The 72,089-nt window shown below is 37.4% G+C and overlaps 1 protein-coding gene across 3 annotated transcripts; it reads right to left on the bottom strand.

Moving 5' to 3' along the window:
• Positions 1 to 22,210: 22,210 nt before the first annotated feature.
• LOC141713708 (uncharacterized) lies at positions 22,211 to 30,111 on the bottom strand. Of its 3 annotated transcripts, XM_074517249.1 has the most exons (8): positions 29,709 to 30,110; positions 28,529 to 28,897; positions 28,186 to 28,445; positions 26,767 to 26,908; positions 26,223 to 26,594; positions 25,997 to 26,128; positions 24,831 to 24,959; positions 22,211 to 24,753 (listed from the first exon to the last, which is right to left on the bottom strand). In XM_074517249.1, the coding sequence occupies exons 1-8, from the start codon at positions 29,838 to 29,840 to the stop codon at positions 22,501 to 22,503; spliced, it is 3,789 nt and encodes a 1,262-aa protein (XP_074373350.1). In that variant the 5' UTR covers positions 29,841 to 30,110; the 3' UTR covers positions 22,211 to 22,500. The 3 variants fall into 3 exon arrangements, with proteins under 3 accessions (XP_074373350.1, XP_074373351.1, XP_074373352.1); XM_074517250.1 differs by lacking the exon at positions 24,831 to 24,959 and having other exon boundaries at positions 29,709 to 30,111; XM_074517251.1 differs by lacking the exon at positions 29,709 to 30,110 and having other exon boundaries at positions 28,609 to 28,818.
• Positions 30,112 to 72,089: the final 41,978 nt, after the last annotated feature.

The raw sequence follows: 72,089 nt of genomic DNA, 5'->3' as shown, positions 1-72,089 counted from the left end.
GTTCATAAGTCTTCAAGATTCCATATAATCTTTCAAGAGTAAAGTCCTTATAATCCTGAGAGTTTCTTAAGGAAACAGTCATGGGTTTCCATTCCTTTGGTAAGGATCTCAAAAATTTAAGATTTGAATCCTTCACCTGGTACACTCTACCATACAGCTTCAGTCCATTCAACAGCTTTTGGAATCTATTAAATGTGTCATTTAAAGATTCATTCTCTTCAAAATGAAAGTACTCATACTGTTGAATGAGAAGCTGCATTTTGTTCTCTTTTACTTGTTCTGTACCTTCACACAGCAACTGAACTGTGTCCCAAACCTCTTTGGCAGTTGAACAATTTATCACATTATCAAACATATCCTTGTCAAGACCATTAAACAAAATGTTCATAGCCTTCTTATCCTTGTGGACTTCTTCTGTGTCTTCCATTGTCCATTCTGCTCTAGGTTTTGGAATGGATTGACCAACAGCAATTGTGGCCGTAGCAACTGTGGCTACTTTGTGGGGAATGTGAGGACCATTCTCAATGCAGTTTACATAACCTTCATCTTGGGAGAGTAGATGAAGGTGCATTTTCACCTTCCAGTGGTGATAACTGTCTTTGTCAAGAACTGGGATCTTTACTCCAATATCCTTCTTACTCATCTTTGTTAGATTCCAAGATCTTTAAACTCTTTGTGTGTCAAGAGCTTGCTCTGATACCAATTGTTATTCCTAGAGGACTAACAATGAGATTTACAGAAGGGGGGTTGAATGTAAATCTCAAAACTTTTTCAGGTTTTGAGAAGTTTATTAAAGCAGTGTGTTCTAGATGAACAAGTGTATGAATTGCTTTGAGCTAATGCAGACAGATATATATTCAAACACAAAATGTAAAGAACACAACAAACTTTAAAAACTTTTCTGGTGGATTTGTTGTTCCACCAGAGATGGTATATTAGAAAATCTGTGTTCAACAATGTTGATCACAGCTGCATCCTAGTACAAACTAGATGAATTTTCTCTCAAGATATTTCTTAACAGCTCTGGAAAATCTCTCTCTAATTACTAGCTTCTTCTTGGTTTATATATTACCAAGTGTACAAGTGAAAAACAATATAAAATTACAATAGTAAAATAAGTTCTTCACTTGCTTCTTTTCCTGTTCACTCCAGTACTTTGTTGACTATTGCATCTTTGTACTAAAGAAGAACGGCTGCTTTTTCTGTTGATCCTGAAATTCGGCTACCACATCTCAGTTTTCTCTGTCAACCCATGTGCCTCTGTCTGTAGGTACAACTACCACTTATCAACGGCTAATTAGCAGAACATCCGTTGAAGCTTTCATCCGTTAATGACTTCATCCGTTGAAGGATGTTATCCGTTGAAGCTTTCATCCGTTGAAGCATTTATCCGTTGATGCTCTCATCCGTTGAAGGATGTTATCCGTTGAAGCTTTAGAGACATCCGTTGAAGCTTAGCTTCTCATCCGTTGAAGGTCTTTAAGTCATCCGTTGATACCACTTCATTTATACAAAATTACAAGGCATGAAATATTTACAATTGGCCTTCCTATCTGCATATCATCTAGTAGTCAACATGACTTATAGTTTCTCTCAACTTCTAAGAATTACATTTTAAATACAGAGACTGAAATATGCTACAATACTAGACTTATTTCTAAGTAAAGCTACACCATCAACGGATAGCCAAAGTGGTCTTATCCGTTGAGGCTACTGACACTAAATTTCTACTTAAGTATTTTGTTAAACATATCATCAAACTAATGCACATATATTCCTAACAACTTGTTCTTTCTTTAATCACAATGCCTTTAGCCTGTGGAGGTTTCTTTGCTGTTGCAGAAGCTTTAGACTTAGATTGTGACTTATCGATTGCAGCTTTCAGTCTAGCTTCTTTTTCTTCCAACATTTCAAGATCCATCCTGGGATTTTATTTAAGAAACAGCTTATTTGAGATCTCTTCATCAAGATCTTCAGGATTGACTAGAACTTGTTTACCTGAGCTTGATTTCTTGCCAGCATCAGAACTTAGCCTTTGACTTGTAGTTCTGTCTTTCTGTAATGAAGAGCCTTTGCTTGTTCTTTGACCTCCACCCTTTCCTGAGTTTCCCTGATCTTCATTTTCATCATCTTTTTTTTCTGTGATTTAGTAGACTTGCATTTGGACTTAATTACTTTCTCCCCCTTTTTGGCATCATCAGGAAGAAGCAGGGAGACAAGCAATTCCACAGAATTTTGAAGTTCATTAAGCTGAACTTGTTGAGCAGCTTGATTTTGTAAAAGATCAGAAATTTGAGCTTGCTGCTTGTCTTGAGACCTTTCAATATTTGCTAAACGTTCAAAGTTAGGCTTGAAAAACCTCTGTTTTTCTACTTTTAGCTTCTCCGAATCCTCTTTCAATTTATTTCGAATTTTGTCCACATGGTCATGAGTTTCTGAGTGTAGACCTTGAAGATGCCTTGTACTCAGTGCTGTAACTCTAAGATGTGTCTTGAAATCATCATTGTCAAACATCTCACCAGCCTTTGTCAAATGTTCAGAAAGAACAGCTGCATTGGGGAAAAATTTAACATTATTCCAGTCTTTAATCCACTCTTGCCCTCTTTGAGTCTCACTCCAAGGAACTGGAGGAGCCCTTTCTACAAACTTCTTAACAAAAGCAACCTTAGAAGCTGGTGGTAGAGGAGCATGTCCAGAAGGACCAGTTGCATCAACATCTACATTAACATCAGCTCCAACAGAGTTTGCATCATGCAGTGCAACAGAAGTGGCAGAATCTTCACTAACATTATCTTCTGATAAAATGACTGTATGAGAAGCAATTGAAGATCCATCTCCAAGATCAGTATCAGAATGTAGCACTGGAGTGGCTGGAGAAGTATGTTGAGAAGGTTGTGTAGTTGGTGGAGCTTCCATATACAAAACCTGAGGCACTTCCAAGTTATGGATATCAATTTCATCACTTGGCCCCTGGTTATCGGCATGTACTGAAAATACTGGAGGTGTGGGAATATGAGTTATTTCGGGCTCATGAAGTGGAGAGTGATGAGTTGCATGAAGATCTGGATCAGCACTTGGAGAATTGTGAGCTTCAACGTGGTCTTGTGAGATCAGAGATTCCTAACCCCCTTTCTTAGCTGCTGCTTCCATTCCTTTACCAGAAGCTTTAGGCCTTTTTGCCAATGCTTTGAATCTTTTAGCTTTTGAGGATTCTATAGGAGCTACATCATTAGAATTAATTTTTCTAGACCTTTTCAGGGACCTAGAACTCCCAGTCTTTGTATCTTTCTGAGAATATACTTTCTCAGCTGCAGTAATAACAGGTTCTGTAGGGGGAACCTGTTCCTCATCATCTGATTCATCTCGCAAGATGATCCTCCTTCTTTTCTGCTGTGAAACTTTCTTAGATCTTGATGTTGTTGCTCTAGCAGAAGAAGGCTGCTTAGCAGTATGTGTTGTTTGATATGTCCTGATAGTGGGTTGAGTTGGTTGAGGTTGTGAAGTGGTTGGATGTGTTGATGGAGGTTCAGATGGTTGTGATGAGTTGGTGGGTTGGACATCAGGATATAGAGCAGTGTAGGTTGATGGATCAGAGTTTACCAAAAACTGTTTGACCAAATATGGAATTTGGAGGGATCTCAAAATAGTTTTCTTATTATCAGCAGAAAATAAGTCAGTGAATGCTCTCTTAGCAAGCTTAAATGGGTCAATTAACTCACTTGCCAATTGGGGTTCATTAGAACAACAAGAACTATAAATAAGCTGACAAAATCTAGCAAAATATACAATGTTTCTATCTTCTGTCATCCTATCCCCAATAAATCCTAAAATAGCATTTGCATAATCAAAATGAGTTTGATTTATGATTGTATACCCGATTTGTTGACTTAGAATTGGGATTGCATCAAAATTGGAACACTTATTTGTAAATGCCCTAGTGATACAGTCGAAAAAGAAACTCCATTCCCTCCTTATGTGGGGTCTCTTCAACTTTCCCAGCTTCGCCAGAGTTTGCTCATAGCCCAGATTAGCCATTAGATTCTGAAGAACTGGCTCTTCAACTGTTGAATATGAACAATTTTCTGGCAAATGAAGTGCTTGTCGCACTGTGGCCAAAGTCACCACATGGGCATCCTCCCCTGTAGTAAAGATAATACTTGGGGACCCATTGGCACCACCATCATCATACACACCTGACCTCCAGAACTCCAGCACTTGAGCTCTTGAGAATGTGTCTGGTTGAGTCAGTGCATAACCTGTCTCAGAATTAGCGAGAAGGTCTTGAACGAAATGAAGATCTGATGGGGCTTCACTCTTGCTGAGAATGGTTGTGTAGTTGTTTGGAATAAACTTTGCTCCATTAAAGATAATATCATTTGGTGCCATTTGAAAGATAAGAGAGATTTTAGAGTGCCTGAAAAGTATTTGATGAAATATCTGTATGGTAAACCGTCAGTAGATATGAGAGAATAAGAAAAAGAGAGAGAGAATAAGATAGATAGGTGAATAAAAGATTTGAAAATCTTTTATCTCTTTTACTTAAACAACCCACGTGACAGCAGTTTTTGAGAAGTGGAACAGACTTTACACCTGTCAGCCATCCAGTGGTTAAGACAACTGTTAATGGGCACGGTAAATAAGTAATGATTACTATGCATGTTCAGGTTAAAAAAAACTGTTCCCACTAAATAAATGATTACAGCTGTCTTTATCTCACTTAACCCAAAATTCTGATAAAATATAACCGTTCAAGTAATGACCAAAAATAAACCAAGAAAAAAAACTGTCACGTCAGCATCAGAACTTGATTATCATCGGAATTTAAAAGGTAATCAAAATATGGTTAATATCGGGATTTAAAAGTTCATCAGAATACGAAACGACTCAGAGACAAAATCTTGCAAAAGAGATAAAATTTCATTAACATATCAAGCTCATACATTCGATGAAATTTAGCTATTACATTAAAAAGTTGCAAGACAGTCCTAAGCTACAAATCTTAACATCAACAGCCTTAGTCCTAAGCTACGAAGCCTAACGACTAACTTCTTCTGCTGCTGACGAAAAGCACTGCAAGACGGATGATCCGTTCTTGCTGACGGATAGCTTCTCTCCTTTCCTCCTCCAAACGATCAAGATGGAGGTGATACTCCATCGAAAGGAACAAGAGGTCTGCGTGAACCTCTTGCGGAACTGAATTCCAGAGTTCTTCAGAAATGACGGTGACATGCCACTCCTGCTGCCAGTTAGCACAACTCAACTCCATAGTGAAAGTTTCATAGTTTAAGAACATGTTGAAACGAACCATGTTTTTGATGTGTATGTAAAAAGAGTGAGTTTGTGAGAAAAATGAAAGATGTAGTGACTGGAATGAGGTGTTGGTTTAAATAACCAATGGAAGACCAAGAGACGCAAGGGATATTGAATAGTCATAGGTAAAAGTAATTATACCTCGTCTCCCTAGACTGATGAGTAATTATGACAGCCATTGAAAGCTTAAAACATGATTTAATGAGCACACGAAACAAGTAAAAAATTACTCTGCATATACGAGTACCACTAACCCAAATTATGTGACTGTTTATATCTTACCCAAACATATTCTGATTTTAGAAATGACTGTTTCAGATTTAACCACAAATAAGTCAAGTAAAGAATCAGGATTTAAATATCAGAACTTAGACTTATATCAGAACTTAACAGTCATCAGAACATGACTCCTTAACTCGAAAAGTGAATGTTTTATTCCTGTAATGCTTCACACAAATTCTCATTTCATTTCTTCAGAACTTAATCATCAGAACTTCCATCATAACTTGTCCTCAGAATTTATGCCATTATCAGAGTATTTCTCCAGTAATCATAGTGTGTGAAAAGTCACCAAGAAAATTTTATTTTGCTTTTCTAATGCATATTACTCAATACCAGCAATGCACTTGGGTCTTCCCTTCCACATTTTTTTTCTAGATCTCAAAGGAGTACCTGATTTTAATTCTTTTCTTTCTCTTTTGATAAGTGAGGCTTATCAACACTTAGTACATTCACCAGATTTACTAACATCAGAGCATAACAGATAAGAAGCACTATTCTAGTTTGTGACTTAGTAATGAGATACACAAAATAAACTTCAACTAAGCTCAGTATCAGAATTTGCTTGTGTTAAAAGATTTCCACATAAACAATTACTTCAACATGGGATCTTCAGTATATTAAAGACTACTAGGTTAGCATCTAGCACAGTTATCCTCATTGGGTAGAATAGTCACAGAAACATTCATATCACTATCATAGTTTAGAAATTCACATCAGATAACAATCAGTACTAAAGAAATTTTCAGGTTAAGCACAGAATTCACAAAGACAGTAATATCTGTAAATACTGATCATAAAATCTGATGAAACAGAACATAAACTAAGCAGGACTTAGAGAAAGAACCTGAGACCATTCCAAGTTCATTTACCAATCTTGTAAAAGTAGCTTCACCCAGTGGTTTTGTGAAGATATCTGCTAGTTGTTGATCTGTTGGAACAAAGTACAATTCCATTGTACCTTCATCCACATGCTCCCTTATGAAATGGTACCTAATGCTAATGTGTTTTGTCATTGAGTGCTGAACTGGATTACCTGTCATAACAATAGCACTTTGATTATCACAGTAAATAGGGATTTTAAAGTATGTTAACCCATAATCCAGTAACTGATTCTTCATCCAAAGAATCTGTGCACAACAGCTTCCTGCAGCAATGTATTCTGCTTCTGCAGTTGATGTGGAAATTGACTTTTGTTTCTTGCTAAACCAAGAAACTAATATGCCTCCAAGAAATTGGCAGCTTCCACTTGTGCTTTTCCTGTCAATTTTGCATCCTACAAAATCTGCATCTGAGTAACCTATTAGCTTAAAGTCTGATTCTCTAGGATAACACAATCCCAGACCAGCTGTACCCTTAAGGTACTTGAAAATCCTTTTTACAGCTATTAAGTGAGGTTCTCTTGGATCTGCTTGAAATCTTGCACAAAGACAGGTAGCATACATGATATCAGGTCTACTTGCAGTAAGATAGAGTAGAGAGCCAATCATACCTCTGTAATCAGTAATATCTACTGATTTAACAGTATCCTTATCCAATTTTGTTGTAGTGGCCATGAGAGTGGATGCACTTGAACAATCTTGCATTCCAAATTTCTTCAACAGATTTCTGATGTACTTGGATTGACAAATAAAAGTGCCTTCTTCAATCTGCTTGACTTGAAGGCCCAGAAAATAGCCGAGTTCCCCCATCATACTCATTTGATATCTTGATTGTATGAGCTTGGCAAACCTTTTACAAAGTTTGTCATTTGTAGAACCAAAAATGATATCATCAACATATATATGCACCAAAAGTAAGTCATTTCCATGGTTGAGATAAAACAGTGTTTTGTCAATAGTTCCTCTGTTAAATCAACTTTTCAGAAGAAACCGAGCTAAAGTCTCATACCATGCTCTAGGAGCTTGCTTAAGGCCATAAAGTGCTTTATCAAGCCTGTAGACATGATTTGGAAGTTTTGAATCTACAAAGCCTGGAGGTTGTTCAACATATACTTCCTCTTCCAATTCTCCATTGAGAAAAGCACTTTTCACATCCATTTGAAAGACTATAAACTTTTTATGAGCAGCATAAGCCAAAAATATTCTTATGGCTTCCAATCTAGCAACTGGTGCAAATGTTTCATCATAATCAATTCCCTCATGTTGAGAATATCCTTTTGCAACCAGCCTTGCTTTATTCCTTGTAATTATGCCATCACTGTCAGTTTTGTTTCTAAACACCCACTTTGTACCAACAACAGATCTGGTCTTTGGTATTGGCACTAGGGCTTTGTTTCTTTCAAATTCATTTAACTCTTCCTGCATTGCTTGCTCCCAATCAGCATCTTGAAGAGCTTCTTCCACTTTCTTTGGTTCAGTCTGAGAAAGAAAAGAATGATAAAGACATTCATTTGATGTAGCTGTTCTAGTTCTGACACCTGCCTCAGGATTTCCAATAATTAAGTCAGGTGTATGTGATTTAGTCCACTTCCTTGCAGATGGAAGGTTTTCTCTAGAACTGAATGCTCCCCCATGATCCATGCTTTCTTCATCAACATTTTCTGATGCTCCCTCTGAAATTATCATCTCTGAGTTGGATTCTTCAGAATTTGATTTTCCAGAATTATCAGAACCTGGCTAATTAGAACTTGATAAATCAGAACTTGAAGAGCCAGTTGTTGGTTCTGATGCTTCTTGAGATGTGGTTGTATCTTCAGTATGCCCCCCTGCACAGATGCATCTTCCTTTGACGTAGTCACCACAGTTTCAATAACATCAGAATTTAATCTGTCAGAGTTTGTAGTATCAGGATTTAGACTGCCAGGACTTTCAGTATCAGAATTTAAGTCTTTATTGTCAAATCTCAGCTGATCATGATCATTGAAATCTTCAAGTCCAGTAATCTTCTTATCATCAAAGGAGACATTGATAGATTACATGACAACCCTTGTTCTTAAGTTGTAGACTTTGAAGGCTTTTGTGGAAAATGGATATCCAACAAAAATTCCTTCATCAGATTTTAAATCAAATTTGGATAGCTGTTCAGGATGAGTCTTAAGAACAAAACACTTGCATCCAAATACATGAAAATACTTCAGATTCGGCTTCTTTTTCTTCACCATCTCATATGGTGTATTTCCATGCTTGTTAATGAGTGTTGCATTCTGAGTAAAACAAGCAGTCTGCACAGCTTCAACCCAAAAATAGGTTGGTAGCTTTGCTTCATCAAGCATAGTTCGTGCAGCTTCAATCAGAGTTCTATTCTTTCTTTCAACAACTCCATTTTGCTGTGGAGTTTCAGGAGCAGAAAATTCCTGTTTAATTCCATGGTCTTTGTGGAATTCTTCCATGATCGAATTCTTGAACTCAGTGCCATTATCACTTATTATAATCTTCACAGAATCTTTGACCAATTTATCCAGTTGCTTGACATGATCAATCAAAATGGATGCAGTTTCACTTTTTGTGTGCAAGAAATACACCCATGTGTATCTAGTGAACTCATCCACTATGACCATAGCATATTTCTTCTTTGCAATAGAGATGACATTTACTCGACCAAATAGATCAACATGTAATAGGTGATAAGACTCAAGAATTGATGTTTCAATCTTGCTCTTGAATGAAGATTTCCTTTGTTTTGCCTTTTGACATGAATCACAAAGGCCATTAGGAGCAACTACTGATTTTGGCAGTCCTCTCACAAGATTTTTCTTGACTAGTTCATTTATATTATTGAAATTTAAATGAGAGAGTTTCTTGTGCCAATTCCAGCTTTCTTCAATTGATGCTCTACTTATCAGACAGATTGCAGAACTATCAGTACTTGTTGAAAGCTTAGCTTCATAAATGTAATCATGCCTGTATCCCTTCAGAACAACTTTGCCTGTAGATTTGCTTACAACTTCACTGTGTTCTTCAAAGAAATCCACATGATAACCTCTGTCACAGATTTGACTCACACTCAGCAGATTGTGTTTAAGTCTTGAGACCAAAGCTACTTTCTCTATGATGACATTCCCCGGATTGATATTGCCATATCCCAAAGTTTTTCCCATGTTGCCATCTCCATAAGAAACACCTGGGCCAGCTTTCTCCACAAAGTCTGATAGCAGGGCTTTATTTCCAGTCATATGTCCTGAACATCCACTGTCTAGAACTAGGATATTTTTCCTGTTGCCCTGCAATCATAAAGACCACTACTAATTAGTTTTAAGGACCCGGACTTGCTTGGATCATTTGGCCTTATTAAGTTTGTTAACATTTGCAGTGGATTTTACATCAGAGTTTATGTTAACATTTTTCTTATCAGAATTTACACTATCAGACTTTGAATCAGAACTTATACTAGAAGGAACAATGCTAACTTTCTTTAAAGAAGGTTTTATTTGATAATAATCATAGTACAGATTATGATATTCCTTACAAGTATAAATGGAATGCCATAAACTACCACAATGAAAACAAGGATTTTGTGGCCTATATCTAATAGACTGACTCTTAACTCCTGACTTTGAAGGTAAGGAGTTTATGTTCTTATTCTTCTTGCAAAAAAAAAGCCAGATGGTTAGAACTTCCACAGTTATGACATGTTTTTCTAGGAGCATTAGGAACAGGCTTATAATCATTGCTTTTATTTACACCTTCCTTTCCATTCCTATTTTTCCTAGGTGACTTTACCTTGTTTACATTTTTAACATCTTTCAGCTTATACTTAAGCTGCTTCTTAGTCATTAAGCCTATGTTAACTTCAGTTGACTTTTCCTGTTTTAGTTTGTCAGAAGTTAATTCCTCTTTAACTTCTGTTTTGTCAGCATCAGACTTTACAGCTACAAACTTAACAAGTTTTATCTTTGGCTTTTGTTTAACAACTATAGGCTCAATTTCTACAGTTCCCTTATCATTCTTATCATCTCCATAACCTAAGCCCTCTTTCCAGTTTCCACTACTTAACAAATTATGAGTTGTTTTGCCAGAGTTAGTCCAAATCCTGATAATCTCTCTTTCCTTTTCTAACTCAGTTTTTAGAGATTCATTCATTTTAAGTACTTCATCCCTAACATAGAACGTATCATCTCTATCTTTCTGAATTAGATGGAATATGACTAACTCTTTTTCTAAATAATCATTCCTCTTTTTACAAGTAAGATTTTCAGAAGTTAATATTTCACATGTTAAAGTTTGATCTCTATAACTAATAAATATGGTTTTAAGATATCTTCTCAACTTATTAATATCATCAGTATGAAAAGCATAAGTAGTTTGAGGTACCTTTAACTCAGCAGCATCAGAACTGCTATCATCATTTGCCATCAGGGCATAGTTCTCCTCACTTTCAGAATCTGAAGTATATGTCTAGTTTTTCTGCTTTGTGACCAGTACCTTGCCTTTGTCACTCTTCACTTTCTTGCAATCGGGAGATATGTGGCCTTTCTCACCACAGTTGTAACATTTGACATTTGAGTAATCTCCTCTGTCAGACTTTCCTCCTTTGCCTTCAGATTTTCTGAAACTCTTCTTATCAGAACTTGCACCTTTCCTGGAAAACTTCTTTCCCTTCCTGAATTTCCTGTATACAATCCTTGTGATTCCTTTCACCATAAGAGCACACAGCTTCATCATCTCTTCATGAGCATCCATCTCAGGCAAGCTTTCAGTTTCTGAGTCATCATCATTATCAGAACTTGATGACTCAGTATCAGACTTTGTGATCAGCGCTTTTTCCTTGCCTTTCCTTGAGGTAGCTGCTTTGGGAGATTCTTCCTCAGCCTTAAGAGCAACTGTCCTTGACTTTCCTCCTTTCCTCTTGCTTCTTTGTTCCATCTCAAGTTTATGAGTCTTGAGCATCGTTGTTTATTCAAGATTATAGTTGTCTCTTATGATTGTGGCCTTCAAATCCCGACTTTCAGGAAGAGCTAATAGGAATTTAAGGTTTGAATCTTCAAGATCATACTCCTTATCAACTAGTGACAAATCATTCAAGAGTTTGACAAATCTGTCATATAAATCAGTCAATGACTCATTAGTCTTAGAGTCAAAGTGTTCATACTCTTGAGTGAGTATAGTCTTCATGTTCTTCTTAATCGAATCGGTTCCCTGACATCTTGTCTCCAAGGCATCCCATATCTCATTTGCAGTTTTGCAGTTTATTACCCTGTTTGACATTACATTATCAATGGCACTATGCAACAAGTGTCGTACCTTAGCATCCTTAGCAATTGATGCGATATCTTCAGCAGTGTAATCACTCTTCTCCTTTTATACATACTTTGCTGCTTCACCTGCAACTGCAACTGCGAGTTTGGTTGGCTTGTGAGGTCCTTCATTAATTCCGTCAAGATATTCTAGATCTGTAGCTTCCAGAAACATAGGCATCCTCACCTTCCATATGGGATATTCAGATGGTTTCAGTATGGGAACTCTAATAGCCTCATATCGACTATGGATTTGAGTCTTTGGAGGTTCTTCAGTTTTGGTGGGCTTGGTTGGAGTTTCTGCTTCAGACATGATTATTTTTGGATATTAAACTGTTTGTGTGTTAACAGATTGCTCTGATACCACTTGTTAGGTCACACACACTGTAGAAGGGGGTTGAATACAGTGTTTAGCACAATCAAATCGAATTAAAGAACACAAGTAACAGAAAACAAACTTTATTAAACTCTGTTACAATATGGAACTGTCCTCTCTCAGTGATGAATAAATTATCACGAGAGCTGCTAGGGTTACAAAGAATTTTATTCTCGATAATGATAACACATATAGTGTAAACCCTATGTCTGTGTTTATATATTACACAGTTACAAAATAAGTTCTAATTGATATGGAATATAATTCTGCTTCCTAAAATATATCAATAAGATATCTTTTCTACTAAATATTCTATTCTTCATAGAATTCCTTCTTCATGCATATCCCTTCATATGTTTGTCTTGATCTTCTTTCCTTTCAATCAGCCTTTCCTTAACTGTTCGTCCTCCCACACTTAAGTTCTGATATCCATCTTCTGATAATTATCTTCTGATAATTTAAGTACTGATATCCTTAAGTTCTGACTTCCAGTAAATGCTGATTTCAGTTAAGTACTGATATTTTCTGTTTGTTAAGATCTGAAAACTAAACATGAAACATATCAGACATGACATTATCAAATATATCTAACAAATTTCTTCAATAATCTTAATTCCCCTTAGAGTTTCCACCCGTATGAGTCAATCAGCTAATGAGTAACTGTCAAGCAAATGAATCTTGTATCTTACAAATTTATGAGTTCTTATATTCGGAAAGTGTCCATTTTCAGATACTCTACTCAGCCCCCTTACCTTTTAGTTCATTAGACATTTGCTCAAACATCTAAATCTCCTGAGCATATTTTCTTTCATTTTCCTCCCTTTCAGCTATTTCCCTTGCCTCCCTTATGTTTCTCCCTCTCAATATCTCAACCAACTCAGTCTTCTTCATTCTTGTAAATGAATCCCTTGCATTCATCAAACTTATTACTCTCTCCAATTTTGCAGTTGAAATGTCTCAATAACTTATCTATTCAACAAAATAAAGGTGTCATATTTGTAGTAGATCTTTACTTCTCCTAATATAACAACGCAAACTTTGACTATCAGCTAACTGTTTGTGATAATCATCATCTCAATTGCTTCAGGAATGCTTTCTATAGGAGTGAATGGTCCATGCCTCAAAATTCCAATGTACATTGGATGGGTCATCCTTATGAACAACATCTTCTTTTTCCAAAGGGTGTGATTTATCTTGTCAAAAACAGGAATCTTAATACTGTTGATTTTCTGTGCACTCATTCTTCCAAGATCTTTATCTAATTTTTTTTCTTCAGATTTTGCTCTAATACCACTAGTTAGATATTAATTCCAGTGAAATATAACACGGAGCATGAGAGGGTAAATGTGTTTTCTTGACTTTTAATTAACTTTGAAAGTGTTTGGCTTATAATTGAACAAAATAGATATGAACTTGTAGTGATAAAATGTCTAACTGCAAGCAAAGAAACAAATTATCAAAAACTCACTTGATTGTATTAACCAAATATGTTTTGCTACAAATCTGTGTTCTTAGAAATAAGAACTCAACTACAAATATTGAGAGAGAATACAAGATATTTTCCTAGAACTGTTTGTTACTACTAAACTGAGCACCCGTGCATGCTTTATAGACCAACAACACGAGTTTACAAAACTTGCACTAAAAAAATACTAACACGGTTTCCAAAGTTATCTTCTCTATTTCCATTTCCGGTGTTAGCAAATCTCTGCAAAATCTTGTAGGTCTGTGACCCTCCTTTTTCCATTAAATCTTAACATTTGATCTTGTATTCTTTGTTATGCCCAAAAATTGGTATAAACAATGTTCAGATTAAGATTAATAAAATGAGCAGAATCAAAGGAGAAGCGCTTGAAATCTAGGAAAAATATGAGATTGACTTTCCATAAATAGAAGGCGCGCCCAAAGATTGCGCCCCGTTGACTGAGCAGCTCAGTAACGATTGTGATTATCATGTATTATAGGCGCGCCCTCAAACAGGTGGAGGAGGCGCGCCCAGTTATCAAGAAGGAGGAGAGAAATTTCTTAATTAAAACCTGTACTGTAGTGAACTTTAGGGCGCGCCTTGGACAAGGAAGGCTCCTTGGACGGATTGTTTGGGCATGATTGCTTTGATAGACTTGCTTGTTGGCTTGGATAGAATTGGAGCGAGCCCTAACGATGAATAGTTTAGGGCGCGCCCTATGGTGTAGAATGATATAAGAAGAGACCAAAGGCTGGTGACACAGGGCAGCGCCAACATACAGAAATATCAGGGCGCGCCCTCAACTTCCACTTGACATATAAATGCAACTTTTATATGCTGCTTGGATGGATTCTATGGAAGACTCAAGGAAGATGGAGAATGTTATTACTAACAAATTTGATGCAGGTACTCTGTTGAAGAACTCCTTCTTGTAGCATATCTACAGGAAAGGCGGTGTCCGTGGTCAGAGACCTCCAGGGGTATGCCTGGACTGAATGCCTCCTCCTGTAGTCAATGGGTATCCTCATTGGGGATGTGGGGTGAAATCTGGTGTGTGTTTTGGGAGCTCTGTCTCTATAGTCAACGGGTGTCCTCGTTGGGAGACTTTGGAGTATCCTGCACTTTGCACCCAAAAACTTGGGATCACTTGTCCTGCAATCTGGTAGGGGCTCCTTATCGGGGGACAAGGATGCGTCCAACATTTGGGGTGAACCACGGCTATACCTGCGTCCATGGACTAGAGAAACAGCTGGTAGCGGAGGGTTATCCTTGGCCAGGGAGATGCCTCATCCGTGAAGTCTCGAAGCCGCGGACGAGCCTTGGGCCTTTGTGGTTGGGCCTCATCGGCGGACATTCCTAAAGCTAGTAGAAGACGGTTTCCAGTAGGTTTTCTACTGGGCCTCGGGATAAGAAATCAAAGCCCATTAGGTTTCTTGTTCCCCAAGAACTACGTGGGCTTGATCCCCTATAAATAGGGGTACGTAGGCACATTGTAAGGGGTCAAAAGCGAGAGCGCAAAGGAGCCACCACTAACCCTAAGCAATCTCAGCCCCCAATAATCATCACCACCAAATATTGTTCATCTTTTCCGACGAATACTGTTCATCGGATTCATCGGTTACTGTTCACATTTCCGGCGAAGAACTGCCATCACAGATCTTGTTTCCGGCTGCTAACCTCAAGTTTTGTTGTTCCCAAATTCCTCCGTCAACATTCTTCAAGATGCATTTGTAGATTTTCCAATTCAGTGATATAATTAGTTGTTGATTGATAATCTTGAATCTTCAAATTGTCTGCATTCTGAATTATGAGATAGTTTGTCGAGATTTATTTTGTTCTGTAAAGATGTCACATATCGATAAGTAAAATGACTTATCGATATCTTGAGTTCTCGACATGTGTTAATGACTTGTCGAGGTCTCCAGTTCTCGACATGTAGAATAGCTTGTCGACATCTCCAGTTCTCTACCTAGGCTTTTGACTTGTCGATATCTCTAGATATTTACACGAAAAAATGTCTTGTCGATCAGTTCCCTACATGGACTTTTTTGATTTGTCAATATTTGAGATCTCTATATGCAAATTGACTTATCGATACCTGGACTTCTCGACATGCCATTTTTGGTTTCTCGACATACTTCTCGATATCCCTTAACATGTAACTTGTCGATATTTGACTTAAAATATTTTTCCTAGAACGACATTATTCAAATCCAAGCTGCCACACTTTTCTCGGAGATATGATGAAGATTTGATCTTCTTCCAGAGTTTATTCCTTAACTTGAAGACTGTTCACAAGAAAATCCTCCAGTCTAATCTACTAAATATTTTTACAAACATAAGAAATCCAATTACAGATACAAAATTAGATTATCATACAACTAATATTTAGGGGTATAAATATGACTTAGTCTTGTTATGTTCATGCATATCTTGCACAACAATATCATTTTCTTGCATAAATCTTATCTTAAGGTGACAGTAGGTATTTATCAATAACATGGTAGGCAATGGTTGAAAAGTTACTTACCTCATACGCATTCCTTCTTCACCGGATAACCTACTTCATGTCACCTAATTCAACTTTTCCTTTTCCAAGCCTTACATTCTCGCCTTTCGAATCTACACGTCATAAAGACACTACTTCAGTACTTTCCATGACAACTGACGTTCACCCTAAACGTCTAAATCTAACTACCCTTCTGATTCTCATATAATAAATGCATAAGTCAGATCATACATATACTTTACATATATCTATAATGGAATATACATATAAAATCAACACGGAGCAGATAACACATAATCTTGTCAAGTCATACATCAACAGTTTAAAAATTATCATATCTTTATAAAACTATTTGAATCATGTAAATTGTGTTTGAACCCTTTTGATAAAATGTTTAATAAAAGTTAGATTTAAGATAGTTTCACTTTGAACAGAAATATTTGTGAAAATAAAATAACTTAACCTAATAAGAACCGATTAATATTTAATTAACCATTAGCCGATAAAATTAATTGATCAACTCATTTTTAATCGATTAATTAAATTAAATAAGGATTAATTAAATAAAATTTGACAATGATTTTAAGTCGATTAAGGTGTAAAAATCTATTTTCTAAAAAAAAGGAACTAATCATTTGAGTGCTAAATTAGAAATTAATAGAACATAAAAGTGCACAAATTCAACAGCACTTCCTTTATTTTATTAACATCCAATCGGTCTTATATTGTTTCCACAATCAATATTCATACAATAATTTAATACTCTCAGCTTGACCAACAATCACCATACTTGTGCTTTTTATACAATTTTTGTTTGTCTTTCTAGTACTCAGTCCATTCCATATTCACATCTCATACATCTTCATCCAAAATTATTGATACTATTAAACCAATTACTTTACCATTATACCACTTTGAGTTAACATTCTCAAACTGAAACACCTGTATAAAGCAAGTCATGTCAATACAACACACAACATCCATATCATTTGTCTAGGTAACAACTATTCCTATTTTACTATTATTTCCCCCAAAATTCTTATTAATTAAATTTGAAGCCTTAAAACCAAACCAATTTACAAGAACAATTCGGTTTATAATTTTTTTATTCAACACTCCGACCACTTATAACCATGAACAAACAAGAAACTTTTAAAATCAATCAAGCACAAACAACAAAATAATCGGAAAAGTAAGAATTCGCTTTATTCTTAACTTTTTAGTTTAAAAATTAAAAGAACCGCAGGGATAGAAAAATAATCTAATCTGACGGATATCCGATCCAAAACCCGAAGTTTTGGATATACCGAACCCGAAGTTTTGGATTTGGATTTCAACTATACCGAACTGATACCCGATCCAAAATCCGATATCGAATCCAAGCCCGATCCAAACCCGAAACCCGATTAAAATCCGACACATGTTGTGACGCCCTCAATCTCGGGGTTAGGAAATGAGAACCCACACACCTTTATCCTATGAATTAAATAAGCATAAACCCCGATTAACTACTAACAGGATCAAACAGGATAAAGTTTGAGACAAGATTATAACTACCAACCATAAAATATAATTTACAACCCCAAAATAATACCAAGTTTACATAATCGATTCCGACTTGGAACCGACAGATAACACATTGTATCTTTACAACCTTCTGGCTAAGCGCTTGCTCACTCATAACCTATACTACCTGCTCTGGCATCTGGAAGCCCTCAACACGGTAGGGACCACCAGGTACGCTCTTACGAGCAGTGCGCCTAAGCCTGACCATCCTCTTGCTTAACTGCCATGGTTAGATCAAAGCAAAACATGTGAGTATAAAACTCAACAAGTAACTATAAACAGTTCTACGATACTAAATCCACAATATACAATTACTGTTTTTCAGGGCATTCTACTTTAACATCTCTAGGTGGCAGATTTCTGTCTTTTGGGCTATGAAAGGGTTATGAAGAAAAAGCTTTGGGCTTTCAGGAAACAAGGCTCAAGATAGGGTTGAAAGACGACATTCATCACAAATTATTAATACGATCTCAAATGATCTTTCAAATGGGAAGCGAGAATCTTTTCATCATTGGGAATCAATTATACAATTGATGATACTATCATAATCAAAATCAGGGTTCACAAGCTGTAAGCTAATCAATATCACAATCAACTCTTTTCAAAACAGTATAAGCCATTTTATTTTCAAAGAATCAATTACTGAATAAGGAATTCAATTCCTCTTTAAATAATTATGGAACCCTTGATTGGACTACTTTAACTTTCAATTCATAATAATACGGGTGATCAGCCTGTATCGACCTCCATCTGGTCTTTAAGGTACCTATGGCATAATTTCAGCCTTAAACTGGACTAGCCCCGCTAGCCTCTTTATATGACTGGACTAGTCCCACTAGTCTCTTACGTCTCAATCCAATCCATCAGGAATTCGTTTGGAAACCTTGTGTTGGAAAAGAAAGGTTTTACTAAATTCATTTTATCATTACCGAGAATATGAAATCATTCAGACTCTTTCAAGTCGAAACTCATTCTTAAGTTCAATTTCAAGAATTCAAAGATAGAGAAATGAATCAAGGATAAGCGAAGTTCAATTCTAGGGATCTTGATCAAATGTTCACAAGGTACACAAGTTAGGGACTCATAGCAATTTTAAGGATCATCATGAATAAGATTATAAAGAAATGAAGGATTATTACACAAGGGATTCACAAAGGTTCTTATAGGGTTTATAAGAATTCAAAATATTAACAGGTGATCAGGATAAGAAAAGGTTATCAAAAGGTTTGAACAATAATCATATCAATAACAAGTTCACAAAGACAATGACAGGGTACCTCAAGAATCAATAACAGGGGTACATCACTATAAAAGTTCAATACTCTACATGGCATGAACAATATCCTCTCTATAACAATTTACAAAAATAAGTAGAGTTACTTGCCTGAATTCGCTTTCCTATTTTACAGAAGTTGAACTACTGCCACCTAGTATACTTTTCCCTTTCCTAGCCTGAATGACTTCACGCTCCGAATCTACAATCAACAATTAAACCCTAATTAGATTCTCACTCGACGTTCCCAGAACTCTTAACAATATTCCTTAATCGCAATACCCTAAGAGTATATATACTCATACTCAAATATGACCACACACATGCTTATACCAAAGCCCGCATATAAATACTTTAACCATATAGACTTCGAATCACGCATTACGATGCAAATACGATATATAGTATTTAATCCTTGTATTTCAAACTCTATACTTGAGTTATCATATCACTTATATAACCTCATAGCAAGACAACTCAATCCTTCCTTTTTCAACACTTAATTCGAACCAAAACAGACAAATAAATCACATATCTCCTAGAATTTCACATGCAATCACTTAGCAAGGTAATGGAACCAAATCAATCACCTTTATACCTATATTCCATTCGGCTATAACCACAAAACACAACCAAGTGTACTCAATTTCAAGCACACATAATCCAACACAAATAAACCTTTTTTGTTAACATGCAAATTACAAGAGTCACTTACACAATCAAGCTTCATCCTTTTTAATCCAAAAACCGAATCACAATCACATTAAAAATTGAAGATCAACACCTTCTTTCAATTATCAAAAATTCGAACACAAACATCATCCAACATTGACATGCAACTAAGTTCCCTTCCAATTATCACTAGCAACTAATACAATTAGCATATAAACTCAAAAAATCAACTTAATTCTCTTTTAAACCATAAGACCCACTCGGGTTTTTCAAGAAAACACACATGCAAAGTTTTAAATCACAATTTCAACTTGTTTTAAACCTTAACTTAGACATTCAACTTAATTTCTTTACAAATCAAACTAAACTTATTTGATTATACTCAAATCTTACATGCAATTATTAATTTATTTCTTTAAACCAATAACCATTCTAATTTCCCACTATTATCCTAAAACAATAATCCACAATCACTTTAATCAACCAAAATCAACTCAATAACTTCCGAAATAAAAAACCCATTCGGTTTTTAAGTAATCACCACATGCAAACACCAAAAATAAGTTTTATGAATACTAGAGCCCAGCTATAACATCATCACTCACCACCGGTTCACCGGAGTTCATCACCGGTGGCGGTGGCTTCACGGTGGTGCCCTCATTCGAGGGTGTCCAACCACAAAACCCCCGATTTTTCATCAATTTCTCAAAATAACTAACATGCACAACTTAGATATCATTCATTTGCAAGGAATCATGTTTAAAAACAAAGTAACAACAAGAACCGAGAGGTTCTCGGTGAACCTACACACATCGAACACACAACACACACACCTACATGCAGGTGTGTTCTTGCATCTTTAGAGTATAAGAAACTCAAATCTTGATTCAAGATTGAATTTTAATGGAGGTTATGGAAGAAACAAGGAGAGAGATTATACTTAGAGAGAGAAAAAAAAGAAAGCCGAGAGGGAGAGATGAGAGAAAAAGAGAGTGAGCCGGGTGAGGAAAAAGAAAAAGGGGAGAGGAGGGAGGTCATATATAGTGAATAGCCAAGGGTATAAAAGTCTTTTACCCACTAGCTTATAGGATTTTCCTTTTTACTACTCTTCTTTAATTTCAATTCTAAAAACAAATTTGATTAATGAACAACCCTCTCGTAAAAGATGGGAATGCAAAGAATAATAATTTTAAAACGTAGATCTCGAAATTAGCTTTTCAGCCATATTTTTAAAATAATTTTTGAGCGAACGGTTGATTTAATACGGATTTTACAAGATTATGCTGAAAATAACATTTTAATTTCATAAAATCATTTTAAACGCAACGATCACGAAATAAATCCGTCTATCATTTTTAGAAAGTCTCTAGGACTATTTTTAAGATAACAAAATAAATTTCACGCCTTAACCTTACTCGAATAATTTTATAAAAACGTATAAAAGTTCAATAAACCTTATTTTAATTCAAATAAATCCCTTAACTCCTTTTAAAAATCAGCAAATCACGTAATGCATACAGACAAGCTAGCACATATATTTACACATCACAACTCATGTATGATCATGAAATTTCCTTTTTTATTATTATTCCTCTTTTTGCGTAGCGAGTTGCGTTCTGCTTGACGGCCCGACGCTAAGCGTTTCAATTACGCTTCACAATTATCTTTACCAACCGGCACGTCACTATCACTAGAACATAATACTCACTTAAACATTCCATTTCACATATCAACACATAGTTTACATTTAAACACTTTAATCTCTTTTTAAGACGGGTTCCGTTCTAACTGACGACCCGACTACACAGTTTAACCCCTAAGCTGACGCATCAAATTGAAACGCATCTTTCTACGCTCTCAGATACTAATATACAAAGACAATTAACCAACAAAATCATTTAATCACGTAATTTATAATTACATCACAAAAATCATACTTTATTCTCTTAATTATGTCGCGAAATTACCAGTCGTTACACATGTATTATAGATTATATGTAATAATTTAGATGTAATACATATAATTTACATATTGTTATTGTATTATTTGAGTAATAATAGATTATGATCAAGATTGTCGACACTTATTTAATGAATTATAACTTTTTGTTTCAAAATCAGTTTTTATTATGTAAGATGTACTTTTTATATATTTAAATTAAAAAAACTAATTTGTGATGAAACACTAAATATTATGTTATCAACATATCTTAGATATTACTCATCATATCAACCCGCAATATAACGTGTTTAACTACTTATTATTTAATGTATTTTAATTTTAGCTATCATATAAATGTAATTAATAGTGTATATATGTAAAATAATAATAATAATAATAATAAATTTGACTACATTATCCGTAATTTTTGATATCCGAAAAATATCCGATCCGATCCGAAACCCGACAGATTTGAATTTGGATAACCTGAAAATGTTTGGATTTGAATTTGGATTTTACAATACCCGATCTGAACCCGACCCGTTTCCATCCCTAAAGAACCGCAACATATCTTGCATCAGATAATCTGCATAATTATTTCTATGACAATAGAAATCAAAATTTAAATTCATCTATCAAAAAAGAAATTAAAACCAGCTACAGCAATTGCCATAACTGGGTCTACTTCAATAGACCCCCAGTAATCATGGGAAAGCATTAAAAACAATGTCCTTTTTAAATTCTCTCTATATTTGAAAGGAAAAATAATGAGATAAAATCAGACGAAACTAAAGCACAAACAGATGCCAACTTTGTTCTTTCGGTGAAGATTATTGTGTACCATAATCAACTGATCAAACCTCGGTTACTTGAATATGAAGAGAGTAAGGACCGTCTTTGCTGGCAGCCTCCTCACACTTCCATCGCGCTAATTTAGAAAAAGGAGAACCTTATTCCATTACTAGCAGCAAATAGATTGTATTCTTCAACAGCATCGTCCTTGTTTAAATTTTGATCACCAGCGACATGATCAGATGACTTGCTAAAAGAAAGGTGGCCAACTGCTTCCTTTGGTGGCAAAGGAGCTGACTTATAACCATTAGCAAGAGCAACTGGACCGCCGCAATGGAAAAGCGAGAAGCCTGCATTGCTAGCTTCTGAATCTCTTTCGGATTTTCTATCTGGCTCAAATCCTGCATTCTTCTGTGCTTCCACTGGCTCCCGTTCTGTTTTGGTGGCTGCTTGAGTATCAACTTCTTGATGAGCTTCATTAACCCCACCATAATCGAATTTGTTGACATGAATCATGGAGTTCACGTCATTAATATGGGAAACTGGCTGGTACACTGGAACACTGGCCGTGTTAAGAATGGGAGGAGGCATATGTGGTAGGCTACTATATGGCATAAATTGGGAGTTTCCATTAATATCATATCTGAAAGGGCTAGGGAATACATAGTGATTACGGTGGGGCAAAGCCACCAACCTGTTCGAAGCTGCTGGCCAAGAAACTGGAGTTTGATGATAATAACCAATCGAAGCAGGCTGAAACAAAGGATAGTGTATGCTTTGGGAATGCAATGGAGGAAGTGCCGCATGAGGTTGGGGATTCATATTACTAACATTAGGCATTCCATTTTTGTACTCTTGGGCAATTTTCATTGAAAAAGTCCCTGGATTGCTGTTTCCTCCATTATCCATAACTTTGCTTTTAAAATGCTCACCGCTTTCAGCACTTTGCTTATTTTCCATCCCAACATCTTGATGCTCATGAAAGGATTTTTGAAGGCTTCTTGACTGTTCTCTTCTTTCCGAGTGTTGGCTGGCATCATCTGAATCAGACGAAGAAGAGGTTTCAGGATTTGGGGGGTTCAGAGATGACCCATTGCTGTCTCCCTCGCTAAGGCATGATGAGCAGCTGTCAGAGTTAGATGTGCTGCTTATAGATGGGTCAGAAGTACCGGTTAAGGATGATGATGTCATGGGGCTTGAATCAGCCTCTTCATCGGGCACTTCCTTTTTATAGTACAGAGAGGATTTTGTTTCAAAGTTGAATCCACCTTGGCAGTTTTTCTCATTGTCATCGTATTTGTCTGAAGCAGTATTCACATTAGCTGCATCACAACTAATGGCACCAGATGATTCAAGTTGTTTATTGGGTTCCGTTTCAGCCCCAAAACTAGATCTCATGCTAACATCAGAGTATGAAGTGCTTCGAACGTACTTCTTCTGCGAGTCCATAGGTTCCCATACTTGCTTAATATGAGGTGAATCTCTTATATAAGAAGAGCTCCCCACAACAAATTTAGTTTTGGGTCTCCCCACACCCTCGCGTGTGTGATCTACTTGAGTGTACTTAATGCCACGATTATATGGTTTCAAAACATCTGAAGAAGATTCAGACTTGCAAACTGATTTTCCATCCCGGCCTGTTCGGGCAGAACGCTGTGACTCTATCTTTGTCCTGTAATCATTGTGCTGGTAACAACAACTATGAAAGTCATCTCTCTCGCTCATCCTGTTGGAACCGTGCAACCTCTCAGCAAATTTAGACCCACTGGTCCTGGGGTTAGTTTTCGCAGCATTACACCTTGATGGCTTATTCGGTCCAATGATAGTCCTTGAAGTGTCAACATGATTTCCCTGGTAATTCTGGTCCAATCTGTTATTCATGCCCCCATTTTCAGACACAGATGAAAACCGCCTTCTGTCAAACCGTTTTGGCTCCACTTGCAAGTCTTTCCGATGCTTCAGTTTCTGGTGAGAATTATTAAAGTGCTCAACTTCAAATGAAGCACTCTCGTCTTTGAAAGTGGCAAACCGATCATCAGGACAGCCATCAGAGTTGTTCTGCATGTTTAAATGCTGATACCCATCTAAGACATGCTCATCTTCAATATCTGGTGATGCAACCCTTGATGACACTACATCACCAGTTTCACTATTTCTTAGATCCTCGTTGCCGGTGACATTAGGCTCCTCCTCAACACTGGGTGTTAATTCTTCTCTTGTAACATCAGGAGCCACATGCTGGTCAGTTTCAGAATTATTTTTCCCTTTGTCCTTTTCCTTCTCCCTTATTCTCTCTTTTCTTCGGAGTTTTTTTTCCTTTTCTTTCATTCTCCTCCTTTCCTTTCGCTCCTCCTCTTCACGCTTTTCCTTCTCCTCTTCTTCTAGAAGTTTTGTCTATAAACAAATATTAAACTAAAAATCAGGATGGTTACATGGGGAATTATCAGCTGCCTACAAATAACCATTTTTACCTGTTTCTCTAAAGTGACAATTTCCTTGCAGGCAACATGAATTTTTTCTTCCAGCAATTTTAATGCAAGAGAAACAAAAATGCTGTGTGCATTTTGACGTGCAGTACCCTCCCTGAAAGCCTTTTCAACCTGCAAAAAATGTCAGATAGCTATAATTAGCCACATCTAATCCATTATATTGGGAACACAACTTACAAAATTGACTAGTACATGGATACAAGAGGAAAAATCCATATCGATGCACTCATTAGCACAAACAACATAAGAAAACCAATAATTTAGCACCCCCATTGGCTCGATACATACATGGGAATGGTAAAGAAAGTTACTAATATGATATAGACACCACCATAGGCCCATAACTACTTCCAGTTTATTCTACAAGTATTAATTCTTATTATGCACTCCAAAAAATTCTACCTAATTATTTAATTGGTCACAAAAGTTGGTTGAATGGCTTCCACCTTGAGAAAAATTCTTATTATGCACTCCAAAAATTTCTACTTAATTATTTAATGGGTTAAATATCAAAGTGGTCACTCAACTTAACGCCATATATCAGTTTAATCATCAAAGTTAACGGGGTATCGTATGAATCACTAAAGTCATAATAAATATCATATAGATACCTCAAAATATGTGTTCGAGAATTAAAATTTATTTTATGGAGTTATATATATTTTTATTGAATCCTATTACAACCAAATAAAAATGTATGAATTCTAGTATTTTCTATAATATAGTAAGATTTTTTTAAATTTATCTACTATTTATTTTAATTTTGTAGTCATTTGCTTACTTTAAATAAAAATAATTAGTAGATAAATTTTTAAAAATCTCAAAAAATCATCTAAAATAATATGTATTCATAACTTTCATTTGGTTGTAATAAGATTTAAAAAAAATGTTTAGAACTCCATAAAATAAATTTTAATTCTCGAGCACATATTTTGAGTTATCTGTTTGATATTTATTATTACTTTAGTGATCCAAATGATACCCCATTAAATTTGATGATTAAACTGATATATGACATTCAGTTGAGTGACCATTTTGATATTTAACCCATTATTTAATTGGTCACAAAAGTTGGTCGAATGGCTTCCACCTTGAGGAAAACTCTTAAAACAAGAAGCCGTAGAACATTCTTAGTATACTGTACATACCTGTTCTTTGAATATAACAGTTGCAGCATCTAGAAGAAATTCTCGGGCAAGTTCAGGACTCTTGGCATGTTTTTGGGGACGGGAGCAGTCTCCATCTAGGTCATTTCCATCCTTATCCATGGAATCATCATCCTGTAAATAATATGTTATATATAATGGAGAAATAAAGCAGCACCACTTAATTTTTTTGAATAAACAACAAAGTAATTAGTCCCACAAAACTTGCCTCTTCTTCCTCAGCCTCTTCAGCATGTTCAAAAAACCTTCTAATGCTTTCTCCTCTTGTAATTGTGACAAAACCATCACCAACCACAAGTCTACAATGAACACATTGCTGCCCTTTTAATGCATGAGCTTTGACAGAAAGTTCAGTGCAACGTCCATCCATTTTCCATGCTCTTAAAGTGATATAGCATGCATTTAAACCACAGAGATCCAGACCATTTACTTGCACCCTTCCACTTAATCCAACATTTTCAAACTCTAAAATGTCAGATTTTCCTTCTCCGGTTCCAACTGCCCATTCAAAGTGATGGTATGTCGCAAAGCTTTCTAAGAAAGTTTGATGCCAATCAGCTTGGACGGTATCGTGTGATACCTATAAACCAAGAGTGAAGATATGTCACACTTAAAAATCTATAACAAATTATGGTAACAAGACTGAAACATGTAAACATTTGAATATATTGGAAGTACGGCAAAGTTGCAAATCCAAGCATGTGAGATGTGTGCCCGGGTAAGCAAGTTTCTAACAGATCAGTAGTACGCACCTCATATTGGAAGCTTGTATCTGCTCCGCAAAACCAAATAGTGCAGCGAGGTTCTCTTCGTATGCGCTTCAGCTCCTTCAATTCTTTGAACTCTCGAATAACATTCCTTCTGCAATCTCTACAAAACCTCTTGCTGTCAAACCTGTCATATAAGACTAGTCATTAGATTGACAAGATATAAATGCATAGTATTCAATCTTCTAACTTACCTTGACATATCTCCCATTCTAATCTCTTTTTTACAGGTTTATGTGATATAAATCTCATAATTTATAGTATTGTACCACTCAAATAATTCTCTGACGCAATCACAAGGTTCATTAGCAACTTGATCACCTATATAACTATACACGATGCTGTACTTGATCAAATAAATATGCTTCATCAACGCCGACCTCTTCTTTCTTTATAGAAGTAAATGAAAAGTGAAATCTACCAATAATTCTTCATTCCTTTAACTGTTTCCCACCAATAATTCTATGAAGCCTCAGAGTCCAGGATAATTTCACAATGGATGTCAGAGATCTAGGAAGCAACTCTTCAGCAACTATACTTGACACAAAATGCTTAAGATACTGATGACTACTACTAAAAAAGCATTGACAGGAAGCACATACCGAAATGCAAGATTCCTGTTTAAGCATAAAAATGAGCGCAACATATATCTGTTTCCAATATACGGTAGACAGTTGACATGTTGCTTTGAGGAAAATATATACCAAGTGATAATTAATCACCAACTCAATTACCATATCTTGAGGCTAAATTATACTCTGTTATCAATCCAGAGTCCAGACTCTAGGCCCTAGAGCATGCTTGACATTTGATCGGAACTATCTCTTTGATAGGGTTTTAAATTTACCCTTCTAACAAGCTACATTGCATATGTTATAATCCTTGCCACTTTTAACACAGCAGAGCCCACAGTAATTCTACTCTTTATTCAGATTGTTATTACTATCCAGTCACTAGTAACCTTGTAAGATGTCCCACTTTGTTGTCATCATTAATTGTATAGAAGGCTTCAAAACAGAAGACGAAGTGAAGTGCTGATGCAACTCTAAGCAAATCGCAATACTATACCAAATAACAGTAAAACTAGGTTTTAGCTATAGAACGAATCTTACTTGTAATTTAAGCCCATATTGGCATAAAATATTATATTACACATATAATAATATAGTTGCAGGTCGATGTGCAGATTAGATAGGTAAATGAATATTGTGACTTCCCTTGGTCTTCCTAGTTTATGTAAGAAATCTTTCAAATAATTACCCTTTCTAGAGCTGCTGAAATTGGAGGCCGCCCCTATAGGGCTAGCAAGAATTTTAAAAAAGAAGAAGAAGAAAGTAGAATATGATCCAATTAGCCATAGGAAGCTTTTCAGGAGGGGGATAGTAGAGAAAGCAAGCCACAAACCTGTACATTAGCCTTTCAATGAAATCCTCTTCTTTCATTCTTAGTAGAGAGTCTCGAGTCTCGTCTCCTAGCGCTGACCAGAAATCAACCAATGTGTCAACAGAAAGCCTGGCAGTATGTAGTGCACATGTTTCCCTAGTCCCATGCCCTCTGCCATAACTAGTCATTGCCTGACTTATCCATCCTCGACCTCCACCACCACACGCATCTGGATAAAGCAGCTCCCTTTCTCTTTCTCTTGCTCGGGCACTGTCGAAGACCTGATTTAAAAAATTTCAACAAGTTACAAAAAATATATGATTAAGATTAAGACATTTGATAACAAAAACAGATAGGTAATTACAATTTGGAGCCCTTTAAGGGATTTTGAATACAAATAGCAATCCAAAAGGGTAAGTGTGCCATCTCTAGAAGTGGTCAGACCTCCCCATGGATGGACAGATGGATCTTGTAAATCAGCTTGACACCCATTGGCCACGCACAAATCACCATCGCTTTTACTTTTTAAAGTCACAACTCTATTACAAGGGAGAGGTACAACAGCTCCATCCTGCAGCAAAGACTTCCCATACATGACAATCTGCAAAAACCCTTCAAGAAGCAAACCATTACATCTTGAACAGTACATATTCTTGCGCGTTTGCTCAAAGAGGGTTTGCTTATCAATTTTCAAGAGCTGTCGACGAGCCTGCGGAGACAGCTCACTCCAAAACTACAGAACAAAAAAGTACCCCTAATCAGTTTTACAGCATATAATCCGAAGTATTAATCTAGAACTGCAATTCAAAAATTCCATTCAACACTAACTCTAGATAACCGCTTCCATTCTACCCCAATTGCGCTGACAAATACTCAGAAACCACAGTTTGCTACTTATTCAGATGCGTTGTGATTATTCAGATGACGAATAACTTTATATGCATAATCAAATTATTAATTCAAGACACGGAAATTACTAAAAAACAAGGACACTTACGCCAGGACACAATTTTAGTAATTCATATAAAAAAGTAGACGGTAATATAAATTCTAATCTCATACTCCAACCCTACATACTAAAACTCAAACTAGATTAGATCCGATTACACACTCAAAATTCAATCAGGCACAACATCAAACACCTAAAATTCAATTTTAGATCCAAAATTGAACTCCAAACAATTCAGCCAAAAACACTCCAGTGTCACCACAACAAAACTACTAAACTACAATTACCTACAAACACAGCAGCACTACACCAACAATTCTAAACCACGAAAAATCACAATACAGAAACAGCAAATTCAGCACTACACTAACAATTCCAAATCACAATTCGATACGGAAACAGCAAAATCAGCACTACACTAACAATTCTAAACCGCATAAAATCTCGATACAGATACATCAAATTCAGCACTACGCTAATAAATCCAAATCCCGAAAAATCTCAAACACAAAAACATCGAAATTAGGCACTACACTAACAATCACAAATTACAAAAAATCTGGAAACAGAAAAAACAAAATCTCGAATCACGTACCTTATGGAGCTGATTGTAACTAACATCGCCGCCTCCGGCGCGGTGTTTGGACCAGAATCCATTAACTGATCCACTCAACGACGTCGTAATAGTACTAGTAAATTCATCATTTCCTTGCGCTAATCCTGGCATCGTTTTTTATACCGTTTTCAATCGATTAACCAATCCTTCCATTACAATCTCGAACCACAACTTAAAAATTAAAATTAAATCCGGATTAAATTCAGTAAATAAATAATTAAAAGCAGATCGAAAAATCGAGTGGATTTAAATAAGATCGATGGAGTGCAGATTGAAAAGTAAGGGGTGAATTTGATTCCAATAATATTAGATAATTTTAAGGGGATTTATGTGTTTATATATAGAGATAGATAGAGGCGACGTAGGGGTTTTCTCGGTGATGAGATTTGTTTGTATATGACGTGTGCGAATATATTCATATAAATAAAGAAAAAATTAAAAGTATTTTGTTGCTTGAAATCTAGAATACGGCGATCGGAACTAAATTGCATAATTGCGATTATGAAAAAAATTCAAACCAGCCGAACTTCGTAACTCAATAAAATCGATCTATTTAGTTCGATTTTATTCTGTTCGATTTAACAGATTTTATCGGTTACGACATTTTTTATTAGTGAACTCTGAAAATAATGTAACATTTTTCTTTCTAAACAACATTTCTTCTATTTAAACTTTTCTTCTTAAAATTTACATAATTAATAATATATTTATGTATTAATAATATATTACTCGTATTAGTTACAAATGACTAATATCTAATAATATGTTGATCAATTAGTTGCAATAATAAATGTTCAAGGTAATTAAAAAAAAACCTTCAACACTATTTATTGTTTTTTAAGAAGAAACAATACACGATCTATTGAAATGTATGATAAGTTCATGATTATTTGATGAGATTTAAGACAAATTTAGTTATTGATTATAAGATATAATTGTTTTATATTATATAATCATAAATGTAAAACTGTGTGTGTATATATTAATGCGGTTCGGATCGGAAGCATGTTGTGTTAAGGTCAAACCAAAACTAACCCGTAACTCGCGGGTTTTCAAAGTAGTTGAACCGTAACCACAAACCACATTTCGGTTTCGATATGGGTCGGTTTAATATCGATTCGGTTTATGCGAATTATGCGGTTTCAACTGAATCGTGATTACCCCTAGCTAGAACAACTACACGGTTAAATTTTCTGAATGCAACCAAAAATATTAAAAACAAATGTCGATACATGTCTTGCAAGTATTGCAAGTTCCATGTCTTGTTTTTTTAACAAGGTTTCAATTCAAGTCTATCTATCAAATATCACGGTCACTTTATTAAGCAGCATGGCGAGCAATCTGAAGGATATGTATTGCTAATATCATCCTTGAAGATGAGGAAGAGGAGGGAGTAATCGTTGCCAATGAGGAAGTACCAGTAAAAGAGCATTCTTTTCTTCTCATTGGTCGATTTTTAACCAAGAAAAACATTAACTTTAATGTAATGCAAAATGTGATGACATCCTTGTAAAGACCAAAAGAAGTTATGTAAATTCATGATTTGGGAGAATATCGATATTCTTACATAAGTTGGATTTGCAAAAAATTATTAATGGAGGTCCCTGGACTTCTGAACAAAGTTTGTTGTTATATTATATATTAGTGGAACATGAAAATCCCCATACAGTTCCTCTAAATAATATGAATACATGGATGCAAGTTTACGATTATTAAAGGGTTTGGTTTTTGAGAATCTCCTGCACGACATTAGGAATTTTACAAGTAAGTTCGTTAAGAAAGATCCTACTAACATTAATGGCGTTTGGAAGATGTATCTACGTATTCGAGTAACATTGAATGTGGAGAAACCTATCAAACGTATGATGAAGGTGAAATGAGACGGTGGAGAATGTAAATGGGTGAATATTAATTATGAACGTCTAAGTTTATTTTATTTTGTCTGTGGAGTTTTGGGACATTCAAAGAGAGATTGTTCCGTAGTATATGCACAGATAAAATCATAGAAAATGCATATAGCCCGTGGCTCAAAGCTCCGATGAAGGGTGGAAAACAATAAAAATTAGGTGATAAATGGTTGAGAACCATGGCGACAACGAGCAACGAAGGTGATCAGAAAACATAACCAACCAACATGTAGTTGGAGAACATGGTAGTTGTGAAATTCATGAGATAGATTGGAGAGTTAAAGAAAATCATGGAGATAATAGGGGATTCGTTTGGTTACCAGAAAAGCGGATGGGTCGGAAAATAGCACAATAAATCAGGAGCAGCATATTGGCGGGAATGGTTTGAAAATGACAGGATATTATTGGATATTAAACGAAAAAGAGTTGATGGGGGGAAAGATATCTCAGTGAATGTGCTGGAAAATAAAACTGACTCGGCATTTTCTGTTGGGCCCAAAAACATGCAAGAGTCGGGTCATGTGATTCCGGCTCGCCTTCAACAGTGAGTCTTCTAGCTTGGAATTGTCGCGGGCTGGTTAATCCACAGGCAGTTCGGTTTTTAAAAGAAATTACCCAACATCTTAAACCTAGTATTATTTTCCTGTCTGAAACAATATCAAATTTATATAAAATAGAAGAAGTATGTGGAAATTTGCATTTTGTTGGATGGTGGGGGATAAAAGCGCAAGGGCACAGTGGTGGGTTGGCTCTAATGTGGAAGAACGAGAGTGGATGTACGATCTTAGTTAGAGATAAACATAATATTGATTTTGAGGTGGAGAATAATCATGTTGGAAGATGGAGATATATGGGATTTTACGGGTGTCCTGAAAGAGAGAGACAAAGAGAATCATGGGCTATTCTTCGAGATTTATCTAGTAGATAAACTCTCTTGTGGTGTGTTATAGGTGACTTTAACGATATGTTGTTTGCAGATGAGAAGAAATGGGGCATAGCGCACCCAAAAAGCTTGTTAGTAGGGTTTGGAGAGACCGTGGCTTCATGTGAGTTGATAGATATGGGATTCAAGGGAGAAAAATTCACTTGGGAAAGGTCACGAGGAAAACACAGTTGGGTTCAGGAAAGATTGGACCGTGGTCTTGCTAATATTTTATGGCGTAATTTGTTTCCTATGGCGGAGATCCAAGTTCTTGAGGTTGCCACATCTGACCACTTATCATTATTTTTAAACTTGAATAAGCAGGTGTTCGAGGTTAAGGAAAAGAGATTTAGATTTGAAATTAGTTGGGTTAAATACAAAGAATGCAAGGATATTGTAAAACACGGTTGGAAGGAGAAAGAAAGTCGAGATTTAATGACGAGAATTACCATGTGTTGTAATGAATTACAGGAGTGGGGGGGGCTAGTCGAGAGTATAAATATAAATTATGTCAGTGTCGTGGGAAGATGCGTTGGCTGAGATCAAGGGAAGACGGGAAGGGGGTTTAAATGTATAATTATGTTAGTTGGGAATATATGCAGCTCCAGGAAAAATAAAAAATATACTAGAAGCGGTGTGCTAAACAATTCTGGTTGAACGATGGAGAAAAAATACCCGCTTTTTTCATAATTATGCCTCTGGTAGGAAAAGAGGAAATGTTTTGCAGAGTATCAAGAATGATGAAGGAGAGTGGACATATACTAACGAGGAATTACAGGCGGTCATTGAAAATTATTTTTCAAATTTTTTTACGGCAAATACGTTGGACGGAAGATTGAGTGATAGAGAAGTAGTTAAAAAGGTATCTGAAAGGGAAAATACAACATTGTTATCATATTTTACACCTGAGGAAGTTAAAGAAGCATCCTTTTCTATGCATCTTGATAAGGCACCGGGACCGGACGGTTTAAACCCGTGTTTTTATCAAGTGTTTTGGAATATTGTAGGCAGTGATGTTGTGATTTTTTTTCAAAAATTTATGTGTTTTGGTGAGCTTCCGAGTGATGTTAATCACGCCGTGATAAGACTGATTCCTAAGACAAAAGTACCACGGAATATGATCGAGTTGCAAATGTATAAACGTTTGGATAATAATATATATATATATATTTATTATATTTGTGTAGAGTTGACTCGTGAGTCAAAGTAGCCCTTTTCCCCAAATATGTTCTTTTATGTGTCAATTCTGCCTTTGTCAAGATAACAAGCAATGATCATGGACTTTGACTTTAAAGATCCAAGTTATCTTGCTTTTTTGCGTATGGATCACTACGTTTAGTGTCATTTGCTTATCCACTTATCCTTTAAACTCTGGGTATTATATTATGCTAAACATTTGTGTATATTTATCATTTTATCTTCCCATTATTTGCGCCTGGTGACGTTTATTGGTGAACTCATATCTGTATTTTTTCTGCAGAAAGCATGGAAAGTGGCACAGCCTCCTTCCAAGAATTTGCTAATGATGGGCTTTATGATGTTGATGGATTGAAGCAATGTTCGATTATTCAGTATTGCTATCAAAATTTTCTCTCTTTGACAGCCCATAAGTGCTCTACAAGGGTTTGGGGAAAGGTACAACTTTTGGGTGTGTTTGTTCTTTGTGAGCTTTAGATTATATTGTTAGACAATAAAAGAAAGTAATGGATGTATAGAATTGAATGTGATAGAGGGAGTATATTTTATGAAGATCTAACACTTAGGTGTATAATGCAAACTAAATAATTGTACTTGAAAAAGTTTATCCATTATCCCAGAAAGCGTCTGGTATTATCACGCCCTGATAAAATAAAGACCGTTACACAATCTGCACAAACTTGCAGTCATATTTATGCCCTGTATTTTAGAAGGTCTGTTTAATCTATTTTTATCCAAAAGCTTGTTGTTGGTGTTGGATTTTAATCGCAACGGAAGCATGGTAAAACAATTTTACACTATATAAAATCCAAATAATAGCATATAAATCGTGATTAAAACATATGGATCGATTACTAACCTTTAATAGCGATCCAAAAGCAACGATCGGAGATCCTTAGCAGCTGCTCCTCAAACGTGAAGCACTCCACCGGTATCCACCATGAAAACGATGCTAAGGAGGATGAGGAGGTGGAGAGAATTAGGTTTTTCTAAAAAATTTGGGTTAGAATAAAAATAGGGTTTATAATAGTATATTTATAGGCAAAATTTTCAGCTGAAATTTTCCCATAAAATATTATTATTATTAACCCTTTATTATTCACATTAATAATTAAAACACCTTTTAATTATTAATCCTTTTTCTAAACACTTTAGAAATAATTCTCTCTCTTGATTTAATTTCCAAAAATTAAATTCTTAATTAATAATATTAAGAACTTTTCTTAATTAATTTATAATCAATTAAATCTCATTTAATCAATTACTAAATTTGCTAATTAATTATTTATTTCATAAATAAATAATTATCAACCATTATTAATTAATTCTTCCACCATTAAATCATTCTCTTTTATGGTGTGACCCTGTAGGTTCAATATTAAGCCGGTAGTAAAAATAAATAATAATAAAACTATTTTATTATTATTTATATAAATTCTATAATTTATTAAATATGATTAATTAATTAATCATATTTATTCTACATCGTGAGGGATACTTCTCAGCATATCGCGACTATCCGAATAATACGAATTCACTGCTTAGAATACCAAGAACCTATTCAGTGAATAGTTACCGTACAATTTACTCCTTCTACCCTACAATGTCCCGATTAAATACAAGACATGGAACTTGTGTCAAGCCTATCTAATTTAATCATTTACTTTCCCATTTACTATGCTTAGTTCTATGTAAATTAGAAACTCCTTTCTAATTTCATTCACTCTGGCCAGAGATTCCTGAACTAGTATAAGTGGATCAGCCTTGAACATTCTCTTCCTTCACTGGAAGGGGTAGATCCTTTATTGATCATTCACTATCTCCGTGTACAAATTCCTATACCCAGTAGAGCCCTAATAATTGTCCCCGGAGACTAAGAACTAAACCAAAACATAGTTCAGTGTACACAAGATGACTATGATGACCTCAAGTCTAAGGATACTTGTACAACTATCACTATATGAACAACTGCTGACACGTGAGTGAACTCCATCAGTTGTTCAGCTGTACGAGTCATGTTCAGTGAACTTATTCTATAATAAGCACCTACATACTAGCTATAGTGTCACCACACAAATGTCTATGAGAACAAACATCCTTCATAATGAAGCAAGCATAGTATGTACCGATCTTTGCGGATTATTAATTACCAGTTAGTAATCCCACGATCAGGAACTATTTAGGTTTAGAGTTATCATCTTTTAGGTCTCATTATTATGATCTCATCACAATCCATAAAAAGTTTTACTCTAAACTGTGGTATATCTTATTTAAACATTTAAATAGATAGAGGCCGCAATAAAAACAAAACAAGTCTTTTATTAATATCAATGAAATCAAAATAGATTACATAAAAATTATTCCTAAATCCTCATACATGATTGGACTTAGGACATACTCCTTTCAATCTCCCACTTGTACTAAAGCCAATCACTCTGGTATCTAATACCCATCTTGTCTTTATGACGATCAAAGTGACTTTCAGAAAGTGGCTTTGTGAGTGGGTCTGCTATGTTGTTATGTGTGTCAACTCTCTTTCAATACAATACAAGAAATATTACCGCGCTCCCACTAACCCTTTTGTAGACACATGGTTCATCTACGTTTTTGATAAAACCAAACTCTTTGATTGTCTCATCAAAACGGATGTTCCATCTACGAGAAGCTTGCTTTAAACCACATATGGTTCGTAGCAGCTTACACACTAGGTTTTCATTTCCCTTGGAAAGAAAACCATCTGGCCATTTGCCAGATCTCATAGTCGTAGTAAGCAGCAATCGCAAGCAAAATCCGAACTGATTTTAACAGGGCTATAGGTAAAAGGTTTCATCAAAGTCAATCCATTGCCTTTGTTTGAATCCTTTTGCCACAAGCCTGGCCTAAAGGTCTCCACCTGGCCATCTGCTCTAATCTTTCTTTTATATACCGTATACATAGATTCCATTTCGGATTTCATGGCACTATGCCATTTCTCTGAGTCAACACTGTTGGATTTTTAACGCAGCGGGGGCATGGCAAAACACTTTTACACATATAAAATCCAAATAAAAGCATACATATCATGAATAAAAATTCGAGGGATCGAATCTAACCTTTAAAATTAATTCGGAGACAATGATCAGAGATCCTTAGCAGTTGCTCCTCGAGTGCGAAGCACTCCACCAGTATCCACCAAGAAAACGATGTTAAGGAGGAGGAAGGAGGTGGAGAGAATTGGGTTTTCCAAACTTTTTGGGTTTTCGGGTTTGATGTAGGTTAGAATAAAATAGGGTCTATAATAGTGTATTTATAGGCAAAATTTTTAGCTGAAATTTTCCCATAAATAATATTATTATTATCCCATTTATTATTCTCATTAATAATTAAAATATCTTTTAATTATTAATCCTTTTTCTAAACACTTTAGAAATAATTCTCTCTCTTGATTTAATTTCCAAAAATTAAATCATTTAATTAATAATATTAAGAACTTTTCTTAATTAATTTATAATCAATTAAATCTCATTTAATCAATTATTAAATTTGCCAATTAATTATTTATTTCATAAATAAATAATTATTAGCCATTATTAATTAATTCCTCCACCATTAAATCATTCTCTTTTTATGGTGTGATCCTGTAGGTTCAATATTAAGCCGGTAGTAGAAATAAATAATAATAAAACTATTTTATCATTATTTATATAAATTCTCTAATTTATTAAATATGATTAATTAATTAATCACATTTATTCTACATCGTGAGGGATACTTCTCAGCATATCGCGACTATCCGGATAATATGAATTCACTGCTTAGAATACCAAGAACCTATTCAGTGAATAGTTACCGTACAATTCACTCATTCTACCCTACAATGTCCCGATTAAATATAAGGCATGGATCTCATGTCAAGCCTATCTAATTCAATCACTTGCTTACCATTTACTATGCGTAGTTCTATGCAAATTAGAAACTCCTTTCTAATTTCATTCACTCTGGCCAGAGATTCCTGAACTAGCATAAGTGGATCAGCCTTGAACATTCGCTTCCTTCACTGGAAGGGATAGATCCTTTATTGATCATACACTATCTTCGTGTACAAATTCCTATACCCGGAAGAGCCCTAATAATTGTCCCTGGAGACTAAGAACTAAACCAAAGCATAGTTCAGTGTACACAAGATGACTATGATGACCTCAAGTCTAAGGATACTTGTACAACTATCACTATGTGAACAACTGCTGACACGTGCGTGAACTCCATCAGTTGTTCAGCTGTGCGAGTCATGTTCAGTGAACTTATTCCATAATAAGCACCTATATACTAGCTATAGTGTCACCACACAAATGTCTATGAGAACAGACATCCTTCATAATGAAGCAAGCATAGTATGTACCGATCTTTGCGAATTATTAATTACCAGTTAGTAATCCTATGACCAGGAACTATTTAAGTTTAGGGTTATCATCTTTTTAGGTCTCACTATTATGATCTCCTCATAATCCATAAAAAGCTTTACTCTAAACTATGGTATATCTTATTTAAACACTTAAATAGATAAAGCCCGTAATAAAAACAAAACAAGTCTTTATTAATATCAATGAAATCAAAACAGATTACATAAAAGTTATTCCTAAATCTTAATACATGATTGGACTTAGGACATATTCCTTTCAATCTCCCACTTGTACTAAAGCCAATCACTCTGGTATCTAATACCCATCTTGTCTTTATGACGATCAAAGTGACTTTCATAAAGTAGCTTTGTGAGTGGGTCTGCTATGTTGTTATGTGTGTCAACTCTAATTCAATACAATACAAGAAATGTTATCGCGCTCCCACTAACCCTTTTGTAGACCCATGGTTCATTTTTGTTTTTGATAAAATCAAACTCTTTGATTGTCTCATCAAAACGGATGTTCCATCTACGAGAAGCTTGCTTTAAACCACATATGGTTCGCAGTAGCTTACACACTAGGTTTTCATTTCTCTTGGAAAGAAAACCATCTGGCTAATTGCCAGATCTCATAGTCGTAGTAAGCAGCAATCGCAAGCAAAATCCGAACTGATTTTAACAGGGCTACAGGTAAAAGGTTTCATCAAAGTCAATCCATTGCCTTTGTTTGAATCCTTTTGCCACAAGCCTGGCCTTATAGGTCTCCACCTGACCATCTGCTATAATCTATCTTTTGTATACCGTATACATAGATTCCATTCTGGATTTCATGGCACTATACCATTTCTCTGAGTCAACACTACTCATAGCCTCATTATAGGTCACAGGGTCGTCATCATCAATGATCGACAACTCATTGTCATTCTCAATGACAAGGCCATATTACCTCTCAGGTTGGCGAGACACTCTCCCTGATCTATGAATGGGCTATTCCACAAAAGGTTGTTCAGTCATAACAGGTGTTTCCACTTGATCCGTAGTAGTTTGTGCTTCTTGAACTTCATCAAGTTCAATTTTGCTCCCACTGTTTCCTTCAAGGATAAACTCCTTTTCCAAGAAGGTAGCATGTCTGGAGACAAACACCCGATGATCGGTGCAAAAGTAATACCCTAAAGTCTCTTTAGGATATCCCACAAAACTACATTTTACGGATCGATATTCCAGCTTATTTGCGTCAACTTACTTGACATAATCTGGACATCCCCAAATCTTAACGTGTTTAAGACTCGGTTTCCTTTCTTTCCATATCTCATACGAAGTTTGAGGAACAGATTTTGGAAGGTACCTTATTCAGTAAATATGCTGAGGTTTCCAATGCATAACCCTATAGGAATACTGGAAGATTTGCATAGCTCATCATGGACCGAACTGTGTCTAACAAAGTTCGATTTCTCCTTTCATATACCAATCTGGAGGAGTCCACAGGGAGACTATACCATTTACTTTGAGATAATCTAGAAACACTCCATTAAAGTATTCACCACCTCGATCTGATCGAAGAGTTATAATACTATGTTTGGTTGTTTCTCCACTTCATACTTATATTCTTTGAACTTTTCAAAGGCCTTAGACTTGTGTTTCATCAAACACATATCCGAATCCAGATCTATCATCTATGAAAGTAATGAAGTATGAAAATCCACCCATGGCTTGCTTAGACATTGGTCCACATACATCTGTGTGTACCATTCCTAGCAAATTTGCAGCCCTCTCTCCATGTCTACTAAATGGAGACTGCAGTGCCACTATAAAGTGAGATTTTCATCATCCCTTTTCTTTTATTAGTTTGTTCAATCTGAAATAAATTATGTCACATACATACAGACCATTATTTAAAGCACCACGTCCATAAAGAATATTATCTCTAAGAATAGAACATTCATTATTCTCAATAATAAATGAAAATCCAGCCAAGTCTAACATGGGAATAATATTCCTCACAATCGAGGGAACAAAATAACAATTATTTCAAACAATAGTCTTGCCCGTAGGCATATGTAAATGAAATGATTCTACATCTTCAGCAGCAACTCTTGCTCCATTTCCCATCAGTAGAATCACCTCCTCTTCCTCAAGAGTCCTACTTCTCCTTGGTCCCTGCAACAAATTGCAGATTTGAGAACCACAGGCGGTATCTAATACCCAAGTAGAAATTTGATTTAATGACATATTCGTTTCTATCATGAACATACCTGAATCAGAAGCGGTAGTCTCACTACCCTTCTTCTTCTTCAATTCTGCAAGGTAAACCTTGCAGTTCCTCTTCCAGTGCCCCACCTTGTTACAGTGAAAGCAAAGAACTTTGCTCTTGGGGTCTTCAGCTTTTGGTGGAACCGGCGTTTTCTCACCTACTTTCTTCTTCTTGGAAGAGTTCCTCTTCCTTTTCTTAGGATTGGAACCTTCACCAATTAGAAGAACAGAACTCTTCTTAGGGGGGAAATTCGATTCCGCAGTCTTCAACATGTTGTGGAGTTCAGGCAGGCTGACATCCAACTTATTCATGTGAAAGTTCACAACAAACTGCGAGAACGAACTCGGAAGCGATTGCAAGACCAAGTCTTGGCTCAGCTCCCCATCCATGGCAAAACCAAGTTGTCCAAGACGTTCAATCAAATTGATCATCTTAAGTGCATGGTCATTCACAGATGATCCCTCAGACATCCTACAACCGAACAACTCCTTCGATATCTCATATCGAGCTGTCCTCCCTGCCACATCATACAACTCTTGTAGATGCATGAGGATAGTGTGATCATCCATATGCTCATGTTGCTTCTGTAGCTCAATGTTCATGGAAGCTAGCATGATGCATTGAGCAACATTTGCATCATCTATCCACTTACGATACACAACATGTTCATCATTATGTGCATCACTAGCAGGTTCAGTAGGCTTAGGTGAGTCAATCACGTATTCCAGCTTCTCAATCCTGAGAACAATTCTCAAGTTTCGAAGCCAGTCAGCATAATTAGGACCAGTCAATTTGTGAGCATCTAGTATGCTCCTGAGTGATAGTGCAGAAGACATAACGTACAAAGTAAATCTGTAAATGATAAACACATAACAACACTTAGCAAATATTCGATTTTATTTCAAAACACTATATGAATCGGGTATTTATTCATAAGTGGCTCCCACTAGTTTTCCTAATTTATTCAACCCCCTACGTGAAAAATTAAGCATTCATAATGCTAGTGGGAATAAGGATCCTACATTCCATTACACAACCCCGGCTGTAGCACGAACCGCCATGTAATGTTCAATAGGCAGACAACTCTTGTCAATTACATCTCATGTTATTCCCTAATCAAACTTTAGCCTCTTGAATAATTGAGTCTCGGTTGTAGCACGACAAACTCAATATTCTAAGTCAAGTCTAACCCAATATTCCGTACAGTTGAATCAGTCCCCAAAGGCCCACGGCTGTAGCACGTACCGACCTTTAGATTCTTATTCAATGTACACATCTCTATGTAATAGACAAGTATTTCTTATTTCGAAATCAAAGCCCTCGGCTGTAGCACGAACCGACAATGATTCAAAAATAAGAACTACTTTTCTATCATGTTGGAAGGCTATGACCGACACAAGCCCGTTGTGTCATTGGCCAATTACTACTTGATATTATTTAATTTTAGAGGGATTATATTACGTTACAATCATAATCATATTATAAAGAAATTCTTCATTTTAAATTAAATATTTCAAATCAATAATCATTAATCAGGTGATTCCCAGATCGGGTGGAGCATTGTCAAGAGGCGTCACTTAATAACCCTTTCTTACAGATAGAAATCTGTTGTTGACAGAATCATCCTTTCTCTCATATCGAAAATTCATATTCAATTACGTGTTTCACAAACACAAGAATCTCATGATTGTATTCATAATATTGTTATTAAGGTTATGAAACAATTTCACTATACTAGGTTGTCTAACAAACGCCTTATGTTCATTTAAGTTCACCTAAATCTATCATCGCATGATAAACTAAGCATATATCACATATATCAACATGAATAAACATCAAGGTAGGCATGTTATATCATCTAGCACATTAGTCTAAGCATTATACATCTCTATGTATCACATGAAGCATTTAAAATCAATTCAAACGATCAAAAACAGCTTTAAAACACTTCATGGAATATAAACAGTTCAAAACTTTTATATAAACTAAAACTGATCACTCCATTAGATCCGTCTCGGAAAAACGAATCCAACGGTATATTGCACGCCCAAAACGGAGTTACGAAACTCCCAGAAAATCAATTTTAAAATCATTAGAAGGGCTGTAACGCATTAGAGGAACGCGTTACAAGCCCTGTAACGCATTCCGGTGATGCGTTACACACCTTTTAAGCCATTTCAGGGTGTAACGCATTCCGTGAATGCGTCACAAGTGTGTAACGCATTCCCAGAATGCGTTACACCCCTATTTTTTTTTTCTTGCAGCCGTCGTTGCTTTCTTTCTCGGTTGCCGTGCCTGACAACTCTGACCTGTGTCTGTCTTCTTTGTCTTGCCAGTAAACACAGCAGACAAGCAATAGTAGCAATACAGATATACATATACTTATAAATAATAATATATATATATGATTTATTTAATTACGAATTTTAATTGAACCAACTTCAAAAATTCATAATAAAAAATCTATACATCCTAAAATTATGAAAAAAATACCCAGACGATCTACAACACTTGTAGAACCCAGATCAACATTCAAAATTATTCTTAGAAACGATTTCTCATCAGACAAAATTAATCCATGATATAACTTGTAAAAATCATAATTAATTCATACAAGCACATAAAATTCTGAAATTTTTACCACATATCTATATGCATACAACCTATGCTCTGATACCATTGTTGGATTTTTAACGCAGCGGGGGCATGGCAAAAGACTTTTACACATATAAAATCCAAATGAAAGCATACAGATCATGAATAAAAATTCGAGGGATCGAATCTAAGCTTTAAAATTAATTCGGAGACAACGATCAGAGATCCTTAGCAGTTGCTCCTCAAGTGTGAAGCACTCCACCGGTATCCACCAAGAAAACGATGTTAAGGAGGAGGAAGGAGGTGGAGAGAATTGGGTTTTCCAAACTTTTTGGGTTTTCGGGTTTGATGTAGGTTAGAATAAAATAGGGTCTATAATAGTGTATTTATAGGCAAAATTTTCAGCTGAAATTTTCCCATAAATAATATTATTATTATCCCATTTATTATTCTCATTAATAATTAAAACACCTTTTAATTATTAATCCTTTTTCTAAACACTTTAGAAATAATTCTCTCTCTTGATTTAATTTCAAAAAATTAAATCATTTAATTAATAATATTAAGAACTTTTCTTAATTAATTTATAATCAATTAAATCTCATTAAATCAATTATTAAATTTGCCAATTAATTATTTATTTCATAAATAAATAATTATTAGCCATTATTAATTAATTCCTCCACCATTAAATCATTCTCTTTTTATGGTGTGACCCTGTAGGTTCAATATTAAGCCGGTAGTAGAAATAAATAATAATAAAACTATTTTATCATTATTTATATAAATTCTCTAATTTATTAAATATGATTAATTAATTAATCACATTTATTCTACATCGTGAGGGATACTTCTCGTATTTCGCGACTATCCTGATAATATGAATTCACTGCTTAGAATAACAAGAACCTATTCAGTGAATAGTTACCGTACAATTCACTCCTTCTACCCTACAATGTCCCGATTAAATACAAGGCATGGATCTCGTGTCAAGCCTATCTAATTCAATCACTTGCTTACCATTTACTATGCGTAGTTCTATGCAAATTAGAAACTCCTTTCTAATTTCATTCACTCTGGTCAGAGATTCCTGAACTAACATAAGTGGATCAGCCTTGAACATTCGGTTCCTTCACTGGAAGGGGTAGATCCTTTATTGATCATACACTATCTTCGTGTACAAATTCCTATACCCAGAAGAGCCCTAATAATTGTCCCTGGAGACTAAGAACTAAACCAAAGCATAGTTCAGTGTACACAAGATGACTATGATGACCTCAAGTCTAAGGATACTTGTACAACTATCACTATGTGAACAACTGCTGACACGTGAGTGAACTCCATCAGTTGTTCAGCTGTGCGAGTCATGTTCAGTGAACTTATTCCATAATAAGCACCTACATACTAGCTATAGTGTCACCACACAAATGTCTATGAGAACAGACATCCTTCATAATGAAGCAAGCATAGTATGTACCGATCTTTGCGGATTATTAATTACCAGTTAGTAATCCTATGACCAGGAACTATTTAAGTTTAGAGTTATCATCTTTTTAGGTCTCACTATTATGATCTCATCATAATCCATAAAAAGCTTTACTCTAAACTATGGTATATCTTATTTAAACACTTAAATAGATAAAGCCCGTAATAAAAACAAAACAAGTCTTTATTAATATCAATGAAATCAAAACAGATTACATAAAAGTTATTCCTAAATCCTAATACATGATTGGACTTAGGACATATTCCTTTCAAACACTACTCATAGCCTCATTATAGGTCACAGGGTTGTCATCATCAATGATTGACAACTCATTGTCATTCTCAATGACAAGGCCATAATACCTCTCAAGTTGGCGAGACACTCTCTCTGACCTACGAACGGGCTGATCCACAGAAGGTTGTTTAGTCTGAACAGGTGTTTCCACTTGATCCGTAGTAGGTTGTGCTTCTTGAACTTCATCAAGTTCAATTTTGCTCCCACTGTTTCCTTCAAGGATAAACTCCTTTTCCAAGAAGGTAGCATGTCTGGAGACAAACACCCGATGATCGGTGTAAAAGTAATACCCTAAAGTCTCTTTAGGATATCCCACAAAACTACATTTTACGGATCGAGATTCCAGCTTATCTGGGTCAACTTTCTTGACATAAGCTGGACATCCCCAAATCTTAACGTGTTTAAGACTCGGTTTCCTTTCTTTCCATATCTCATATAGAGTTTGAGGAACAGATTTGGAAGGCACCTTATTCAGTAAATATGCTGAGGTTTCCAATGCATAACCCCATAGGAATACTGGAAGATTCGCATAGCTCATCATGGACCAAACCATGTCTAACAAAGTTTGATTTCTCCTTTCAGATACCAATCTGGAGGAGTCCACTGGGAGACTATACCCTTTTAATTGAGATAATCCAGAAACTCTCCATTCAAGTATTCACCACCTTGATCTGATCGAAGAGTTATAATACTATGTTTGGTTTATTTCTCCACTTCATACTTATATTCTTTGAACTTTTCAAAGGCTTCAGACTTGTGTTTCATCAAACATATATCCGAATCTAGATCTATCATCTATGAAAGTAATGAAGTATGAAAATCCACCCTTGGCTTGCGTAGACATTGGTCCACATACATCTGTGTGTAACATTCCTAGCAAATCTGCAGCCCTCTCTCCATGTCCACTAAATGGAGATTTGGTCATTTTACCCAATAGACAAGACTCACATGTAGGATATGATTCAAAATCAAAAGGGGTCAAGTAACCCTTCCTTATGTAATGTCCGCAGTCTATTTTTCACTAATATGACCAAGTCTGCAGTGCCAAAAGAAAGTGAGATTTTCATCATCCCTTTTCTTTTATTAGTTTGTTTAATCTGAAGTAAATTATGTCACATACATACAGACCATTATTTAAAATACCACGTCAATAAAGAATATTATCTCTAAGGATAGAACATTCATTATTCTTAATAATAAAATGAAAAACCATCCAAATCCAACATAGGAATAGAAACAATATTCCTTACAATCGAGGAAACAAAATAACAATTATTTCAAACAATAGTCTTGCCTGTAGGCATATGTAAATGAAATGATCCTGCATCTTCAGCAGCAACTCTTGCTCCATTTCCCATCAGTAGAATCACCTCCTCTTCCTCGAGAGTCCTACTTCTCCTTAGTTCCTGCAACGAATTGCAGATGTAAGAACCACAGGCGGTATCTAATACCCAAGTAGAAATTTGACTTAATGACATATTCATTTCTATCATGAACATACCTGAATCAGAAGCAGTAGTCTCACTCCCCTTCTTCTTCTTCAACTCTGCAAGGTAAACCTTGCAGTTCCTCTTCCAGTGCCCCACCTTGTTACAGTGAAAGCAAACAACTTTGCTCTTGGGGTCTTCAGCTTTTGGTAGAACCGACTTTTCTTCACCTACTTTCTTCTTCTTGGAAGGGTTCATCTTCCCTTTCTTATGATTGGAACCTTCACCAATTAGAAGAACAGAACTCTTCTTAGGGGGAAAATTTGATTCCGCAGTCTTCAACATGTTGTGGAGTTCAGGCAGGCTGACATCCAACTTATTCATGTGAAAGTTCACAACAAACTGCGAGAACGAACTCGGAAGTGATTGCAAGACTAAGTCTTGGCTCAGCTCCCCATCCATGGAAAAACCAAGTTGTCCAAGACGTTCAATCAAATTGATCATCTTAAGTACATGGTCATTCACAGATGATCTCTCAGACATCCTACAACTGAACAGCTCCTTCGATATCTCATATCGAGCTGTCCTCCCCGCCATATCATACAACTCTTGTAGATGCATTAGGATAGTGTGAGCATCCATATGCTCATGTTGCTTCTGTAGCTCAATGTTCATGGAAGCTAGCATGATGCATTGAGCAACATTTGCATCATCTATCCACTTACGATACACAACATGTTCATCATTATGTGCATCGCTAGCAGGTTCAGTAGGCTTAGGTGAGTCAAGCACATATTCCAGCTTCTCAACCCTGAGAACAATTCTCAAGTTTCGAAGCCAGTCAGCATAATTAGGACCAGTCAACTTGTGAGCATCTAGTATGCTCCTGAGTGATAGTGCAGAAGACATAATGTATATCGTAAATCTGTAAATGATAAACACATAACAACACTTAGCAAATATTCAATTTCATTTCAAAACACTATATGAATCGGGTCTTTATTCATAAGTGGCTCCCACTAGTTTATCTAATTTATTCAACCCCCTACGTGAAAAATTAAGCATTCATAATGCTAGTGGGAATAGGGATCCTACATTCCATTACACAACCCCGGCTGTAGCACGAACCGCCATGTAATGTTCAATAGGCAGACAACTCTTGTCAATTACATCTTATGTTATTCCCTAATCAAACTTTAGCCTCTTGAATAATTGAGTCACGGCTGTGGCACGACAAACTCAATATTCTAAGTCAAGTCTAACCCAATATTTCGTACAATTGAATCAGTCTCCAATGGCCCACGGCTGTGGCACGTACCGACCTTTAGATTCTAATTCAATGTACACATCTCTATGTAATAGACAAGTATTTCTTATTTCGAAATCAAAGCCCTCGGTTGTAGCACGAACCGACAATGATTTAAAAATAAGAAGTACTTTCTATCATGTTGGAAGGCTATGACCGACACAAGCCCGTTGTATCATTGGCCAATTACTACTTGATATTATTTAATTTTAGAGGGATTATATTATGTTACAATCATAATCATATTATAAATAGATTCTTCCTTTTAAATTAAATATTTCAAATCAATAATCAATAATCAGATGATTCCCAGATCGGGTGGAGCATTGTCAAGAGGCGTCACTTAATAACCCTTTCTTACAGATAGAAATCTGTTGTTGACAGAATCATCCTTTCTCTCATATTGAAAATTCATATTCAATTACGTGTTTCATAAACACAAGAATCTTATGATCGTATTCATAATATTATTATTAAGGTTATGAAACAATTTCACTATACTAGGTTGTCTAACAAACGCCTTATGTTCATTTAAGTTCACCTAAATCTATCATCGCATGATAAACTAAGCATATATCACATATATAAACATGAATAAACATCAAGGTAGGCATGTTACATCATCTAGCATATTGGTCTAAGCATTATACATCTCTATGTATCACATGAAGCATTTAAAAGCAATTAAAACAGTCAAAACAGCTTTAAAACACTTCTGTTAGCTATAAACAGTTCGAAACAATTTCATAAAATATCATATAATATACCATTAGAAGCGTCTCGAAAAGACGAATCCAACGGCACCAGGAACGCCCAATTCTGAGCTCCCACGCGACCTCACGCGCCCCGAGAAGGTAACTCACGCGGCGCCACGCGCACACGCGCTAACAGGCGCGTGTCAGGCTGGAGTCCACGCGCCCCCACGCGCACACGCGCGCCACGCGCCCACCCCCTGTGCTGACGTCAGCATGACGTCAGACCGTTGACCAGCGCGTGTCCGACACGCGCAGCGCGTGGCATACCAGCGCGTGAGCCCCACGCGCGCATGACAGACGCACGGTCCTCCCCTCTTCTGTGAGTCGCTGCCGCCTTTTTCTTTCTCGATCGCCGTGCTGTGCTTCTCTTTCCGTGCCATCAGACATTAATATTCAACAGATGTATATATATACATACTAACAATTTATATATATATATATATGATTATTTAATTACGAATTTAATTGCAACAACTTCAAAAATTCAAAATAAATAATCTATACATCATAAAATTATAAGAAAAATACCCAGACGATCTACAACACTTGTAGAACCCAGATCAATATTCAAAATTATTTTGAGAAACGATTTCTCATCAGTCATAATTAATCCATGATATAACTTGTAAAAATCATAATTAATTCATACAAGCACATAAAATTCTGAATTTTTTACCACAAATCTATATGCATACAACATATGCTCTGATACCATTGTTGGATTTTAATCGCAGAGGAAGCATGGTAAAACAATTTTACACTCTATAAAATCCAAATAATAGCATATAAATCGTGATTAAAACATATGGATTGATTACTAACCTTTAATAGCGATCCAAAAACAACGATCGGAGATCCTTAGCAGCTGCTCCTCAAACGTGAAGCACTCCACCGGTATCCACCAAGAAAACGATGCTAAGGAGGAGGAGGAGGTGAAGAGAATTAGGTTTTTCTAAAAAATTTGGGTTAGAATAAAAATAGGGTTTATAATAGTATATTTATAGGCAAAATTTTCAGCTGAAATTTTCCCATAAAATATTATTATTATTAACCCTTTATTATTCACATTAATAATTAAAACACCTTTTAATTATTAATCCTTTTTCTAAACACTTTAGAAATAATTCTCTCTCTTGATTTAATTTCCAAAAATTAAATTCTTAATTAATAATATTAAGAACTTTTCTTAATTAATTTATAATCAATTAAATCTCATTTAATCAATTATTAAATTTGCTAATTAATTATTTATTTCATAAATAAATAATTATCAACCATTATTAATTAATTCCTCCACCATTAAATCATTCTCTTTTATGGTGTGACCCTGTAGGTTCAATATTAAGCCGGTAGTAGAAATAAATAATAATAAAACTATTTTATCATTATTTATATAAATTCTCTAATTTATTAAATATGATTAATTAATTAATCAAATTTATTCTATATCGTGAGGGATACTTCTCAGCATATCGCGACTATCCGGATAATACGAATTCACTGCTTAGAATACCAAGAACCTATTCAGTGAATAGTTACCGTACAATTTACTCCTTCTACCCTACAATGTCCCGATTAAATACAAGGCATGGAACTTGTGTCAAGCCTATCTAATTTAATTATTTACTTTCCCATTTACTATGCTTAGTTCTGTGTAAATTAGAAACTCCTTTCTAATTTCATTCACTCTGGCCAGAGAATCCTGAACTAGCATAAGTGGATCAGCCTTGAACATTCTCTTCCTTCACTGGAAGGGGTAGATCCTTTATTGATCTTTCACTATCTTCGTGTACAAATTCCTATACCCAGTAGAGCCCTAATAATTGTCCCGGGAGACTAAGAACTAAACCAAAGCATAGTTCAGTGTACACAAGATGACTATGATGACCTCAAGTCTAAGATACTTGTACAACTATCACTATGTGAACAACTGCTGACACGTGAGTGAACTCCATCAGTTGTTCAGCCGTGCGAGTCATGTTTAGTGAACTTATTCTATAATAAGCACCTACATACTAGCTATAGTGTCACCACACAAATGTCTATGAGAACAGACATCCATCATAATGAAGCAAACATATTATGTACCAATCTTTGCGGATTATTAATTACCAGTTAGTAATCCTACGACCAGGAACTATTTAGGTTTAGAGTTATCATCTTTTAGGTCTCATTATTATGATCTCATCACAATCCATAAAAAGTTTTACTCTAAACTGTGGTATATCTTATTTAAACATTTAAATAGATAGAGCCCGCAATAAAAACAAAACAAGTCTTTTATTAATATCAATGAAATTAAAACAGATTACATAAAAGTTATTCCTAAATCCTCATACATGATTGGACTTAGGACATATTCCTTTCACTTGGGTTACGAGGCATAAAACGCAGCGGATAAACGTAAATATAACAAAAAAATTCGAAACCCAAAAACATGATCTATGTATAATTGTGGGCAGATTATGGAGATAACGAATCATACCTTTCAAGAGCTTGACTTTCACGAACTCAACGGAGATCTTAGCTATCACGCTTTGTGTCTACCTCTCGGAGAAACACCTCTATGGTATCCACACGAGCAACTCCAAGAACGTCTCACAAACTTGACTACGGAATGGATGTATTAGCGTCCTTCTTGACGATCCGAATTGTCTCTACCTCTCCTTGCTGCTAGGTTTTTCTCCAAAACGTACAAGGCTCTTTAATGATTTTCTTTTATTCCTTTTATTCAGGAATTATCTTTATTTTCAAGAATTTTTCCCCTAATTTTGAGATTTTTCCTTAATTTTCAGGAATTTTTCCCTTAATTATGGGATTTTTCCTTAATTTCCAGGAATTTTTCTCTTAATTCCAGGATTTTTCCTTAATTTCCAGGATTTTTCCCTTAATTCTGGGATTTTTACTTAATTTTCAGAAATTTTCCCTTAATTCTGGGATTTTTTCTTAAATTCCAGGAATTTTTCCCTTAACTCTAGGATTTTTCCTTAATTTTCTGGATTTATTCCTTATTTTCTGAAAACATTGACATTTTACAGAAAATATATTAAGGAATTTCCTTATTTTTCTGTAATTTTCCAGGAATTTTTCTTCTTTTTCTTCCCCCTTTTTGCTCTTTTTTCTTACATATTTCGACCAGGAATCTCATTCGACCAGGATCCTGGTCGAATTATCCTTCATTCAGCCCTGGTGGAAGGCATTTCGAGGAGGGCACTTTCGATCAGGAATCCTGGTCGAATTTCGGCCAGGATTTTCTCCTATACTTTTTTTTTTGAATTTTCGAGCAGAAAATTTTGGAGTAGGAAATTTCAATTTCGGTCAGGAGCCCTAGTTTTGACCGAATTAACCTCCTTTTGGTTGCCCAGGTCGACGAGAATTCGAGCTCAAGGATTTCGACCAGGAATTCTTCACATTTTCTGGTCGAATTGGTCTTGATTCTGGTCGAATTAAGCAAGTCATTTACCCCTGATCGACAGGATTTCGACCTCAGGCCATTCGACCAGAAATATAATGCAAGTCCTGATCGAACTGGGTCAGGAATATATTTATTATTATTTTTTTTTTGCATATACTTGGATTTGGGCCCTTAAATCTAGGCTAAATTTGTTGGGCTGATCTTTGGGCCCATTGCTTTTATTAATCCTGGGCCTGAACACTTGGCTTTTCTGAGCTGGGCTTTTTGTCCCTTAATTCCCAATAATTCTTGGGCTGAGCTTCCATTTTCTAAGCCAAATTTCCAGAATCTTCTGGAATTTTAAGGTTTTTATGGAATTTTTCTAAAACTTTCTGGATTTTTCTAGAAAATTTCCAAAATTCTTCCAACATTCTGTAGAGCATTTCAGAATGTTCCTGAACTTGGGCCCAAATGGGCTTTTCTAGGCCCATTTTCCCTTTTCTCCTCCTATGTAAAGGTGGGAGGAATGTGTTTTCATTCAAACATTCTAACCTCCTTTTCTCTCAACTCTCATCCCTTAGTTTTCCAGCCTCCCTCCTTTCAAGGTTTCTAGGTTTTTCCCAGCTTTACTAATGGCTGACAAGAATTCCGAGAGGGCGGCCAAGATAGCCTCGGCTTCAAAACGAGGTAAGGATATCGAGATCCGTTCTTCATACATGTCTTTAATCGATATGATTAACACTAGGGGGGATGAATATCCCTCTACTGCACATCTCGATTCTTTTAACCATTGTAACACTTGGCACAACATTGATTTCGATAAATTAAATGCACGTTATAACGTTCTTCCTCCTCTTAGATTAGTTCCAGTTTCTGGTGGTGACCGTACTTGCCACTGGAAACCCGACACTCTTTTTATTTACACAGATGCCTTCGATTCTGGGCTTAGGTTCCCTTTCCATCCCTTCATTCCTCATCTTCTAGTTGATTTACAAATCAACCAATGTCAGCTTCCTCCAAACGCTTGGAGGAACATTCTATGTTTTATGGTCTGCTGCCTTATGGAAGGTTTTCCCCTTTCTGTAGCTGTTTTTAGGAAGGTCTTTCAGTGCTACAACAGCTCTTCCAGTATTTGTGGTTGGGTTTATGTTAAGCAAAGACCCAAATGTAAGCATATCTTTAACAGCGCCTCCATTCCTGATAACAACCAAAATTGGAGGAATAGTTTCGTCGGGTTACGTTGGGAGAATGGCGACTGGGGCACACTTTTAAGATCTTCCTTCGGGAAGGTTAGTGATGGTAGCCTCAAATCCATTCACTTAAGTCCCGAGGAAACTATTATTTATAATAAGCTTACTCGGGATGACGGCAATACTACCAGCTGGACTCTCTTAGAGGAGTTCTCCCTCATTTATGTGGGACTGTCCTCTGTTTCTCAACATGGTATTTTTCTTCCCTTCTCAATTTTATTTCATTTCATGCATTATTGACACCACTTATTTTATTTTTTATCTTGTTTTGCAGCTGCCAAGGAGATTAACGAGGAAAACGTGCCCCTCGTTGAGGAAACTGCTAGAATGAAGATGGCTCGCCTCGCGTGCCTAGACACTCGAGGAAAGGCCACGGAGCCTATCTTCTTACGGAAACACAAGGAGCCCATGGGGGAGGCTTTAACAGAGGGAGCTGAGGGCCACAGTGCTCCTATTACTGCTGCTGCTGCTGCTGCTGCTGCTACAGGCGCCTTCCAGCCTCTCTGGGGATTCCGCCGAGGGGACACCGTGGTGGGATCCACCAAGCATGCCTGAGATTGGTCCTATCATGGCGTGACTCCCAAAGATTTCACTGACGTGGTTGCCACCCCTGACCTAGAGAGGATAAAGCTCATGGGAGCTCAATCTCTGGCTTTGGTATGACCTTTTCTTGAATTTATCTTTCTTACTTGTAGCATTTACTTGCCTTATATTTTGTTTACTGTTTCATTTCAGTCCAACGCCTATTTTCAAGGCGCTGTGAGGCAAGACGAGTCATGGAAACGGGCTTCTGACAAGGCTGACAATGCCCTCGGAGGTAGCAGAAGAAGTATGCTGCTCTAGAGAAGAAGTTCAAGCACAAGGAGGAATAACTCGGAGAATCTAACGCCGAGCTGGTGGTACTTCGGGTAGAGAAGGATAAAGCTATAGATAACTACCTGGACTCGGAGGAGTTTGCCTAGTCCATGAGAATTAGGGATGACTCAGTCTTCCCCGGGTTTTTTAGGAGTGGTTGGGACACGGCCCTTGGGACCGTGAACTAGGCTTGTCCTGATATTAACCCGGCGGACTATGTCTGCCCTGATGATGAGGCTTTGCTACAGAGGTTTCGTACTCGAGTAGTTGTCTCGGATCACGTTCCTCTGGACCCGCTTCTTCCTCCTCACGAGTCTTTTTCCAGGCCTGCTAAGGACGCCAGCTCTTCCTCCTCCTCCGAGATGACAGAGACATCTAGCGAGAGCGGAGGGGATGAAGATATGGATGCCGAGGGCACCTCAGCTCCTTAGAGCTTTTCCAGCCCTGCATGGCTTGTTTATTTTATCTTATTTTCGAGACTTTATTTATCAAATTCTTGTAATATTTATTCGATCTATTTTATTTATCAGATTTTATGCTTACATTTAACATATTTGGTTTTACTTGCCTTGCATTCAAACATATTTCGATAACTTTATGAATTTTCATAAATTGTTTGGGATTCATCCCTTACATGAGTCTTTAATAAACCTCAAAATAAAACTAGAACATATAAATCCTAAGCAAGCAAAGCTTCAAGGTGCTTTTCAACCTACTTGTCATCTTGACAAGTGAGAATCGTATTCAGTTGCCCTACACATAGTAAACCTTCAGGTTTTGTGCATGTCAAGTCCTCAGGACTTCAAAACCATACATAGTCTCCAGCCTGTAGGTTCCTCTACCTTGAACACTCTTGACTTTGTATGGCCCTTCCCAATTCGGGGCAAGCTTCCCTTTCTGTCCTATACTAGAAGCTTCTATCTTCCTCAAGACTAGGTCACCTTGTTTGAAAAACCTTTCTTTAACCCTTAGGTTGTAGTAGAATGAAGTCTTTTTCTAATATTCCATTATCTTCGCATGTGCCTCATCTCGTACTTCATCAATTAAGTCCAGGGCTAACCTTTGTCCTTCCTCATTCTCCTCAGCATTGAAAGCTTGAATCCTGGGAGAGGAATGTGATATCTCCACGGGAACAACTGCTTCTGCCCCATATGCCAACAGGAAGGGAGTTGCTCCGGTCGTGACTCTACAGGTAGTCCTATAGGCCCATAATATTGGAAGTATCTCATCCACCCAATTATTCCTCGATTTCTCGATCCTCTTCTTTAGTCCATCCAGGATTATTCGATTTGCTACCTCCGCTTGCCCATTGGCTTGTGGGTGAGCCACAGAGGTGAACCGTAACTCAATTTCATTTTCTTCACAGTACTTCTGAATTCCTCGTTGTTGAATTGTGTTCCGTTGTTGGTGACTAGGATACGGGGAATTCCATACCGGCACATAATATTTTCCCACATGAATTGTGCAACCTGCTTAGTTGTGATTTTGGCCAAGGGTTTGGCTTCAATCCACTTAGTGAAATAATCAATGGCTACAATCAGGAACTTCCTTTGTGCCGTGGCCATGGGAAAAGGCCCTAGAATATCCATTCCCCACATAGCAAAGGGGATGGGCGAGTTGATAGAGGTCAGCATCTCGGGGGGTTGTCTGACAACCGGTGCATGCTTCTGACAGCGGTCACACTTCTTCACATACTCTTTGGCATCAACCATCATTTCCGGCCAATAGAAGCCTAAACGGGGTATCTTATGAGCCAAAGCCCTGCCCCCCAAGTGTTGCTCACAAATACCTTCATGTACTTCTTCAAGAGCCAAGCGTGCCTCATCGGGCCTGAGACACCTTTAGAAAGGAACCACGAAAGATCTTTTGTACAGAATCCCATCTATCAAAGAGTACCTAAGTGCCCGAACAGCTAACTTCCGTGCTTCAGTAACATCGTTGGCAACCAACCGGTTTGAATGTGGGCCTTAATGGGATCTATCCATGACGTACCTAGGCCTACAGGCGTTATAAGTTTAACATCTATGCTCCGTGTCTTCAAAATACGGAAGTACACATTTCCTGAACTTTCTTTTATCTCGGATAAAGCAAACTTTGATAATGCATCCGCCTTAGCATTTTCCTCCCTTGGAATATGCTCAACATGGCATTCATTGAATTGGGTCATCACAGCCCTTACTAGGCGGACATACTTAGCCATCGTATCATCCCTTGCCTCAAACTCTCCCTTTACCTGGGATATGACCAGCTTTGAGTCTCCACGGACTTTTAAGTTCTTGACTCTAAGTGTCCCTGCTAGGCCGAGGCCAGCTATCAGGGCTTCATATTCTGCATCATTGTTTATGGTTGGGAAGTCTAACTTCATTGCATACTCAATCAAGAACCCATTAGGGCTTTGTAAAACCAATCCTGCTCCACTTGAATTTGTTTTTGATGCTCCATCAAAATAGAGAACCCAATATTCTTTCTCCTTGTCATCCTTCTCTTTGTCCCCATTATCAACTTCCTTGTCTTGGGGTATGGTATCTTCCTGCCCCCCGACTTATTGGTTGGCTATGGTACATTCCACCACAAAGTTAGCTAATGTCTGGGCTTTTATTGTCGTCCGCGGCTTGTACTTAATGTCGAACTCTCCCAGCGCTATTGCCCACTTGATCAACCTCCCACTAGCCTTGGGACTATGAATGATACTTCTCATGGGCTGATTTGTTAGCACCTCAATTTGATGAGCCTGAAAGTAAGGACGTAACTTTCTTGAAGCCATCACCAAGGCTAGAGCAAATTTCTCAATAGTTGAATAATTCAACTCAGCACCATGCAGAATTTTGCTGACAAAGTATATGGGTTTCTGGATTTTCAGTTCCTCCTTAACCAATACAGCGCTCAAGGCACTCTCTGAAACAGCTAAGTACAAGAATAAAACTTCATTCAAGGCTAGCTTGGCCAACAACGGGGCCTGGGCCATATATTTCTTTAATTCCTCGAATGCCTTATGGTTTTCCTCATTACATACAAAGTCCTTAATGTTCTTTAGTGACTTGAAGAACGACAAGCACTTGTCTCCTGATTTGGATATGAATCGTCCTAGTGCAACAACCCTTCATGTAAGCTTCTGAACATCCTTGACTGTTTTTTGTGGTTCCATGTCCAGGATTGCCTTTATTTTATTGGGGTTAACCTCGATCCCTCTCTTGGAGACCATCAATTCCAAAAAATTTCCAGACCCTACTCCGAAAGCACACTTTGTAGGATTTAACATCATCTTGTGGTACCTCAGGACCTCAAAAGCTTCCCTCAAATGGGTTATATGATCAGTCTTTACTAGACTCTTGACTAACATGTCATCGACATAGACTTCCATAGTCTTGCCAATAAGATCCTTAAAAATTTTATTTACCAACCTTTGATAGGTGGCTCCTGCATTCTTAAGACCAAACGCCATAACAAGATAACAATAAACACCAAAGTCAGTGATGAATGATACCTTTGGAATGTCACCCTTGTGCATCTTAATCTGATTGTATCCACTAAATCCATCCATGAAGCTCAGCATCTCATGCCCAGCAGTGGCATCAATCAAAGTATCAATCCTTGGCAAAGGAAAACAGTCCTTAGGGCATGCATCATTCAGATCAGTGAAGTCTATACACAACCTCCACTTTCCATTGGCCTTCTTCACCATTACAGGGTTTGCTAACCATTCCGGAAATTGAATCTCCTCAATGAAACCAGCCTCTAAGAGCTTCTCTACTTCCTGTTTTATAGCCTCTTGTCTTTCCGGGGCAAAGTTTCTTTTCTTTTGCTTCACTGTCTTCCGGTTTGGGTCCACGTTTAACTTGTGAGTAATTAGCTCCGGGTCTATGCCTGGCATATCAGCTGCTGACCATGCAAACACATCACTATTTTCTTGCAAAAATCTCACCAACTTCCCTCTAAGGGGCTCCTAAAGTGTGGCTCCAATGAAAGTCACCCTCTCAGGATTCTCGGGGGCTAAAGAAATCGAAACCAAGTCTTCTGCCGGCTTTCCTCTTTTCTCATCGTTCTCTCGGATATCCATATCTTCAATAGAAAGAACCTGCCCCCAACTCCATATGCCCTCAAAGAGGCTACATAACAGCTTCTAGCCATTTTTTGATCTCCTCTCTCTTCTCCAATCCCATTCCGGGTGGATAACTTCATAACTGAATGGTAGGAAGAAGGGACTGCCTTGAAGGCATGTATCCCTGTTCTCCCCATGATAGCATTATAAGTTGAACTAGCCTTTACCACCACAAAGTCCAACATATGCGTTGCTTGCATTGGTTCCTGACCTATGGTGGTTGGCAACTTGATTATTCCTTCCACGGGACATTCTACTCCCGCAAATCCATATATCGGCATGTCGATTGGGGTCAATTGGGAGTCGTTATATCCCATCCTTAGAAAGGCGTCATGGAGCAAGATATCCACTGAAGCACCATTATCCACAAGGACCCTCTTGACCGGGCTATTTCCTATTATCGGTGTTATGACCAGCGGGTCGTCATGAGGAAATTTCACACCCTTTAGGTCAGAATCATCAAAAGCTAATGTTACTTCTGTCCTGGCCCTCTTCGGGGCTTCTCCAACAATATATATAACCTCTCTAGTATATGCTTTTCTGGAGTTTCTGGATAATCCAGCAGCAATTGGTCCTCCAAAGATTGTGTTTATCACAGGCCCTCGAGGTCGCGGCCCTCCAAAAATTACGTTTATAACCGGTCCTCTAGGCTGGGGATTCCGCCCCTGATCGTCTTGGTCCCTCCTACGATCTTCAAAGTTTTTCCTTCCATTGTTATTCATATCCCCTCCTTCTCCAGTGTATTTGTTCAATCTTCCTTTTCGAATGAGGAACTCTATTTCATCTTTCAGCTGTTTACACTCATCGGTGTCATGACCAACATCTTTGTGAAATCTGCAATACTTGCTCTTATCTAGCTTGGCGGGATCAGCCTTCAAGGGCTTAGGCCAACGAATATCTCGATCTTTTATTCGATTTCCATCAGGATCTGGCTTCTGGGAGCATTCAGCTTAGCGTATTCAGTGAACTTTTGCCCATGTCCTCCCTTCTTGGGGTTTGAATCAGGGTTTTGCTCGGTTCTAGGATACTTGTCCTTAACGATATACTCCAGATCAGTTTTCTGCTTCTTGCCTCCAGTGGGCTCATTACTCACTACGGTCTTCATCATGCTCTCTTCCACCTTGATATACTTCCCTGCCCTATCCTGGAGCTGCAACATGCTTTCAGGAGGACGTTTGGCCAAGGACATCTTAAAAAACTCATCCCTAGTTCCTTGTTGCAGTGCTATCATGGCTACCTTATCATCAAGGTCTGGGACTTTTAAAGCCTCCTTCGTGAAACGATTCAGGTAGTCTCTCAATGATTCCTTTGTTCCCTGCACAATGCTCATAAGAGATGCTGAACTTTTCTCATGAACTCTCCCGCTGATGAATTGCTTAATAAAAGCCTGACTTAATTCTCTGAATGACCCAATAGAGTTTGGGGGCAAGCGACTATACCACCTATGAGCCATATCCGACAGGGTTTGAGGAAAGGCCCGACACTTAATAACATCATTCACGGGCTGCAACAGCAGTGCAATAGAGAATGTCCTAACATGATTAGCGAAATCTCCCGTGCTATCATAAGCTTTGATAGTTGGCATATTGAACTTCCTTGAGATATGGGCATTCATTATTTCTTCGGCGAAGGGAGGAGTAGGATCATCAGGATCTCCAAGGGAAAGAAGATGGCTTGGATCAGCCCTTGGGACAACAACCCTTCTCTGTATGGGACCATCCAGGTCTATGATAGGAGGAGGATTTCTCCCCCTATGAGGTAGGAGGAGGAGGTATCTCCATGGTTGACGAAATCACTTGGGTTGTCCCCGATGGTTTTCCTTTCTCAAGAGCTCTAACTGTTATCCGTGTTCTCGCCATGGCTGTTGTTGTATTGTCCCACAGACGGCGCCAAATGTTATGGATTAAAAACTAAAATATATGATTGCTGTATTTATTACTAAGGAACGTGAGTTTCAAGGCTCGATTAGACTGCTCTTGTGTTTCGTGACTCAACCTGCCTTAACAAGATGCCTACGTACCTTGTTGATTGCCAAGGATCAAGTCAAAAAATGTAGTTCTTGGTGATACTTGCCCTCGGGGCTATGGCAACGAGGGCTCACCAAGGACGTAGTGACTTTCATGTCCTCCAAGGACTAAGTCTAAAACGTAGTTCTGATTTGTGGGGTGAGACCCCTTATATAAGTGTGAGAGTCCTTGAATTGGACTTAGTATAGGAGACTTGGTGGTCAAGTCTCTGAATTAGAATGGACCTTATCCCATGAGGTTCCTTGGAGGCCAATCTACAAGGATTTATATTTCCATCAGGACTTATCTTAATGGCTGATTTTTCCCTTATTAATTAATTATGAAATTAATTAATAATCAGGGTTTTGGGCCTTCTTTATTCCATCAGGCCTGATCTGATCCACCAGGCCTGATCAATGTGTTAACCTTTTGGTCTGAATATCATACATCTTCTTATTGGGCCTTGCAGCCCAATTCATATGTAATTAATGCAACATTAACTATGTAATCATGATTTTTTTATTCCCTATCACTCTTTAACATTTAATCCGGGTTTACTTAATCCATGATTAGATTATCAAGACAAATCATTATTTGAGCATGACCATGCTTTTTATAATCTCACTCAATCAAGAGACCAATAATATCTCTCCTAATTATAGGAGTGTTAAATCCTTTATCTATCATTCATATTTCTTATACGACTCATGATATACCCGATGTCCACTTTTATCATCACCCGATCAAAAGTAACTTTTAATGTAGTCAAAGTATATTAATCCTCGTATAGAAATATATGATTTCAATTCAAAGGATCGTTACACCATTATCACTGTGAGTCTTTCTTATGACTTTATTAAATATGAAGAATCTCAATGTGGGTCTCTCCAATACCATGTACTCTCACATGTACCTATGTATTGACTTTAGTATCCCCATACTTATAACCAATGAGATGTGGTTATCTTGTCAAACAACATACTAGTCTATCTATGTATTATTATTGTCCTATATAATAATACTCGATTAGGGATCTTTAAGAATATGATATATTATATAATCTCAAGTTCAAGTCATGTACTTAAACTATACAATTTGTATAATGATTCTAAGAACATTTATTATGCTAACAAAATATCGCAGTAATTAAGGTCATAATAAATACATTAATTGAATGATCAACTGACATAAAGATTAAAAGAATAAATGATAGGGATAAATAAATCATGATTGTATAATTAAATATTACATTGATTGAACAATGTGTGGGCTGCTAGGCCCAATAAGAAGATGTATGATATTCAGACCAGAAAGGTTACCACATTGATCAGGCCTGATGGACCAGATCAGGCCTGATGGAACAAAAAAGGCCCAAAACCCTGAATATTAATTAAATTCGTAATTAATTAATAAGGGAGAAAAACAGCTATTAAGATAAGTCCTAGTGGGGATGTAAATCCTTGTAGATTGGCCTCCAAGGGACCTCATAGGATAAGGAATCAGCTTCCTACTTTCTAGGACTCCTAAGTCTATCCTAATTCAGAGACTTGTCCACCAAGTCTCCTATACCAAGTCCAATTCAAGGACTCCCACATCTATATAAGGGGCCTCACCCCACAAATCCGAACTACATTTTTTGACTTGATCCTTGGCAGTCAGCAAGGTACGTAGGCATCTTGTTAAGGCAGATTGAGTCACGAAACACAAGAGCAGTCAAATCGAGCCTTGAAGCTCACGTTCCTTAGTAATAAATACAGCAAATAATAATCTTAGTTTTTAATCCATAACATTTGGCGCCGTCTGTGGGACAGCACAACAACAACCATGGCGAGAACACGAAGAACAATTAGAGCTCTGGAGGAAGGAACACCATCGGGGACAACCCAGGTGATTTCGTCAACCGTTGAGATACCCCCTCACTCAACTTATGCATCTACTCAAGGGGAAGCCCAGGTAGCAACTCAACCTCAGCCACAAGGGACGGCTCCCCCGACTATTCAAGGTACGAATCCTCAAGTTCAACAAGTACATGTACCTGTGAATTCTCAACCCGTCGGGTATGAATATTCAACCGTTGTTACTACTAACCCCCCTTATGGGATGCCCCTTTACCCCGAGGTTAGAGGAAGCGGACATGCTGGGCGAAGTGAAGCACGAGGGCAATCGCCCCCCTACATACGAGGTTTGGCTCCTATCCCCGAGAATCGGGAATTTTCTGGTACATACACTGAGAGAGACTCCAAATCTTCGGACGATGAAGTAGCCCCAAGAAGGAGGCGTGCTGGTAAAGAGCCGATGGCTGATGGAGGCCAACGTCCTCAAAGCATCCAAGGGGCGAATCCCCAAGAAGTGCAGGAAAGAATCAGGGCTCATGAGGCTGAGATTCAAAGGCTGAGGCGCGACTTGGAGGCGCACCAGACCACCAGACCCCAGATACCTCCTAGGGGGAGAAATCCTCCTCCTGTCATAGACCTGGATGGTCCGGTACGGAGAAGGGCTGTTGTCCCAAGAACTGATCCAAGCAATCTTCTTCCCCTTGGAGATCCTGATGATCCTACTCCGCCCTTCACTGAAGAGATAATGAATGCCCATATCTCAAGGAAGTTCAAGATGCCAACTATCAAAGCCTATGATGTCACGGGAGATCCCGCTAATCATGTTAGGACATTCTCTAATGCACTGCTGCTGCAACCCGTAAATGACGCTATTAAGTGTCGGGCCTTCCCTCAAACCCTGTCGGGTATGGCTCAAAGGTGGTATAGTCGCTTGCCCCCAAACTCTATTGGGTCGTTCAGAGATTTAAGTCAGGCTTTTATTAAGAAATTCACCAGTGGGAGAGTTCATGAGAAAAGTTCAGCATCTCTTATGAGCATTGTGCAGGGAACAAAGGAATCCTTGAGAGATTACCTGAATCGTTTCACAAAGGAGGCTTTAAAAGTCCCAGATCTTGATGATAAGGTAGCCATGATAGCACTGCAACAAGGAATTATGGATGAGTTTTTTAAGATGTCCTTGGCCAAATGCCCCCCTGAACGCATGTTGCAGCTCCAGGAGAGGGCAGGGAAGTATATCAAAGTCGAAGAAAGCATGAGGAAGACCATAGTGAGTAATGAGCCCGCTGTAGGCAAGAAGCGAAAGACTGATTTTGAGTATATCACTAAGGACAAGTATCTTAGAACCGAGCAAAACCCTTATTCAACCCCCAAGAAGGGAGGACTTGGGCAAAAGTTCACCGAATACGCTAAGCTGAATGTTCCTAGAAGCCAGATCTTGATGGAAATCGAGAAAGATCGAGATATTCATTGGCCTAAGCCCCTGAAGGCTGATCCTTCCAAGCTAGACAAAAGCAAGTATTGCAGATTTCACAAAGATGTTGGTCACGACACAGATGAGTGTAGACAGCTGAAAGATGAAATTGAGTTCCTCATTCAAAAAGGAAGATTGAAAAAATACACTGGAGAAGGAGGGGACATGAATAATAATGGAAGGAAGAACTTTGAAGATCGTAGGAGGGACCAAGAGGATCAGGGGCGAAACCCCTAGCCTAGAGGACCAGTTATAAACACAATTTATGGAGGACCGCGACCTCGAGGGCCTGTGATAAACACGATCTTTGGAGGTCCAACTGCTGCTGGATTGTCCAAAAATTCCAGAAAGGCATATACTGGAGAGGTTATGCATATTGTTGGAGAAGCCCCGAAGAGGGCCAGGTCAGAAGTAACATTGGCTTTTGATGATTCTGACCTAGAGGGTGTGAAGTTTCCTCATGACGACCCGCTGGTCATAACACCGGTAATAGGAAATAGCCCGGTCAAGAGGGTCCTTGTGGATAATGGTGCTTCTGTGGATATCTTGCTCCATGACGTCTTTCTAAGGATGGGGTATAACGACTCCCAGTTGACACCAACCGACATGCCGATATATGGATTTGCTGGAGTAGAATGTCCTGTGGAAGGGATAATCAAGTTGCCAACCACCATAGGTACGGAACCAACACAAGCAACGCAGATGTTGGACTTTGTGGTGGTAAAATCTAGTTCAACCTATAATGCTATCATGGGAAGAACAGGGATACATGCCTACAAGGCAGTCCCTTCTTCCTACCATTCAGTCATGAAGTTTCCCACCCGGAACGGGATTGGAGAAGAGAGAGGAGATCAAAAAATGGCTAGAAGCTGTTATGTGGCCTCTTTGAGGGCATATGGAGTCGGGGGGAAGGTTCTTCCTATTGAAGATATGGATATCCGAGAAAATGATGAGAAGAGAGGAAATCCGGCAGAAGACTTGGTTTCGATTCCTTTAGACCCCGAGAATCCTGAGAGGGTGACTTTCATTGGAGCCACATTAGAGGAGCCCCTTAGAGGGAAGTTGGTGAAATTTTTGTAAGAAAATAGTGATGTGTTTGCATGGTCAGCAGCTGATATGCCAGGTATAGACCCAGAGCTGATTATTCACAAGTTAAACGTGGATCCAAGCCAGAAGACAGTGAAACAAAAGAAAAGAAACTTTGCCCCGGAAAGACAAGAGGCTATAAAATATGAAGTAGAGAAGCTCTTAGAGGCTGGTTTCATAGAGGAGATTCAATTTCTGGAATGGTTAGCAAACCCTGTAATGGTGAAGAAGGCTAATGGAAAGTGGAGGATGTGTATAGACTTCACTGATCTGAATGATGCATGCCCTAAAGACTGTTTTCCGTTGCCAAGGATTGATACTTTGATTGATGCCACTGTTGGGGATGAGATGCTGAGTTTCATGGATGGATTTAGCGGATACAATCAGATTAAGATGCACAAGGATGACATTCCAAAGGTATCATTCATCACTGACTTTGGTGTTTATTGTTATCTTGTTATGGCATTTGGTCTTAAGAATGCAGGAGCCACCTATCAAAGGTTGGTAAATAAAATTTTTAAGGATCTTATTGGTAAGACTATGGAAGTCTATGTTGATGACATGTTAGTCAAGAGTCTAGTAAAGACTGATCATATAACCCATTTGAGGGAAGCTTTTGAGGTCCTGAGATATCACAAGATGATGTTAAATCCTACAAAATATGCTTTCGGAGTAGGATCTGGAAAATTTCTGGGATTGATGGTCTCCAAGAGAGGGATAAAAGCTAACCCCGATAAAATAAAGGCAATCCTGGACATGGAACCACTAAAAACCATCAAGGATGTTCAGAAGCTCACAGGAAGGGTTGCTGCGCTAGGACGATTTATCTCCAAGTCAGGAGATAAGTGTTTGTCATTCTTCAAGTCACTAAAGAACATTAAGGACTTTGTATGGAATGAGGAAAACCAGAAGGCATTCGAAGAGTTAAAGAAGTATATGGCCCATGCCCCGTTGTTGGCCAAGCCCGCTTTAAATGAAGTTTTATTCTTGTACTTAGCCTTTTCAGAAAGTGCTTTGAGCGCTGTGTTGGTTAAGGAGGAATTGAAAATCCAGAAACCCGTATACTATGTCAGCAAAATTCTGCATGGTGCTGAGTTGAATTATTCAACTATTGAGAAATTTGCTCTAGCCTTGGTGATGGCTTCAAGAAAGTTACGTCCCTACTTTCAGGCTCATCAAATTGAGGTGCTAACAAATCAGCCCCTGAGAAATATTATTCACAGTCCCAAGGCAAGTGGGAGGTTGATCAAGTGGGAAATAGAGTTGGGAGAGTTCGATCTCAAGTATAAGCCATGAATGGCAATAAAAGCCCAGGCACTAGCTGACTTCGTGGTGGAATGTACCATACCCAACCAAGAAGTCAGGGGGCAGGAAGGTACCTTACCTCAAGATAAGGGAATCGATAATGGGGACAAAGAGAAGGATGATAAGGAGAAAGAATATTGGGTTCTCTATTTTGATGGAGCATCAAAAACAAACTCCAGTGGAGCAGGATTGGTTTTACAAAGCCCTGATGGGTTCTTGATTGAGTATGCCATGAAATTAGACTTCCCAGCCACAAACAACGAGGCAGAATATGAAGCCCTGATAGATGGCCTTGGCCTACCTGGGACACTTAGAGTCAAAAACTTAAAAGTCTGTGGAGACTCGAAGCTGGTCATATCCCAGGTAAAGGGAGAATTTGAGGCAAGGGATGATACGATGGCTAAATATGTCCGTCTAATAAGGGATGTTGTAATAACCCCAAAATTTTCAACTTTTTGTAACCCTTGTGAATAGTGTTTTAGCTGAATGAAGAAACTTTTCATGCCACACTATGTAGGGGTTCTGTTATGGATATTCTGGGATATTATTAGTACTCTATGAAGTATATAAGTGTATGTAAAGATCGTCAGAATCCAATTCCGAACACTTTGGTTTTTCCCGGAAATCCACAAGATACGGAGAGAATTGAGTATAAGGTAACAGGATAAAAAGGATTTAAATTAAAGGATTATAATAGAGGATCATAAAAAGGAATATAATGTATTGAGAAAGGTTAAGGGAACCTAAGTAATAAGATCCCGGGTATGATCCTTCAAACGATAAACGAGAACGAAAGTTAAGCGAACCGTATAACAGATCAGCGGTCATTAGGCAAACGATTAGGAAGTTAATCAAAGGGATTAGTGGGAATGATTTCATTCAACCAATAGAAAGAGGACAAGGAAGGGAGGATGACATCATGAGGATGATATAAGCATGACATGGGAAGGAAGGAGGTGTGGTTGAATGAGAACCACACAAATTCAAGGGCAAGAAGGTAATTGACTAAAGCAAGCACAAAAACCAATCAACCAAGCCAAGTAAAATCATTTTCATCAAAAATCAAAAAGCAACCAAGGCTTGTTCTTGAGAGCTCTCGGCTTTTTAGCATTTTAAAGGCAAAGAATTTCAAAACTCAAGATCCAAGCCTCTTAAATTGGTAAGATAATTCCCTAATCATCTTCATGCTTAGTTAGGACTATATCATGAGTTTAAGCCATTAATTTCTTCTCAATCTTCTTCATTTAATCAAAGAAGAAGACAATGAATAGTGTTTTCAAGTTTTTAACTTGAAATTTTTCTTGTTTTTCTTGAAGATCCAAGCATTCTTAAGACTTCTCAAAGCTTCTTAAGGCTTCCTAGCTCCTCCCACCACTTCAAGGAAGGTATACCATCTCCAAACCCTAGATTCCTATGTATTATAAGATGATTTTGATTAGTAGGATGATATTGTAGCTTGTTGTTGTGATTTAGAGTTTGGGATTTGGAATGGTAGTGAGATGGAATGGTAAATGTTGTGGTTTTGATTAAAAGAACTTAAGTATGATTAAAGTTAAGTTTAGGCATAAGTATGAATGATTAAATTGAATTGGTTGGGGTTGTTATGATGTGATAAGGATGGATGTTGGTTGTATGTTGGATTTGAGGTTGGTTTGTGGTTGGTTTTGAATGGTTTAAAATTGGGAAATCGCGTAAACATAGCCGTCGTAACGTCCGATTTTCTTTGGACTGTTTTTGTGCATAGCATTAGGACCCGAGAACCCCCTGCTAGATTATGAACACTGCCATGATTAGATAGCTCATGTTACGAGCTTCGTTTTGATATGTAGTTCGTTCGATTCCGATGCACGGTTTAGGAGAAACGACCGTTTCAAGTAACGGCGTTTCACGAACGAAACTTTTTCCCTCGCCTTACTTTGAAACATAGGTTAAAGACCAAAAAGGGTTAATTAATGTATGAAACATTTATGGTAAGTGTGTTAGGCAGTTGGTAAGACACTCGCGAAGGAATCGCTTTAAAACTCGTAAAGGTTAAATTATTAAAAATGGTGGAGCCGAGGGTACCCGAGTGACTTAAGCAAATCAGTGAGCGTAAAACAAGCGTTAGAGTCTAAGTTAGTTAAAGTATAGATTTACAAGTGATTTTGGTTTAATTCCAACTTACTTGTTGTTTATAGGTTACCAGACTCGTCCCGAGCCTTTTATCACCCCAAGTCGCTCAGGCAAGTATTCTATCCGTTATACTGTTGTTGTGATGTATACATTTGTATATGCATGATCTTGCGATAAATGCATATTGGTTATTTAGCAAATTCTTGCGATATATTGTAGCATGTGATATGGTATATATGCATGCCTGTTTCATATTCTTGAAATATATATCTGTTGGTTCAGTTGATAATACCTATGCTAGAGGATAGCGGTAACTTGCATATACCCTTAGTATAGGGACCCAAAGGTGAAAATATTTTCTAAAACCGGGAGTCGAGGATCCCGAGTAGATTTTTGTATATATGGATATGGATATATATATATATTTATATATATATGGTTATAGTTTTCCAAACTATTAATCGAATAAGATTTATTCGATAACTTTAACTTTATTTTATTATTGAATATTATTTCGAATATTATTCGAAGGCGTATGACTCCTTTTATTTATTTATTTATTGAATATTATTGAATATTCATTCGAGGGCTTATGACTCGGTTTATATTATTTAATGAATATTATTTGAATATTCATTTGAGGATCTATGACTCCGATTATTTGCTGAGATATACTCTTTATTTTATTAAAGAATAAGGTGTCAATAATCAAACTTATTTTCGATTATTCAATTAAAGATAGTACTTTCATATAAGTATATCTTTGGTTATTTAATACTCATTTCAAGTATAAGTTTTAATACTTCTACTTCAATTATTTTGATAAAGATTATTCTTTATGGGAATATTATTTAAATAATAATATTCAGTCATTTTCTAAATATTCTGGGGACTGATTTACTTCATTAAATCAGCTTTACTCCAAACACTCTATAAAGTGTTTTCGAGTCTTCAAAATGATTTTTAAAGTTAGAGCGGATCCCAAAACTCATTTTTATATTTTAGATCTTCCTTTTTAAGGGGATTTAAATACTCGCTCAAAACCTGGGGAATCCGGCTCTGTGGTGTATTTTATATTCGCAACGAGGTTGCAGTTTTGGTAAATGAATTGATTACTTGCCCAATGTTCGGGAAGTAAGCCCATCTAATTGAGTCGGCATAAGCGACAGGCCGGGGTACGGTCTATTATTGTGTAAGTGGCTGGGTGGCAGTCCATCAACGCGTAAGAGGCCGGGTGGCGGTCCAGCACAAGGTCCTTATGAGGCCAGGGTGATGACCGGTGGGGGATTCATCCATCTACTAGTAGAAAAGGTTACTTATTGGTATCTTTGCCTGATCAGCAAGATATCTGGTTTATGCCAAAATTCTTTTCCTTTCCAAAATTCATTGGATGTTTCAAACTCTGTTCATACTTTACATAAAAGAGGTTCCAGGAAATATTTAAAGAGATATATATGTGGATATATATATATCGGGACTAAATAAAGTATCTCGTAACTTTTTCATTCAATAATATTTCAAAGATTGAATCTATTCAAGTCTTAACTTGTGGTCTCATCTATGGGATGTTTTTCTTAAAACTTATAATACTTTGAACGGGGGTAGTTCAAGTAGCTTTATAAATGATATAAGTGTGGTGAAGTATTGGTAACTTCATTCCTTGTTTTTACTTATATCTAGTAAGTAATTATCTTGCATATGATAGAGATTCTATTAAGTATCCATTTAGATACTTATATTATTGTTATCACTATATATATTATCTTGCGAGCTGTAAGGCTCACTCTTGCTTTATTTCTTCATCACACAACAACAGTTAGGAGAGATGGCCAGACTCCAGCAGACCCAGCGCAAGCGCGTGGGAAGCGTCCCGCGTCTTCCCGATGATGTTATAGCTGCTATAGCTGCAGAGGTAGATCCATTGTAGTTCAGACCATCTACTTTTGAGAATCAAATTATGTATAATTATAACTTGTGGCAGATAATGGCAATTAACTGTAAATTTATCAAGCAATCATTTTGGGTTGTAATAACTTTTAAATGGTAGATTCAAAGACTTGTACTTATTTCAATTTCATCTCTGAGACTATAACGGGTTGTGGTGTGTGTTAGTATGGGGTCACAGCATGAGGTTATTTGTTATTAATTAAGTGAAGTGATATTGTGGAAAGAAAGACCGTGACAACCCGGATCCCCGACCCCGGATCTGGGGGGGTGTTACAGAAATGGTATCAGAGCTAAGCGTTATAAACCTCAGAGATGATGCGTCGATATAATAACAAACTCACAAAGATAATAAGAACTCTTGCCAAGTTCATGGTCGGACTACTTAAAGTAGTGCTGACAGTTAAAACCCTTACGGGAACCCTTATAAGTATCATGATAGTAACTTAGCTTGTTTAATGTGGAGGAGCCTGAGATAGAGGACCCTGAGATGTTCGAGCGTGAGCATGATGAGGCATTGCTAAATGTTGAGGATCAGGAGGAGCCTGAGATGGAGGAGGATGAGGAGGACCCCTCAGAGGAGCCTGAGACGGAGGTCATTGCTATTTCAGATGAGGAGGACCCCTCAGAGGAGTCAGAGACAGAGGTTATTGCTATTCCAGATGAGGAGGATCCGGTTGAGGTCCCAGTAGCTGAGGAGCGTATTGGACCTATGGTAGTGTATGCTGGTATCCCATTACCCACACTTCCGGTGGTTAGAGCCCCTACCCCTCCACCACTATCTTGGATTCCTGATGATGACAGCTCAGAGACCCATACTTCCGAGCCTAGGCAGACCGAGGAGGCACCCTCAGCGGCTCCGGATTCACCACCTCTTGACCCTGCCCACAGGCAGTCTTCGTTAGCTCATGGATATGTTCATGATGTATTGAGGACCCGAGTGGCTGTTGCCGAAGGCCGACTAGATGAGGCCAGGAGGGAGTTGGATGCAGAGAGGGCGGGTAGGCGTATCCGAGCTTATGAGACTAGGGCTTCTATACCCCGATCCTTGAGGAGGGAGCTTACGGGGATAGAGCTCACATCCAGAGCGAGGCTCAGATCGCTCCAGGGGGACAGGCATGGTAGGATCTCCAGGCGGCAGGCCGACTATATCTTCCGTCGTGCGATGGAAAGGGTTTGGGAGCTGACCCGCTCCGGTGTGTGATTCAGGATTGATGATGGAATAGTCTAGTTGTCTAGTTAGCCGAGGCCTTAGTAAGAGCCAATTTTCCGGGATAGTTGACTTGTATATAGCATCCCTTTTTCTGACTAGACAGATAGACTCTTGTGTATTACTTTTGGGACAGATGACTGTAGCACTGTTGTACTTTTGACCAGATCAAACTATGTATTTCTCGCATTATGTATATATTTGTTTCCTTTCGGTTCAGTTCCATAGTGACGGGATCACTGTTTTATCATTATTATTACTGCACTTCGTATTAGAACTTTCTTAAAATAATAGAATTGCGATATACGTTCTCCCCATTATAAGAGCTGTGCAAGGCACAATGTTGTATATGATTGTGACCTAACGTTGAATTTTCCCAAAAAAAAATTTTATTATTATTATCAGAATCATGCCGCCAAGAAAGATTGGAACTAGGGCAAACCCTGGATCTGAGGACCAGGGAAGCCATAATCAGGACAATAGAAACCAAGAACACAGTGAAGAGGAAGATGAGGATTATGTGGAATAGGATGACTCCCTGTATGAAGAGGAAGAGGAAACATATGATGTTGAGGGATTTGAGATAGAGGCTGAAGAAGGAGAAACCGAGGTTGAGCAACCAGTACCAAACCCAGGCATGGATCCCATGGGCCAGTTCATGCAACTCCTAAGGCAGAATTTGGAACGTCAACCCAACCCACCCCCTCAAGGAAGTAACAATGTTGTGGCAAACTCTTTCAGGGCTTTTAAGTCCCTTAAGCCCCCTGAGTTCCACGGATCAGCCGACCCAGTTGAGGCAAGGGCATGGTTAAAGGAAATGGAGAAATCTTTTGAGATTTTAAGTACCGAGGAGGCACAGAAGACTGTATTTGCTACCTACCTTCTGAAAGGAGAAGCTAACTACTGGTGGGAGGCCAAGAAAAACATGGAGACAGATGCTATTATAACCTGGGAGAGATTTAGTCAGTTGTTTCTGGGAAAGTATTTCCCGAGGTTTATGGAAAACCAGATGGAGCTCAAGTTCTTGGAGCTAAAGCAGAATAACTTGTCTGTAGCAGAGTACGAAGCGAAATTTACTGAGTTATCAAGGTTTGTGCCGGAGTTTGTGAGCACCGAGGAAAAGAAAGCTAGGAGGTTTCAGCAGGGACTGAAACCGTGGATTCAGAATAGGGTGGCAATCCTTGAGCTTACGGATTATGCCACTCTGGTGCAAAAGGCAACGATTGTAGAAGTCGGAAGTGAACAGATGCAGAAGGAAAGAGAGAAGAAAGGAAT

This window comes from Apium graveolens, chromosome 3 (genome assembly GCF_009905375.1).
Source record: "Apium graveolens cultivar Ventura chromosome 3, ASM990537v1, whole genome shotgun sequence".
In the NCBI taxonomy this organism is placed as follows: Eukaryota; Viridiplantae; Streptophyta; class Magnoliopsida; order Apiales; family Apiaceae; genus Apium; species Apium graveolens.
Note: the sequence above shows the minus strand (reverse complement) of the source record. Positions and strands in the feature narration are given on the sequence as shown.

What these genes read in the sequence shown, in the direction of transcription:
- LOC141713708 (XM_074517249.1), bottom strand. Translation starts at nt 29,840, where the DNA reads ATGCCAGGATTAGCGCAAGGAAATGATGAATTTACTAGTACTATTACG. An exon ending in ATTGAAAGGCTAATGTACAG is followed by an intron (nt 26,909 to 28,185) that starts GTTTGTGGCTTG and finishes CTTATATGACAG; the next exon opens with GTTTGACAGCAAGAGGTTTT. An exon ending in AAGAGGCTGAGGAAGAAGAG is followed by an intron (nt 26,129 to 26,222) that starts GCAAGTTTTGTG and finishes TATTATTTACAG; the next exon opens with GATGATGATTCCATGGATAA.